The sequence below is a fragment of the Oreochromis niloticus genome, unplaced genomic scaffold (genome assembly GCF_001858045.2).
Source record: "Oreochromis niloticus isolate F11D_XX unplaced genomic scaffold, O_niloticus_UMD_NMBU tig00001025_pilon, whole genome shotgun sequence".
NCBI classification, from domain to species: domain Eukaryota; kingdom Metazoa; phylum Chordata; class Actinopteri; order Cichliformes; family Cichlidae; genus Oreochromis; species Oreochromis niloticus.
In genome coordinates, this window is record NW_020327294.1 from 179,579 (window position 1) to 251,667 (window position 72,089).

Consider the following 72,089-nt stretch of genomic DNA (forward strand, 5'->3'; position numbering starts at 1 on the left):
AAAACTTCTAACATTTGACATTTTCCAGCAACCAGTTTACCCTCAAAATCAATGTTTATTACAATAAAAATACCTTGGGCTGCTGGGAGCGAAGTCTTGCATGAATATCATGTCTCCCTGTGAGGCAGTCTTACTTGCTTGGGAACCCATGATAAAAATAATAACAACAGTTGGTGCCACAGACCATGTGTCTGTTCCGCACCCACTCAAACAGACGCACACAAACACAAAGACACAAAATAGGCCTAATCCGGACTGACACCAGGACGCTCGGGACACAAAACCAGGGCAATTTCACTAAAACCTCGGGACAGAAACCCAGTTTTGCAGTTATAGAGTCGCTCTCTTTCAACCTACTTGGTGTTGTTTTTGCATGCAGTATCAGTCTCGGATCCCGTCAATCATCATCCATCGAGGGAAAAATGGACGCTGTCCCACCGGCCTGGTGATGAATTTTACGTCACAGGTCCTGTAGCAGGCGCTTCTATGAGTCCGGACTTGCGTAAGATTCCGGTTCGGCGCTTTTCCCCTCGGTGAATGTTTGGATCTGGCTCGAAGGACCAATTAATGATGGACCTGTCTGGCACAGGCCCACTGCTGGAATGAGACAATTTTACTACAACAGCAAAAACAAGACGCAATTTACCAGAGTTCTTTGTGTTACTCGTGCACGAGGGAGAGAACTGTGATGAGTCGCATTTGCGACCAAATTGGTCGCACTCTAGAGCCCTGGCATGGGAACTCCTCTGCACTCCACAAAAAGCACAACATTATGAAGGACATAACAAGTGTTACGGGTCCGAAATTGAGGACGGGAGTAAAACAATGGTGGTCCAGAAAGCATGGTCAAAACAATTGATTTTAATGAATACACGCGCGGGAAGATAGTTACTGCACAACATCAGCAAGGATCTTCACCCAAAAATACACTTCAGATTGCTTTTATAATATCAGGGTATTATAACGCCCCCTCATGCGTTTACAAGCACATAATTTGCATCTTAAGAACATTGTTTGCCTCTTTTAGAGATAACGATCACTGTTAAGAGATAAATGCAGACACAGAAGTTCCCCTTTCTGGCATCCTCTTCCAAATATGGTGATGAGGTCAGGCCTTTGAGGTCCCCATAGACTTGTCCTCCTTCTGTCACCTGTTACTAGGCAAACTCAAATGCAACAAGAAGCTGAATACATTCAGACCTTTGCTCAGCTACTATTTTACTGTAACAATATACTCAGCATATAAGCTTTTAAGATTATAGATTTAACTCAATGATTTAAAGTGGTTCTAACTGCACCTGTAATAAACATGTTAATATTTGATTATGATAACCCCTGTAATACAAATTATAACATAATGCCAGCAACTTCAATAAATGTTTGGATGAAATGATAATTAATGCAATGATAAAGATGATGGTTATGTAAAATAATCCCTGTAATTCTACAATTCCCTCTCTTGACGTCTCTTCCAGAGACGTCACCACACCGTTTTCTTGTGTCACTCCTCGACCCACTCTGTCACCTCTAGATCCATTAATGGCATCATGGGCACCGAAACCACCATTCCCAGGTCCACTGCCTTCGCTCTGACCCTCTCTAGCCGTCCCCTGACTCAGCAAATCAGACAATAACTTCATGTCATCTAGGTGGTCCAGTAATAAAACGCCAGCTCCCACTTGAAGACACTTCATGCTTAAGTGGTCTCTGCTCCTTTTCTGGGTCCCTCTCTAGTGGAAATCTTCTCCTGTAAGGGATAGAAAACAAACACCCTCTCTCTGCTACACCTCACTAATCTACTGTGTTCATCTAATGTTCCTTTAGTTATTCAAAGTTGGTTCGCAATATCATGTTCTGGGCTCTATCCTTTATATTAACTTTACTTAATCTCAATGCTCTTTATGTGTGTGAGCAACGCTTTTAGTTCTATTAAACACACCCAGGGTAAAATACACCAGCCCCATGTCAGCCTAACTCTCCGCTAGCAAGCACACTTCAAAATTTCTATCAGGATTTACGCCTCTTTTTCCTTCAAGCATATACATAACATGCAAAAATTACCGTTAATGCCAGTTAGACACAAGTTTCCATTATCTACAACATTTTGTTTCACCCGTCTCAGTAGTTGCTAAGCAGAAACAAAGCAACATGTGTTCCACCTTTGCCCTATAAAATAAATCTATGTCATGTTTGTGTCTGTAAGCATGTTATGCATTCATTCATTACACTCCACGCCATCCCTGCAAGTTAGGAGCTATACAGTTAAAAGCTAAATGAATTCCAGGCCTTTGGCCTCGCCTATGTTTAAATCATGTGTGTTTGTAAGCGTGAATGCTGTTTATCCTTCTGTTGCTCCAAGTCCCCCGCAATATATCGACTGAGACATCGCGCTCATCGAAGCTTATGACCTTAAATGGACCGAACATCAACTCTGTTAATGAGCAAAAAAAAAATCATTTCTACATATATAATCTCCAATATTATTCATTTGAGTCAGCGACACTTTTAACACTCTCTTAAGAAAAACTCTCTCCTCTACCCCAGAAATAAATCTATGTAATATCTGTATGTGTAAGCCTGCATTATAACCACTTATCCTAAAAATAAAAAAGAAATCAAACATTTTCTACTCCTAAAATCTTCACTAGTTTTCCCCAAAGCATATCTTTTATTCAAAAATGTCCCACAATTTCCCTTTGAATTTGGTGTACAACTTCTCATGAACACCGGCATTTTATCTTCTAACCAGGATTCAGTTCATTTTAATCCTTTAACTTAAACATAACAATTTCTGCCCCAGTTTTACCATATCTAAATTATCAAAAAGTCATAAAATGATCCTAGAACCCATTTCAAATTACCCCTTAAATTCCCCCTTTATATTTGGACACATCAGATGTGTCCAAATAAATAAAAACTCAAAATGCATCACCCGGGCTTAGTAAATTAAAGGAAAAAGGTTAGTCATATCATCTCTCCAAACTCCTCAGCCATCCTCCTCTCAGGTATTTTGCTCCAGCCCTGTAAACCTGTGTTTAAGGAATAAAATCAATTTAATCATCATGTCACATCTCCTCGATCTCCCGCTCCCTTCAAAGTCTGGATCCTTGGAACTTCCTGGAAACGAAACCTATACTAATATGAACTTCACATATAAAAACACTTTTTTTCCGTTTTTTAAAAAAAAATTTTTATTCCCCCTGGTTTTCCCTCACTGACCACAGCAGGGGAATCTATGTCTTTATTCAGCCATCAATCCAGCTCACCTGATTCATCACTGAGCCCAACCGTCACTGGCATCTGATAGTGTGGCACTGCATATTCCTCTCTTAGTGTCACTGTTTTCAATCTGTTAGTTACAGTTCTTCAAGATGAACTAGACTGTGTCTATAACCAATCAGTACAGCTGTAAACGTGGCCAATTATCAATCAATTAACATTCAATACTAACATGGTAGCTTTTGATTTATGCATGTTTAAGTCAACCACTTACCCAGAGGATCCTCAATCCCAAAAAATTTCTTCTCCTCCTTTAATAATGTCTATCATCCTTCCATGCCCTGGTGACTGGGCTATCCAGAGCTGTATCATTTTGAAATATACATAACCATACCTTGGTCACTCCAACCTCTCTCCACCCTTAGCATGTCCAACGCCATCCTAGTCTGGACTGTGAAAGGTGACTTTAACGTCGACTGTTTCGACAATCCTGTTTTACTGCATTCTCTGGTCAGATTAGCCAATGTCTACACACTAGTATAAACATACTCCACGTGGTCCACATTTTACTGCGTGTTATTTTACCATATTATAGGTTCTAACGCTCCATCCTTCTGTGGTTCACTAAATTATGTTTATCTAGATCTCCACTCTGTCTCTACATTTTGGAAAATTTTATGCTTGTCGTCAAGATTTGAAGAATCTTGGGTTGTTAAGTTCTCCCAATTCTTTCTTTATAATAGTTACACTTCTTGTAATCCAGGAGAATAATACAAACTAAAACTACATAATAGTTTCACAATCTAGTTTCCCAATATAATAATCTTCCAATTCCCCCTATGTGATCTCTTTTTAAAGAGATCACCTCCACCTCATAATCCAGTTTTGCGAGGTCCATTGCTTCTTCTTAAATCTAAGGCGCTCGGTCCCCCTTTAACGAGTGGACCACATGTATAATAACTTCTATGTTTGCGCAGTTCGGATGCAAGACAAGCTATATTTACAACAACAACAGAGTTTTGGAGAAGTTTTATGCTTGATGCCAACTTATAAGAATTTAAATGAAAGCTATAGTGTTATCACCCCCATCGGGGCTTACCTTTCCCACTACTGATGATATTTCTCCCTCGCATATTCGCAGTTACCCTCCTTTTGTTGGCGAAAAGCTGTTGGTGTGGTCAAGTGGGCGCTATAGGAAACAAAAGCTCAGGACAGAACAGTCATCAGTCATGTACTTCATACAGAATTTGCATATATCATGTTTTCATATTGATCCTCTGAGTCTAGTGGTACCATTTAATTTGAATTTCTAAAATACACGAAACACAATAGGTTTTCTTTCTTCATTTTGCTCTTATCCCTTTGCAGTACCACATCCTATCATATGCCCCTGTCGGCTATATTCTACTTTTTGAATTCCTGACCGTGTCAAGAAAGAACCCAATTCACATGGACCAGTGTGTGTTATTACATATCTCCATTTGAATGTTAAGTCTTCCCTTTCCCTGTTATTCATAGATATTGTTAAAGTTTTTGCTTTTCACTATAAATGTTAATTGACTTTTTACAGTGGCCAGCTATGGTTAATTATAACATGTTCAATCATTCGTAAAATCAAACCTTTCCTCCACTGTAGCATTTAACATTCCCAACAACTTAATGTGATGCATTAATCAAACACAGCCAGTACAACACAATTTTCTTAATGCAAACATCAGTAACTCAAAAATCAGCATCCCCAGATTTAAGTCTCCCACTTGTCCTGCTTATGGCAAAAGCAAAACAAAGCAAAACAAAGCATCCCCCTTAGACATGTCCATGTTTATTAAAACTCCCTCTATTAAAATAAAAACAACAACCTCAAAAATCTTAAACAATCTTAAATTTCCCCCGTTCAATGCACTGAAAACCTTGTCAAAAGCTGCACCGTTTCACACACAACCATGTCCCCTTAGACACTTCACCATACTTAGATTCAGCCTAAAATATAAACACGTTATAACAATGTGTCAACACTAAATTATAAATTTCTTGTCCAAATCTGCACCTCTGAACTGTCTACTTTGCTTCCTTTCCTCAAGGCCTCAATCACACACAGGAAGCTCCTCTGTCGTCACTCACTCCAGCTAATTTGCATACTGAGTCATATCTCCACAAGTAAACGTGGCAAGAGAAATACATGTTCAAACCTTATCACATTATTCAATTATTTTCATTTTCTTTCTATACTAATCACTTGCTTTGATCAATCAGTGCAAGAGCACTCTTAAGTCACCCTTTTAAACTACTTTAATCACTTCTCTTTTGTTTCTTTTGTTTTTCCATAACTCACTCCCTTGTCATACAGCTTCTTTTGAGTTATTCCACAACTCTATTTTATCCAAGTGTGTTTTAAGTGTATTTTCTTCAACATTCACACCATTTTAACACTCATGAAATTAGCAAGCTGATTTAATTACGTATGTTTGTGTTCTTAGCCAGGTTTTAATCACTATCTATGCATTAATCTTCATGAGCTTATCTCTGTAAGGTTAGTGCATTTTCTATTTGTATGTGTGATTTTAATAAATGTTTCTTTGGGATCTTTGTGATCTTGTAAATGTTTCTTTTGCAGTGTTTCAGACTCCTTTTGACAGGGTGTGTTTTCTCTCTTTGGCTCATCACTGGTCATTGTTAATGACATTTCCCCTCCGCCTGTGCCCAGCGGCTTTACCCTTCAAGTCCCGTCTCCTCCAGTGACTCCAGGCTCACTTAGGGACTTAGCGAGCAGTCGTGACTGTGCCTTGCCTTAGGTTGTCCCAGGGTTTCGAGGTGGGATCTTACCCGTCATGGGCTATCCAGCCTTCCATGCTCGCCTGATACAGGGGCCAACTGGGCACGGGTGTTACCAGGTCTAGGGGACACACTGGTTCTGGAAATTAAAGGAGTGTAAACTGCTTTCTTTATTTCATGTGTGTATTAACTTTCCAACAATAATTTCACATGTAACAGTTTGTGTACGTGCGTTTTCAATTCATTAATGTAATTGTTAGTTCATGCATTTATTTCCTCAGTCTTTCTCTTTTCTAAAACCTGTAATTAATATAATTTTATTACTTTTCTTAAAACATGCATTCGCTTCATCTTCTTAGAATTTAAGTCGTCTGTCTATTTCTCTGGGTGCTCCCCTGACACAGTCAGTCACACACACACCTTCCTGTTACACACACAGCAGCACAGTATTTTCTGTTTCTCTTTCCTGTTTCTACAGATTAATCAAACACTTGTTTTTTCATATTTACAGTCTACAAACCCTCTTTAGTTTTACTAAGTCTTGGTCTAAAAACAATACACCCTCTTCTCACACACACACTTTTAAATATACTAAGTTTTTGCATTTGTCAGTTTTTGTGACATCATGCACACAGTTAACTCAAAATACGCTTTCCTAAGAGTTTTTTACAGGCATGCTTTTCAAACTCAGAAAGAGCAAATGAAATAAAAACAATTGAAACCTCTAATCATTCTCACAGCACACATAAAATGGAAAAATAAAACACCCCAGCATTTATTTCTGAAGAGAGGTTACTACTGAAAGTAATATGTTAGTCTTAAGTATATACAATGCACTCCATATATATATATATATATATATAACTCAAAACTCAGTCAATTACTATACATCCACTACAGCAACTCAAAACTTTATTTATAACCCTCTAATAAACATAAATGGCGTCTTAAACACACGCATTCAACAATGTTTGCAGCAGTACTTGTGAAACCAACCGTGGTTTAACCCGTTCACAGCTTCTTAATTTGTATTTTATTGCTTTCTAGGACATTCTAGTCTCTAATTCCTCTGCTTTCATGTTACAGCGTCTGTCACCAGCTCACTAGCTGTATTCAGACCTCCCGTTTGACACACACAAACACACACTCCCCCTAGAAACCCACAAAAACTTTCCCTTAAAACACACACAAACACCCTTAAGAAACTTCCCTGTATTTATTCATTTATTTATTATTATTTTAAACCCTTAAGATGTTGTGCTGTGTTTCCTCTGTGCCCGCTGCAACCTATATTAACATAAAGCCAAAGTGTAAACAAGTCTGTCAAATCTAACTACTTATATATCATCAGACTAAAAGAAAAACCACTTACAATCTTCTAAAGTCCTCCTCTGTCCAACAAAAGTCAAATGACTTACACCTATATTTATCACTCAAAGTCAACAACAATACATTAGAAACACCAAATGTAACTGTGTATATTATCTCAAACTGAAACAAAACCCATCTCAAAATCCTAAAACATCTTACTTGTAGACACCAAAAGAGACATCACTTACAGACATATTTATTAATGAAATTATTTCAAGGTCAATTTCAGTTTTCAGACCCCAAATAACGGTCCTAAGTATCAACAGTTTATGTATCCTATCTCAAAACCCAGCAAAAAGTCATACAGTCATGGCAAGAAATAAAACTTTACTTACAGTATTGTAATAAACAAAACCAGCGTCTTAAATACAGGCGTTCAGCAATGTGTAACAGTCTCTATAAACTTCCTCAAACTCTAGGGACCTCGCAGCTGCCTCATTTGCATTTTCACACACACACACAGTCTAAAAATAATACCAGCCTGACTCACAGACTCCTCTCACACCCAAGTCTCTCTTATATTACACAGACGTCTTTTAATTACAACTGCAGAGATTATCAGGCCTATTAACACCTAGACAATTTCGATAATTTTAAATTAACCCTCCAAGGGATAAACTCCAAGTTTTTTGCGATCAATTAACCAGTATCAGGTCCAACCTGTCTCTGGCCTGATTTCTAAAATCCCTAACTCAATTTAAAAGCGTCCAACGCCCAAGCTCCAAGCTTTGCTACCCAAAAAAGCGCAGATACTGTTCCAAACGGTAAAGTGGTCCAACCACTAGTTATTCTGGAGTGCCCCAAGCTCCACAGTGACCAACTGACTATCCCTCGTAGAGGACGAAGGCACGCGTCCGCACCCTCGGCAAGCGTTACCTCTGGACAATGCGCTTCTTAGCAGTCCAACTGCCGTTCTACAGAAATTTGTAATACTTTGAAACAACAATCAACACCTCAGAACAAGTGTATGACTGGCACAGGTCCAACCTTATAACCAATTGGGAGTGTAGCCCACAAAACGACCAATTACCTATAATTCTAAATTCACTTAGCAGTCCAACTGCTTTCTCTTTATTCAGTACTGTCACTTAACGTTTCATTATCATTACTTCAATTTCAATTCTCATGAGATTTTCACCAAAATCAAAACAGACATTTACCAGTAATTTCAGTGAGTAGACTTTTAATTTTGTCATAACCAATTCAGCACTGTTTGGAAATAATTCAACAGGTAGTGCCTTACCTTTGAATAAGCCGGCTTATGTCCACTCACTTCGACCACTGACTTGTGTCTGCCCGTTTGAGCGCCTCGGACCCTCTCGGTCTCAATCTCCAACTCTCTCCCCCTCAACCACCGGCCAATGCACCAAATGTTACGGGTCCGAAATTGAGGACGGGAGCAAAACAATGATGGTCCAGAAAGCATGGTCAAAACAATTGATTTTAATGAATACACGCGCGGGAAGATAGTTACTGCACAACATCAGCAAGGATCTTCACCCAAAAATACACTTCAGATTGCTTTTATAATATCAGGGTATTATAACGCCCCCTCATGCGTTTACAAGCACATAATTTGCATCTTAAGAACATTGTTTGCCTCTTTTAGAGATAACAATCACTCTTAAGAGATAAATGCAGACACAGAAGTTCCCCTTTCTGGCATCCTCTTCCAAATATGGTGATGAGGTCAGGCCTTTGAGGTCCCCATAGACTTGTCCTCCTTCTGTCACCTGTTACTAGGCAAACTCAAATGCAACAAGAAGCTGAATACATTCAGACCTTTGCTCAGCTACTATTTTACTGTAACAATATACTCAGCATATAAGCTTTTAAGATTATAGATTTAACTCAACGATTTAAAGTGGTTCTAACTGCACCTGTAATAAACATGTTAATATTGGATTATGATAACCCCTGTAATACAAATTATAACATAATGCCAGCAACTTCAATAAATGTTTGAATGAAATGATAATTAATGCAATGATAAAGATGATGGTTATGTAAAATAATCCCTGTAATTCTACACAAGCCACAGGGTTGGGTGGGGGGTGAGGAGTAATCCGAAGTGAACACAGCAGCCATCCTGCACAGCGCTACCATTCCAGCGCGGGCTCAGACCCGCCGTGTTCTCCCGCAGAAAACAAGCATCGAAGGCATTTGGAAAGGGAGGGGGGATGAGTGTGTGCATATCAGTGTGTGTGTATGTGTGTGTGTGTCCAGAGTTCAGCTGAGACAGTGTCCTTCGCCCTGCCAGGCTAAGTTAACAGTCTTCCAGCCAACCCAGGTGGCCTTGTATGGGAAGGAACAGACTCAACACAGTCGTTATCAGGGTGTTGTTGTTCAGCTCCAGCCTTGAGCCCACAGCTGGCGCCGAAGGGGTCTCCGCATGAAGTGGTGGTGGTTTTTCTTTTACAAACAACTCATGAGAATTTCAAGCTGTTTTTAACACTCTGACACTGGTCTCTCAATCTCCCGTTGGATAGCTGCCAGTTTCTCCATGATGTTATTTACCTTCAATTCCGTGATCTTGTCCCTCTTTTGCTCACAGAGCAGATTCTGAGACCTCATGACCACAGCCAACTGATCCGCGATGTAATCCAGCTTCCGCCCAGAGGTTCTGAAGGGATTCTTCCCTGATCTAATCCAATATCCGCTCAGAGGTGTTATTCTGAGTATTCACTGCAGCCGTAAGCACCTCCAAGCTCTTAACCATGCTGCATTCAGTGAGCCCTTTCTGAGAAGCCGCACCTCGTCCCATCGTTTCAATCTCAGCGGGCAGCCTTGTGGGGGTTTGAACAGCCAGTTCCGCTTTCTTAATTCTTCGATAAGCCAGGGCCAAGCCAGCTCCGATCAGCAAGAACCCTGTTATCATGGTTCTGAATAGGTAGATATCTTCAGCGTCCTCGTTCGACAGTCCAGCCAGGCACACGATCCTCCAATTCTGCCACCCGTCCATCGTGTATCTGGCAGGGAAAGTCCCTCCAGGGCACTCGGGCTCTCCCGAGCCCAGACTTCTCGTTGAGAAAAGGGTGTCAATAGCGTTCAGAGACCAGTTAATCAAATCCATAATTCTCTTTTAGGTTTTTAAACACAGACTGTGAGAGAGTGTTCCAGGGAAAAGTACAGGGAGTGCAGAATTATTAGGCAAGTTGTATTTTTGAGGAATAATTTTATTATTGAACAACAACCATGTTCTCAATGAACCCAAAAAACTCATTAATATCAAAGCTGAATGTTTTTGGAAGTAATTTTTAGTTTGTTTTTAGTTTTAGCTATTTTAGGGGGATATCTGTGTGTGCAGGTGACTATTACTGTGCATAATTATTAGGCAACTTAACAAAAAACAAATATATACCCATTTCAATTATTTATTTTTACCAGTGAAACCAATATAACATCTCCACATTCACAAATATACATTTCTGACATTCAAAAACAAAACAAAAACAAATCAGCGACCAATATAGCCACCTTTCTTTGCAAGGACACTCAAAAGCCTGCCATCCATGGATTCTGTCAGTGTTTTGATCTGTTCACCATCAACATTGCGTGCAGCAGCAACCACAGCCTCCCAGACACTGTTCAGAGAGGTGTACTGTTTTCCCTCCTTGTAAATCTCACATTTGATGATGGACCACAGGTTCTCAATGGGGTTCAGATCAGGTGAGCAAGGAGGCCATGTCATTAGTTTTTCTTCTTTTATACCCTTTCTTGCCAGCCACGCTGTGGAGTACTTGGACGCGTGTGATGGAGCATTGTCCTGCATGAAAATCATGTTTTTCTTGAAGGATGCAGACTTCTTCCTGTACCACTGCTTGAAGAAGGTGTCTTCCAGAAACTGGCAGTAGGACTGGGAGTTGAGCTTGACTCCATCCTCAACCCGAAAAGGCCCCACAAGCTCATCTTTGATGATACCAGCCCAAACCAGTACTCCACCTCCACCTTGCTGGCGTCTGAGTCGGACTGGAGCTCTCTGCCCTTTACCAATCCAGCCACGGGCCCATCCATCTGGCCCATCAAGACTCACTCTCATTTCATCAGTCCATAAAACCTTAGAAAAATCAGTCTTGAGATATTTCTTGGCCCAGTCTTGACGTTTCAGCTTGTGTGTCTTGTTCAGTGGTGGTCGTCTTTCAGCCTTTCTTACCTTGGCCATGTCTCTGAGTATTGCACACTTTGTGCTTTTGGGCACTCCAGTGATGTTGCAGCTCTGAAATATGGCCAAACTGGTGGCAAGTGGCATCTTGGCAGCTGCACGCTTGACTTTTCTCAGTTCATGGGCAGTTATTTTGCGCCTTGGTTTTTCCACACGCTTCTTGCGACCCTGTTGACTATTTTGAATGAAACGCTTGATTGTTCGATGATCACGCTTCAGAAGCTTTGCAATTTTAAGACTGCTGCATCCCTCTGCAAGATATCTCACTATTTTTGACTTTTCTGAGCCTGTCAAGTCCTTCTTTTGACCCATTTTGCCAAAGGAAAGGAAGTTGCCTAATAATTATGCACACCTGATATAGGGTGTTGATGTCATTAGACCACACCCCTTCTCATTACAGAGATGCACATCACCTAATATGCTTAATTGGTAGTAGGCTTTCGAGCCTATACAGCTTGGAGTAAGACAACATGCATGAAGAGGATGATGTGGACAAAATACTCATTTGCCTAATAATTCTGCACTCCCTGTATTCTCTCCATCTGTCAGCTGCTGCTGGCTCTTCCTCCTCCTCCTCCTCACACACTGCTGAGTTTGTCCTCTCAGCGTTTGGCTCTTGGCGAAGGCGGTCGCACTTTTCTCCTCTCCTCTCCCTTAGCTTCCCTGCTTAGCTTCTTATGTCCTCGTCTAGTCTTGTGTTTTTTTGTATTACAGGGAGTGCAGAATTATTAGGCAAATGAGTATTTTGTCCACATCATCCTCTTCATGCATGTTGTCTTACTCCAAGCTGTATAGGCTCGAAAGCCTACTACCAATTAAGCATATTAGGTGATGTGCATCTCTGTAATGAGAAGGGGTGTGGTCTAATGACATCAACACCCTATATCAGGTGTGCATAATTATTAGGCAACGTCCTTTCCTTTGGCAAAATGGGTCAAAAGAAGGACTTGACAGGCTCAGAAAAGTCAAAAATAGTGAGATATCTTGCAGAGGGATGCAGCAGTCTTAAAATTGCAAAGCTTCTGAAGCGTGATCATCGAACAATCAAGCGTTTCATTCAAAATAGTCAACAGGGTCGCAAGAAGCGTGTGGAAAAACCAAGGCGCAAAATAACTGCCCATGAACTGAGAAAAGTCAAGCGTGCAGCTGCCAAGATGCCACTTGCCACCAGTTTGGCCATATTTCAGAGCTGCAACATCACTGGAGTGCCCAAAAGCACAAAGTGTGCAATACTCAGAGACATGGCCAAGGTAAGAAAGGCTGAAAGACGACCACCACTGAACAAGACACACAAGCTGAAACGTCAAGACTGGGCCAAGAAATATCTCAAGACTGATTTTTCTAAGGTTTTATGGACTGATGAAATGAGAGTGAGTCTTGATGGGCCAGATGGATGGGCCCGTGGCTGGATTGGTAAAGGGCAGAGAGCTCCAGTCCGACTCAGACGCCAGCAAGGTGGAGGTGGAGTACTGGTTTGGGCTGGTATCATCAAAGATGAGCTTGTGGGGCCTTTTCGGGTTGAGGATGGAGTCAAGCTCAACTCCCAGTCCTACTGCCAGTTTCTGGAAGACACCTTCTTCAAGCAGTGGTACAGGAAGAAGTCTGCATCCTTCAAGAAAAACATGATTTTCATGCAGGACAATGCTCCATCACACGCGTCCAAGTACTCCACAGCGTGGCTGGCAAGAAAGGGTATAAAAGAAGAAAAACTAATGACATGGCCTCCTTGTTCACCTGATCTGAACCCCATTGAGAACCTGTGGTCCATCATCAAATGTGAGATTTACAAGGAGGGAAAACAGTACACCTCTCTGAACAGTGTCTGGGAGGCTGTGGTTGCTGCTGCACGCAATGTTGATGGTGAACAGATCAAAACACTGACAGAATCCATGGATGGCAGGCTTTTGAGTGTCCTTGCAAAGAAAGGTGGCTATATTGGTCGCTGATTTGTTTTTGTTTTGTTTTTGAATGTCAGAAATGTATATTTGTGAATGTGGAGATGTTATATTGGTTTCACTGGTAAAAATAAATAATTGAAATGGGTATATATTTGTTTTTTGTTAAGTTGCCTAATAATTATGCACAGTAATAGTCACCTGCACACACAGATATCCCCCTAAAATAGCTAAAACTAAAAACAAACTAAAAATTACTTCCAAAAACATTCAGCTTTGATATTAATGAGTTTTTTGGGTTCATTGAGAACATGGTTGTTGTTCAATAATAAAATTATTCCTCAAAAATACAACTTGCCTAATAATTCTGCACTCCCTGTAGACAGACTGTTCCCTGTTTGTGAGGGACTGCTAGAAAAGTTTAAAATAACTAACTGTCTGTCCTTAATCAGTCTTATTAGGTAATGTTCAAATCATTTTATCATTCCAGTGTTTTCAGTGTGGGAGAAAGTACTCAGGGTATGAGGTGCCGTAAGGGACATTATTACTGAAACGCTCTCACACACACAACTGAAACGCTCTCACACACACTACTGAAACGCTCTCACACACACTAGTGAAATTTTAGCTCTCACACACACTACTGAAACGCTCTCACACACACTACTGAAAAACCAAGGTATTTCAGTTGAACAGGAAGGCGTTTCAGTTGAACAGGAAGGCATTTCAGTTAAACAGGAAGGCATTTCAGTTGAACAGGAAGGCATTTCAGTTAAACAGGAAGGCGTTTCAGTTGAACAGGAAGGCATTTCAGTTAAACAGGAAGGCGTTTCAGTAGAACAGGAAGGAGTTTCAGATGAACAGGAAGTTGTGTCCAGACCAGGAAAGTGAAGGAAAAAGTGGTACACTTCAAACCACTACATAGATGTCTACTCAGCAACCTGCTACTAGCCTAAGTGAAGCAGCCGCATTACTCAACACTATATTAGCCTCAGCAGAGACCATCAGAACTTTGTCAAATGCGACAGTCGTGGGGCAGCAACCTGTTGCAAGTACCAGTGTGGACGGACTGGATAGTCACTTAACATCCCTCTTTCCCTCACGTCAACGTAGCAGCTTGCCCATGCCAGCGACATCTTCAGTCAGGAGAGAATGTGCACCTGCACCACGTTATCAAACTCGGCAATGCTTCGGCAGCTGGACATCAGGCACCAGGAGAAAAAGGTAGTTACAAAGTTTAATGAGTTTGTATTCACTTGCCTGAAATAGGGCCATATGTAATAGTCTGATATTTAAGAATATACTGAGGGCCAGATTTACTAAATGGGGAAAAATAGCACAGCTCATAGGTGTAGTTAGCTTTACGGGTGCGCTATTTTCTAAACCACTGAGTTCATTTTGTATCAAGCCTTAGTAAATCGGTTTGCAGACTCGCTTTACCCCATCTACCATTCCATATTTTGTACATTAAGAAACGAACTTCCAGAAATGCATATGTCACAGGATCAGTTGCAAAAAATTCCCGCAAAAGTTACCGTGTCTTGCACGCAATATTGTCACTGCGTTGTCTTTTAAAATACCAACAGTATTTTATTTCGTTCTTTTTTTTACGCGCTGTCGCAAAGCGTTTGTAAGTCTGGCTCCTATGTACTGCAATACCTTAGTGTAACATATTCCTATAATGGCAAAGTTTCCAGTATTTTAATTTAATGTATATAATTAATATGAATTAATTAATTAAATTTAATAACAGACTGCCACTCATTATCACCCTACCAAAGCAGATACTATAATTATATAGAATACAATACAATACAGTATATAAAATTAACCCTTATGTTTGCCTAACTACAACAATTTTGTCTATGAAAGCATTCTGTGTAGGGGTTTGGATAGTGTTCTGCTGTCTGCATCTCAGTATTATTAGTTATCACTTGCTGTTGTTTATGGTATCTAATAGTTATATTTATATTTCAGAGCTATGGCCCAGCAGCATGACCATTTCAACAAAGATGTTATACTACTTCCAGCTCCATCATAGGGAGTAGTGTGCAAACAAGGTTCAAAATTATGGTTACACAAACATGGGCACATCCTCAGTGCTTTTGAATTCCAGAAGACCTGGGACAACCAAACTGTCGTGAAACACATCAAGGAAAGCTTTGGTGAACGCATTCCAGAGGATGTCAGGTAAAATACTATTGTTTATTGTTACTGTGTGTATTCATGTAATGACTTGTACTTAAAGATAATATACCAAAGTAAAGAAGTTTAAAATATTATTCATCATTATAAAAACATATGGACTATACCAGTAGAATTTAAAAGTCATAAAAGCATACACAGAAACAGAACAGTATATAATAAAATATTTAACTAATTAGCAATTGCTGTTGTCCCTATTTATTTTTTATAGCCTCGAGTTTCTAATGGCTTGTGGCAATAAGCTGGTGTCTCCAAAGCTCCAAGATGGTCAGGAGCTGAATGGGATGCTGATCCTAAAGGTTTTTAAAACCAAAGCCCTCTATGTAAGGCCATCAAGGACACTTTTAGTAAGTTCCTAAAAGAATGAAAAGTAATCATGATTTGGGAAAAAACATGTCAACAATTGGGCTTCTAGCAAAATAGAATATATTTATTTAAAACAAGTGTTTGGGAGCAATCAATATGGATATTTCTTATTTTAATCTTTTTAAGATAAGCTATAATTACTTGCTTTTGATATATGTTTTTGGTCTTTCTCTGTTGAAGAGTGAATCAGATGAAGACAAAGATCCTTCTTACATCAGCTCCAAATCAGCATTAAGCAGTTGTGCAACTGATACGGACAGTGACAATGATTGTTTTGAAGTTGATAGTTCAAAATTCCAACAAGACATGAGCAGCCAAGTCACTACAAGGTTAAGAAGTCATGTTAAAGGTGATAACCCTGGCACTAGCAGTGATGAAGAAGATGATACTGGGACCAACTGTATTGGAAGGAGTGTTGGTAAAAGGCGACGAGCAAAGCAAGGAAGTGATGGGAACAGCATTTGGGATGAAGGCTACATGGCAAGAAGTGATGACAAACCCAGCACAAGCAGTCACAGCAGAGATTTCAATGCAAGAAGTGAAGACATCCCTGCCATGAGTGTTAATGATGAAGATTATTCTTCATATTTAACTCTCATGGCATCGCTTTCTGGCGATTCTTCAGATGATGAGGATTTAAATCAAGCTATAATTGCGAGCTTGGAGAATCAGATGTGAGTAACAAACATACAGAATTTGAGTTTGAGACATGATTATAGCTTTCCAGAATTGTCAAATCAATATAAAACTTTTAAGCTTTAAATCTCTATGATCAGTGTGACGCATATTCTCAAATTCTGTAACATGACTACATGGCTGATATATTTTATTTTCTGTTTTATTTTCTTTTTTTAGTGCAGAAAAAGTCCCTGTTCAAGAGATACTGCTGGAACTATCAAGCAAAATTAGCACAAAACAGCAGTGCAAATTTAATATAAATCGCTCTGCTGTGTGGGAGGGAGCCTTGCGTGGTTTTCAAAGGCTATCTTATGATCCCAACTTGATGATCTGTGTGAAATTCTCAGATGATATGGGGAAAAATGAGCAAGGGGTTGATTTAGGCGGGCCAAGGAGGGAATTCTTGAGACTATTGATGGACACCATTGCCAGGTCAGCCATGTTTGAGGGGAAAGAAAACTGCAAGAACTTGGCTCTTGACAGTACTGGTAATTACCTATTTTTCTAAGATTAATAGTGGGAACTGTTTAACTGATTTTTACAGGCAACATTACTGACAATTTTGCTTTTCCTTTTATTCTGTTGCTTTGCAGCTCTCAGAGGGGACGGGTACTCCGGCTTCCTCCCACCGTCTAAAGACATGCAACTTGTGGGGATAGGTTAATTGGATAATCCAAATTGCCACTAGGTGTGAATGTGCGAGTGAATGTGAGTGTGAATGGTTGTCTGTTCCTGCGACAGACTGGCGACCTGTCCAGGGTATACCCCGCCTCTCGCCCAATGACAGCTGGGATAGGCTCCAGCACCCCCCGCAACCCTGAAAAGGATAAGCGGAAGCAAATGGATGGATAGTTTGCTAAATTATAAGAATATATATATATTTTTTTTCATTTAACATAAACATTTTTTATGACATTTTTTCATTTAGCAACTGAAAGAAATTAAATATTGGAGGCAATTCCACTACGCACGCTGAAAGCAAAACCGGTAATAAAAGCACTAATTAAGTTTTTCTCTACTTTCGGGCTTCCAAAGGTTATTCAAACAGACCAAGGAACGAATTTTACTTCGAAAGTGTTTGCACAGGTCGTGGATGAGTTGCAAATAAAACATGTAAAATCGAGTCCATACCACCCGGAAAGCCAGGGTGCTCTGGAGAGATTCCATCAAACCCTCAAAGCTATGCTGCGCAAGTTCTGCGCAGAGTCTGGTAGAGAATGGGATGAGGGTCTGCCGTTATTGTTGTTTGCCGTCAGGGAGGCCACTCAGGAATCCTTGGGATTCAGTCCTACGGATCTGGTGTTTGGACATGTGGTCCGCGGTCCCCTCCGGCTTCTGAAGGAGAAGTGGTTGTCAGAAACTTCTGAAACCCAGCATAATGTCCTTGATTATGTTAGCGGACTTCGGGAAAAACTCCACCTTGCATGCCAGTTAGCTCGGGAAAATCTGACACATACGCAGGCTAAGATGAAAGCTCGTTATGATAAAAAGGCTGTTTGCAGAAGTTTCCAGCCAGGCGAGAAAGTGTTGGTGTTGCTGCCTGTGGTAGGGTCCAGTTTGCAAGCCCAGTTCGCTGGCCCATATGTGGTGGAACAGAAACTCAGTGACAACAACTATGTGATCCAGACCCCAGACCGCCGGAGAAAGTCCAGGGTTTGTCATATTAATATGTTGAAATCGTATCACTCAAGGAGCCCTTTGAGTGAGCCATCCCCAGTGTGCACCGCTAGTGTTGTTTCTCCTTATGAACCCTCTGATGACGGACTGCTCGAGAAAAGTGAAGCGCTGGGTAGCGGTCGGTTGAAAAATTCGGAGATCTTAAATGATTTAGACACATATTTAGCCGACCTGTCTGAGCCCGCTCGAGCTGACGTCACTGATCTGATAGAGAATAATTTATCACTTTTTTCTGATCATCCTCGTCAAACTGCAGTCCTGTGCCACGACATTGACGTGGAAGGACATAAACCGATTAAGCAGCATGCCTATCGAGTAAACCCAGTGAAAAGAGCGATAATGCAGAAGGAGGTTGATTATCTCTTAGAACACGGTTTAGCCATTCCGAGCGCCAGCGCGTGGAGCTCGCCGTGTGTGCTGGTACCAAAATCTGACAATACTCCTCGGTTTTGTAATGATTACAGGAAAGTTAACGCTGTTACCAAACCTGATTCATTTCCTCTTCCTAGAATGGAGGATTGTATTGATAGAGTGGGATCAGCATCTTTTGTAACCAAACTTGATCTGTTAAAAGGTTACTGGCAAGTACCTTTAACCCCCAAAGCATCTGAAATATCTGCTTTTGTCACGCCAGATCATTTTCTCCAGTATACGGTTATGCCGTTTGGGTTGCGTAATGCACCCGCTACGTTCCAGCGCCTTATGGCCAAAGTACTGATGGGTGTGAATAACTGCGATGCCTACTTAGATGATGTTGTCATTTACTCATCCACCTGGTCTGACCACTTACAAACTCTCTCTCTCGTTTTCAGCCGTTTTCAGAAAGCCTCGCTTACTCTAAACCTGGCCAAATGTGAATTTGGCAGAGCCACCATCACATACCTGGGGAAACAGGTGGGTCAGGGACAGGTACGGCCGGTGACTGCAAAAATACAGGCCATTATCGAGTTTCCGGTCCCACAAACGAGAAGGGCGCTGCGCCGATTTCTAGGAATGTGTGGTTATTACAGAGGTTTTTGTAAGAACTTCGCTACTGTTGTTGTTCCTCTCACCGATTTGATCAGCCCGGTGAAGCCTTTTGTGTGGACGCCTGTTTGTCAGACTGCTTTCGAGTCTGCGAAAGCATTGCTGTGCAGTTCCCCTGTTCTTACGGCACCTAATTTCACGTGCCCTTTCAAGCTCGAGGTTGATGCTAGTGCGTCTGGCGCAGGAGCTGTCCTTATGCAGGAAGACCGTCACGGCGTGGATCGCCCAATTTGCTATTTTTCCAAAAAGTTCAACAAACATCAGATGAACTACAGCACTATTGAAAAGGAAGCCCTTGCTTTGTTGTTAGCCCTGCAGCATTTTGAGGTGTATATTGGATCCAGCTCTATACCTGTTCAAGTATTCACTGACCACAACCCATTGGTGTTTCTCTCCCAGATGCAAAACTCAAATCAGAGACTTATGCGTTGGTCCCTTCTTTTGCAAGATTTTAATCTGCAAATCAAACATAAGAAAGGGACGGAAAATGTTATCGCTGATGCCCTGTCGAGAGCTGTCTCTTAGTTTTGGAAATTAAACAATAGGAGGGTTGTTTAAGTCTTATGGAAGGGGGTGTTACGATCTTGTAATTTTCATGTGTTTGTTCTGGGCAGGTAATATCTGTTTATGTTAATTCAGCTGTGCCAGGGCTCTGCTCCGATTGGTGCGTGGATACACCGCCCACCGCCCTGACGTGACTGGTTCCAGCTGGAGGCCCCGCCCATTAAAAGGAGGCTGGAGTGCTACGGCGGGAGAGGTCCGCGTTTTCTCCCCATTACCCAGCAGTGTACCTGTGGCAGCCGCTGGCTGCAGTGTGGCCTGAAAGTTGTGGAAGTGAAGTGGAGTGGGTAGGGGTGAGCTGCCGTTTCTTTTGATCACCCGTTTTTCTCCTGTTTTGAATTGGTTAAGGAGGTCAGACTCTGTCTTTATTTTTGACTTTGTTTTGGTAAGGTCAGGGGTGCGGGATTTGTGTAGATTCGTTTTGTTTATTATTTTTGGCCTTGGCTCACCCTGAAGTGTTGACACTCCCGTTCTGATTGTTCCTTTTCTTTTTTTTTCCACTTTGTAAATAAATCACAATATAACGAACGGATTTGTTTCCTGTGGCTGCTTGGGTCTTGGGGTGGGAAGCGAGCGCCTCGTTCATGTTATTGCCTGGCCCTAGACGGGTCGTAACATGAATTGGGGGCTCGTCCTCTGCCTTGTTCTGTGGTTGTTCTCGTGTGGTTTGGTCTGTTTGGCAGTTTTCTTGTTGTGGGGGTGGTAGGTGTGTGTGTGATTATGGAGTTTTCTTTGGATGATTTTGTTACTTCGCCTTCATGGGACAAAATAGTGGGGTGCAAGAAAGCGGATTTGCTGATTATTGCTAGTTTTTATGATGTTCAAGTGTCCTATGGTGCCCGTAAAGCGGAGGTTAAGGACGCTTTGTGTGCAGGGCTGGTGGAGCGAGGTATCCTTTCTGCCCCGAAGGCAGCTGTAGAGCGGCCTGGCGGCAGGGGTGTGAAGGTGGCTCCAGAGACTGGGCCGGAGCCGGATGCCAAAGGGTCTGTTAACGTGCTCCCGGCTGGGGTGGAGTCTGATGCAGCTGAGGTGGACTCTGATGCGGCTGAGGCGGTGTCTGAAGCGCCTGAGTCTGGTACGGCCGGGGAACCCCTGGCGGGGCGGTCTACGGAGGATCTCCGTTTGACCCTCCGTATAAGGGAGGTGGAAACCCGTGCTAAAGAGCTTGAGGTACAGGCAATGCACCTCCGTGTCAGAGCTTTGGAGCTGGAGCGAAAGCCCTCCGCCTCTAGTCATCCTAGTACTTCCACCACTGTCTCATCTGGTTTTGACATCACTAAGCACGTTAAACTGGTTCCCCCGTTCCGTGAAGCCGAAGTGGACTCCTATTTTAACGGTTTTGAGCGTATAGCAGCCGCGTTAAGCTGGCCGAAGGAGTTTTGGCCACTATTGTTGCAATGTAAACTGGTCGGCAAAGCCCAGGAGGTGTGTACCAGTTTATCAATTGAAGATAGCCTTGATTATGACATCATGAAGAAGACTGTGTTGCAGGCATATGAGCTTGTCCCAGAAGCCTACCGTCAAAAATTTAGGAAGTGTGAAAAAACTGCCAATCAGACGTTTGTGGAGTTTGCCCGTGAAAAGAGTCGCTTGTTTGAAAGATGGTTGCAGGCCAGTAAAGTGAAGGATCTTGAGGGGCTGAAGGAACTTCTCTTGTTAGAGGAATTTAAAAAATGTTTGCCGGACCAAGTAGTCATTTATCTGAATGAGCAGAAGGTGACGTCACTTGCCAAAGCTGCAGTGATGGCTGATGAGTTTACTCTCACTCACAAAACTATATTTTCAGCCGCTGTCGCACATAATATCAGGGTGGGACAGGAGAGAAAAAATAAGTCACCAAAGGTAGGACGGAAGGATAGACAGGAGGATGGTGGAAATCGCGACTGTTTTTATTGTCGCGACCCCGGACATCTGATCGCTGTCTGTCCCGCGCTCCGGAGGAAAGAGCAGCGCAAAGGCTCTAAAAATCCAGCTGGCGTAGGTCTTATTAAAGTTGTGCCTTCGCCCGAAATGCGTTCCACCCGTGATTTGCACCATACGGATGCTGAAATAGAGCCGCGTTTTAAACCATTTATCACCAAAGGCTTTGTTTCTGTGACGGGAGAAGAGAAGGATAAGGTACCTGTTACTATTCTTCGGGACACAGGTGCGCATCAGTCATTTATTTTGGACAGTGTACTGCCATTGTCAGAGAAAACTGCTTGTGATTCAGATGTGTTAGTCTGGGGAATTAAGATGAGCGTTCTTCGGGCGCCGCTACACAAGGTGCATTTGCATTCGCCCGTAATAACGGGGCATGTTAAAGTTGCCGTGAGTTCCCAGTTGCCTATCAAAGGGGTTTCATTTATTCTGGGAAATGACTTGGCTGGTGGGACAGTTTTTCCCCCGCCTGAAGTGGTGGAAACGCCTGTTGCTTCTGTTACTGATGCTGCCACCCCTATATCAAGTGTGTTTCCTGTTTGTGCTATTACTCGTGCGCAATCGCGAAAATTTGACGACGTTATGGATGTCGCTGACACATTTATGGCGAAGCTAGATGAAAGAAAGTCTCCCAGCTGTGAGAGTGGCAGAGTAGAAAGCGGCAATGATGTGACAAAACTGATGCCAGAGCTGGGTGAAAAGTTAAATAGGGATGCACTGATAACTGCTCAGCAGAATGACTCGTCACTGGCTCCCTGTTTTATGTCCGCAGCCGCGAGTGCAGAAGGTAAATCCCCCACTTCTTTTTTTGTACAAGATGGAGTTCTTATGAGGAGGTGGTCCCCTGACCAGAGTGGTTTGCGTGGTGCTACGCAGGTGGTGGTGCCGAAGCCACATCGAGGGCAGGTGCTTAGCTTAGCGCATGATGCCAGCATGGCTGGACACCTCGGGGTGAACAAAACTTATCATCGGGTGTTGCGTAACTTCTTTTGGCCGGGGCTGAAAGCTGATGTGGTGGCATATTGTCGTTCCTGTACCACATGTCAGATGGCGGGGAAACCTAACAGACCAATCCCACCTGCTCCGTTACATCCTATTCCAGTAATAGGTGAGCCATTTGAAAAAGTAATACTGGATTGTGTGGGCCCCCTGCCAAAATCAAAATCCGGACACCAATACATACTTACCATAATGTGTTCAGCATCAAGGTTCCCGGAGGCAATTCCACTACGCACGCTGAAAGCAAAACCGGTAATAAAAGCACTAATTAAGTTTTTCTCTACTTTCGGGCTTCCAAAGGTTATTCAAACAGACCAAGGAACGAATTTTACTTCGAAAGTGTTTGCACAGGTCGTGGATGAGTTGCAAATAAAACATGTAAAATCCAGTCCATACCACCCGGAAAGCCAGGGTGCTCTGGAGAGATTCCATCAAACCCTCAAAGCTATGCTGCGCAAGTTCTGCGCAGAGTCTGGTAGAGAATGGGATGAGGGTCTGCCGTTATTGTTGTTTGCCGTCAGGGAGGCCACTCAGGAATCCTTGGGATTCAGTCCTACGGATCTGGTGTTTGGACATGTGGTCCGCGGTCCCCTCCGGCTTCTGAAGGAGAAGTGGTTGTCAGAAACTTCTGAAACCCAGCATAATGTCCTTGATTATGTTAGCGGACTTCGGGAAAAACTCCACCTTGCATGCCAGTTAGCTCGGGAAAATCTGACACATACGCAGGCTAAGATGAAAGCTCGTTATGATAAAAAGGCTGTTTGCAGAAGTTTCCAGCCAGGCGAGAAAGTGTTGGTGTTGCTGCCTGTGGTAGGGTCCAGTTTGCAAGCCCAGTTCGCTGGCCCATATGTGGTGGAACAGAAACTCAGTGACAACAACTATGTGATCCAGACCCCAGACCGCCGGAGAAAGTCCAGGGTTTGTCATATTAATATGTTGAAATCGTATCACTCAAGGAGCCCTTTGAGTGAGCCATCCCCAGTGTGCACCGCTAGTGTTGTTTCTCCTTATGAACCCTCTGATGACGGACTGCTCGAGAAAAGTGAAGCGCTGGGTAGCGGTCGGTTGAAAAATTCGGAGATCTTAAATGATTTAGACACATATTTAGCCGACCTGTCTGAGCCCGCTCGAGCTGACGTCACTGATCTGATAGAGAATAATTTATCACTTTTTTCTGATCATCCTCGTCAAACTGCAGTCCTGTGCCACGACATTGACGTGGAAGGACATAAACCGATTAAGCAGCATGCCTATCGAGTAAACCCAGTGAAAAGAGCGATAATGCAGAAGGAGGTTGATTATCTCTTAGAACACGGTTTAGCCATTCCGAGCGCCAGCGCGTGGAGCTCGCCGTGTGTGCTGGTACCAAAATCTGACAATACTCCTCGGTTTTGTAATGATTACAGGAAAGTTAACGCTGTTACCAAACCTGATTCATTTCCTCTTCCTAGAATGGAGGATTGTATTGATAGAGTGGGATCAGCATCTTTTGTAACCAAACTTGATCTGTTAAAAGGTTACTGGCAAGTACCTTTAACCCCCAAAGCATCTGAAATATCTGCTTTTGTCACGCCAGATCATTTTCTCCAGTATACGGTTATGCCGTTTGGGTTGCGTAATGCACCCGCTACGTTCCAGCGCCTTATGGCCAAAGTACTGATGGGTGTGAATAACTGCGATGCCTACTTAGATGATGTTGTCATTTACTCATCCACCTGGTCTGACCACTTACAAACTCTCTCTCTCGTTTTCAGCCGTTTTCAGAAAGCCTCGCTTACTCTAAACCTGGCCAAATGTGAATTTGGCAGAGCCACCATCACATACCTGGGGAAACAGGTGGGTCAGGGACAGGTACGGCCGGTGACTGCAAAAATACAGGCCATTATCGAGTTTCCGGTCCCACAAACGAGAAGGGCGCTGCGCCGATTTCTAGGAATGTGTGGTTATTACAGAGGTTTTTGTAAGAACTTCGCTACTGTTGTTGTTCCTCTCACCGATTTGATCAGCCCGGTGAAGCCTTTTGTGTGGACGCCTGTTTGTCAGACTGCTTTCGAGTCTGCGAAAGCATTGCTGTGCAGTTCCCCTGTTCTTACGGCACCTAATTTCACGTGCCCTTTCAAGCTCGAGGTTGATGCTAGTGCGTCTGGCGCAGGAGCTGTCCTTATGCAGGAAGACCGTCACGGCGTGGATCGCCCAATTTGCTATTTTTCCAAAAAGTTCAACAAACATCAGATGAACTACAGCACTATTGAAAAGGAAGCCCTTGCTTTGTTGTTAGCCCTGCAGCATTTTGAGGTGTATATTGGATCCAGCTCTATACCTGTTCAAGTATTCACTGACCACAACCCATTGGTGTTTCTCTCCCAGATGCAAAACTCAAATCAGAGACTTATGCGTTGGTCCCTTCTTTTGCAAGATTTTAATCTGCAAATCAAACATAAGAAAGGGACGGAAAATGTTATCGCTGATGCCCTGTCGAGAGCTGTCTCTTAGTTTTGGAAATTAAACAATAGGAGGGTTGTTTAAGTCTTATGGAAGGGGGTGTTACGATCTTGTAATTTTCATGTGTTTGTTCTGGGCAGGTAATATCTGTTTATGTTAATTCAGCTGTGCCAGGGCTCTGCTCCGATTGGTGCGTGGATACACCGCCCACCGCCCTGACGTGACTGGTTCCAGCTGGAGGCCCCGCCCATTAAAAGGAGGCTGGAGTGCTACGGCGGGAGAGGTCCTCGCGTTTTCTCCCCATTACCCAGCAGTGTACCTGTGGCAGCCGCTGGCTGCAGTGTGGCCTGAAAGTTGTGGAAGTGAAGTGGAGTGGGTAGGGGTGAGCTGCCGTTTCTTTTGATCACCCGTTTTTCTCCTGTTTTGAATTGGTTAAGGAGGTCAGACTCTGTCTTTATTTTTGACTTTGTTTTGGTAAGGTCAGGGGTGCGGGATTTGTGTAGATTCGTTTTGTTTATTATTTTTGGCCTTGGCTCACCCTGAAGTGTTGACACTCCCGTTCTGATTGTTCCTTTTCTTTTTTTTTCCACTTTGTAAATAAATCACAATATAACGAACGGATTTGTTTCCTGTGGCTGCTTGGGTCTTGGGGGGGGAAGCGAGCGCCTCGTTCATGTTATTGCCTGGCCCTAGACGGGTCGTAACAAAAGTGATAATTACAGGGAAGAAACTTCTCTTTTTCATCGCTTTAATCAAACATTTGATGCCTCAGCTGTCTCAGTCCTATAGCATTCTGCAACTACAACTAACCTGAGGAGGCTTGGATTTGGCTGCAGGTGCCCCTGTACATCCTTCTCAGCAGCACACATGTGGGTACCATTTAATCACACTTCTTCCTGAGCTTTGCTTCATCACAAGACCAAAGGTGGCATCCCGTGTCATGGTCTTAAGATAAGATAAGATAAGATAACCTTTATTAGTCCCACACGTGGGAAATTTGTTTTGTCACAGCAGGAAGTGGACAGTGCAAAAGTTATGAAGCAAAATTTGGAATAAAATAAAATAAGAATAAATACAGTACACAACTGTACAGAATAGAATAAAATTAAATACTATATACAGTACAATAAAATAGAATAAAATATACAATAAGATAAAAATCATCATCCAGAAGAAACATTTGAAGAAACATCATGGAGAAGAAACATGTACAGGTCTCCTGGTTTTGTTTTCTGATCCTGCAAACAGACTGAGGACAACAAAGCCCAGAGAACACGAGATACACAACATCCAACATTCAGACTCAACAGCCCTCCATAAATGAAGAGCACCAGGTTGGTTCAGTTATAGTAGATATAAGCATAATTCACATTACTGGGTATGAATAATAATGAGGAGGCAAACTTTGAAGATGCAGAGCATGATGTCCCATCATCAGACTGCAAACAAATATCCACCAGGCTTCTTTGTTGGCAGAGGTGATGATTCTCCCATCAGGGATCAGTAGTGTGTATTAACCTGTGGTATAAGCAGCAGTTGGTGAAATATTACTGTTTCAGATAAGAAATCTAGCACATAAAAGTCAAGATGGGAGGGATCTCTACAAACTGACTTACCTTACTTGATTTACATCCTTCACACAGCACATTTGTCCAGGCTGTCAGGTAAACATAGAATTAATCTCAGGTAACATGACTCACAGTAGAGATTCAGTAGGAAAGATTGCCAGCTCTAATATTATTACCACACCAACAGCTCAGATTTCTAGAAGTATTTAAACAAATGTCAGTCTATCCATTCATTTTCTTCTGAATATTCAATTCAGGTTCACAGTGGGAGGGTGGGGGGTATCGTGGAAGTTTGTAAATAAAATCTGCAACACAGAAAGAGCTGTGATCAAGCTATTTATTACTGCGCGCAGGAGAGCCAACACACATCAAACATCACAGTTCACAGTCATGTCAGCTCTGCCACAGAAGTCGTGCTCCTACTCCTTTGTGCATTCCAAGGAAGAGGGAGGAAGTTACAAACTGATCATACCACACTTCACGCGTCTCGCTATGAAACCTGACGGATCAATGGTTAAGCTGTTTTGTGCCCTTGGCCTTATCAGCACCTGTAAAGGGAGTTGTTTTCTCAAACTGCTGATGCTGAAGTAAGTTCATCTAGTTTTAGAAACTTTCACTGAACAGTCTATAACAGTGTCACAACTAAGCATATGCATAAGCACTTAAATACTTTAAATGAGAACAATAGAAACTTTCTATTAGAGCCTGTCCCAGTAGCCACAGGTAGAGCACATCTGGACAGGTACCAGTCTGTCAGAGGACTAACAGAGAGACAGACATCAGAGTAACAAATCTATTTAAAATTAATGTAAGTTTGCTGCAGCTGTATGTATGAACATGTGTTTCTGTGCTCACAGTCCACCTCTCAGGAACCTGCAGTTCATTTTAAGTCTACTTTAAACAGACCTCACAAAAGGCTGATGTGGCTGGATCAGTAGTCTGATTTAAGTACGATACCTTTGGCCAGGGATTAATCTGGTACATCACTTCACTGCAGTCTTACATATTATCCCCACACCTGAATAAAAAATATTGATATTTACAAATAACAGATTCAGCCGATGCAGCCTGACTCAATCTGATTCCAGATGTTCAGCACACACAGAGACACAGAGGTACTGTTTAAAGTTTAGTGTTAACCTGAGTCACTGATCATTTACAGTATTACAGAGTCTGGCAGTCTTTGCATGATGTCCACGTCACTGTAAGCTTCTAGCTGACTCTCAGGTGTGACAGGTGTGCCAGCAGGAAAGAGTAATAAAAACCTGCATCCTGAGGTTTGTCATGCAGGATTAAAGGAGCCAGGCTTTGTTCACACAGCTAGGATTGTATTTTACACTGACCCTGGGTCAGTATAAGTATCATACAGTTTAAACGAAGCACTGAAACTTGCACATATTTATTACAGATGCATTGAAGCTAATCGGCATATTTACTGTCAATCTGTGGCTACGATTAATCACTTTACTGGAAACTTTATTAACTAGTAACTTCATCAGTCATGACAGAAGCTAATATTTCTGTCCCAACATCGTTTAAACAGTAACAGCTTTACTACAATATAAGCTAATGTTTACACCGTAACTTTAAGCTAGCACCATAAAGACGGTAAAACACGTAATAATATCTACAAATGCATCTTAAAGCTGTTATATTAGCACTTGGTGTATTACTAACATAACCACATTAACATTATTGACACTCGCTGACTTTTAATAGTCATTTTATAAATGCTGTCCGTTTAAATGGTCTTACCTGTAACACTGCTGTATCCACCGGATTCCAGCCAGAGTGGATTCTGGAGTCTTCCCACGCTCCTGTCAGTGATCCTCCATCTGGATGGATGATAACAACCTTCTGAACAATCTAGCAGGTGGAGATGGCCCACATCTATGGGACTGATTTGTGCTAATAACGCCCATTGTATGGACTGATAACAGCCGAAGCGGGTGAATAAAGTCACCGTGTCGCTAGCTGTGCCATTACCCAGCATACACCTCTCCCTCCATAAATGCAATAAACGATACAAAAGTAATGGCCTATAATTAATTTAGCTGCTGTATCTGCTGTTTCTCAGGTAGTTGTTTACATTATATAATATATTGTGTTCAGTACACGTCACTACAATGTGATTTCGGAAATGTATAAATATACGGACAACAGGCTCTTCCACGGCAATCTCTTGTTGTCAATAAACAACGATTAGGGAGCTCTATAGTATTCAATAGGAGGACCCTGCACGTCAATTCTCGACGCCAGGGGGCTACCCTGCGCGTCGATAAGTGAAGCAGAGGGAGCCTGACCATGCGTCACACATTTGACGAGTTGGGAGTGAGAACGTGTTGCAGGACCATCTCTGAATTGTGGCCACCGCCCTTACATCTTATATACGCAGACACACAGGCAAAGAACATTCCACAAACTCTTACATGTTGGCCCACATTCCACAGCAGATCAATTATTAGCAGATTCTTAACTGTTCATTCTAAGAAAAGCTCCAACCAACCATCACCTCTTGGGCCCCACTTGTGATCACATTCCACATACATACAAACTGGTGACAGGAGTGCTCTTACTATACTAAAGTGATATGGTTAAAATATGTGATTAATTCATGAGAAAAAAAATCTGCCACCACACTTAACATGAAAAACAATAACACAAAACAAAATGAAGCAAAATATTAACATACAAATAAAACTTGTAAATAACCCCAAAATATAAACAAACCAAAAACAAATCACAAAAATAAAGAATAACAACAAATGCATTAAAATCCTTTGCCCCTTTACGGTCAGAAAATTCTATATTTCATTTGTTGGTTTCCAAAACAGAAAAACAGTCCAAGAAATGCTATGAGTGGCAACAGGTGGATTGTTGGGTTGATTTTTGGTTTATATTTTACCACGAAATAAATACCATATATTTTCAAAGAATCCAGTCGGAAGTGCGTTCTGAAAAAATCTTTTATAACTTAAACATAAATGAAAGTTAACTTAATATGATTACACAAATCATTTTAACCCCTCCCTTTGTCCGAGCTGACATTTGACCAAAAAAAAAAAACATTTCCTCCACACCCCTCTAGTGTGCTCTTAATCCCTTAATTAATGGGAGGATCCAAAAGTTACCAGACAAATCCCTTTTCTAAAAGTATAATTAACTACAGATTTACGTAGCAAAACTAGCTAAGTCTATTCTTATTGTTTTAAAGAAAAAACAAAAATCAATAGAAATTTTGATTCCTAAAAAGTCTATAAAAATGCCCACAGAACTGCTCATACATAGGCAAACTGAGACAAAATAATACTAGACTAAACAGCAGCATGAGCTGTGACTTTAAGTGATGATTTGAGGGAAAAGGTGAAAAACCATTCTCCAAGCTTGAGAATAAACATTCAAAGCCAATAAACTCTGAAAAGTCATCAGAAATATTGTGACAGAGGGGAAAAACACTTACTTCAGTTACACAAATTATATCATTTTGTATTTACATAATCTATGTTTTATCTAAAGGAAATATGAGAGCATCATCTGCAAGAGTGATCAGAGATCTGATGGACCTCCTGCTGTCTACCAGCTGAGACCAAAGAAACAGAAGTTTGGAACTCTGACAAGAATCACTGTTGGAGAAAAACATCCAAACAAGACAAACAGAACCATCATACTGGTGGGAGAAACAGGAGCAGGAAAATCTACTCTGATCAACGCTCTGCTCAACTACACCATGGGAGTGAAGTGGGAGGATAGAGTCTGGTTTCAGATCGTAGAGGAGAAGAAGAAGAAGAAAGATCACACAGAAGGTCAGACAAAAGGTCAGACAGAAAGTCAGACATCAGATGTGATCGTGTACGAGATCTTTGGTTTTGAAGATGAAACTCTGCCCTACTCTCTGACCATCATTGATACTCCTGGATATGGAGACACCAGAGGAATTGAAAAAGATGACATCATCAGTCACAGATTGTTGGACTTGTTTCGATCAGATGATGGAGTCCATGAAATTAGTGCAGTGGGTTTGGTCATGAAGGCGACTGATAATCGACTGAGTGACCGACTGATGTATGTCTTTGATTCAGTGACGTCTCTGTTTGACTATCCAGAGTTGGGACCAGGAAGCAGAGTTGCAGTCTTACACGCCTCTCTGCAGCTTCTCTCCTCCTGCTACCCCCCCAAAAACCCATCTCCATAGAGACTGTGTCAGCTCCCAAACAGACAAAAAACAAACCAAAACCCAGGAATAAACAACTTAAACATAAAAAATCACAAAGAAAGAACAATACAGTATCCACATCTGAACCAAAGAGTAAAACAGTGAAATGTGGATTATTAAATATTAGGTCTCTCTCCTCCAAGTCTCTGTTAGTACATGACTTAATAATTGATCAACAAATCGATTTACTCTGCCTTACAGAAACCTGGTTGCAGCAGGATGAGTATGTTAGTTTAAATGAATCAACACCCCCGAGTCATTCTAACTACCAGAAATCCCGAAGCACAGGCCGAGGGGGCGGTGTGGCAGCAATTTTTCACACCAGTCTATTAATTAACGAAAGACCAAGACAGACTTTTAATTCATTTGAAAGCCTGATGCTTAGCCTTGTCCACCCCAGCTGTAAAACTCAGAAACCAGTCTTACTTGTTATCATCTATCGTCCACCTGGGCCTTACACAGAGTTTCTTTCTGATTTCTCAGACTTTTTATCTGATTTAGTGCTCAGCTCAGATAAAATAATTATTGTGGGTGATTTTAACATCCATGTAGATGCTAAAAATGACAGCCTCAACCTCGCATTTAATTTGTTATTAGACTCAATTGGCTTCTCTCAAAATGTAAAAGAACCCACCCACCACTTTAATCACACTCTAGATCTTGTTTTAACATATGGCATAGAAACTGAACATTTAACAGTGTTTCCTGAAAACCCTCTGCTGTCTGATCATTTCCTGATAACATTTACATTTACAATAATTGATTACACAGCAGTGGAGAGTAGACTTTATCAAAGTAGATGTCTTTCTGAAAGTGCTGTAACTAAGTTTAAGAATATAATCCACCCACTGTTATCATCTTCAATGCCCTGTACCAACATAGAGCAGAGCAGCTATCTGAACGCTACTCCAACAGAGGTCGATTATCTTGTTAATAATTTTACCTCCTCACTACGTACGACTCTGGATACTGTAGCTCCTGTGAAAACTAAGGCCTCAAATCCGAAGTACCTGACTCCGTGGTATAATTCTCAAACACGTAGCCTAAAGCAGATAACTCGTAAGCTGGAGAGGAAATGGCGTGTCACAAATTTAGAGGATCATCATTTAGCCTGGAGAAATAGTTTGCTGCTTTATAAGAAAGCCCTCCGCAAAGCCAGAACATCTTACTATTCGTCACTGATTGAAGAAAATAAGAACAACCCCAGGTTTCTCTTCAGCACTGTAGCCAGGCTGACAAAAAGTCAGAGCTCTACTGAGCCAACAATCCCTTTAACGTTAACTAGTAATGACTTCATGAACTTCTTCACAAATAAAATTTTTATCATTAGAGAAAAAATTACCAATAATCATCCCACAGATGTAATATTATCTACAGCTACTTTTAGTACCATCGATGTTAAGTTAAACTCTTTTTCTCCAATTGATCTTTCTGAGTTAACTTTAATAATTAATTCCTCCAAACCATCAACGTGTCTTTTAGACCCTATTCCTACAAAACTGCTCAAAGAAGTCCTGCCATTAATTAATTCTTCAATCTTAAATATGATCAACCTATCTCTAATAATCGGCTATGTACCACAGGCCTTCAAGGTGGCTGTAGTTAAACCTTTACTTAAAAAGCCATCTCTAGACCCAGCTGTCTTAGCTAATTATAGGCCAATCTCCAACCTTCCTTTCATATCAAAAATCCTTGAAAGAGTAGTTGTCAAACAGCTAACAGATCATCTGCAGAGAAATGGTTTATTTGAAGAGTTTCAGTCAGGTTTCAGAGCTCATCACAGCACAGAAACAGCTTTAGTGAAGGTTACAAATGATCTTCTTATGGCCTCTGACAGTGGACTCATCTCTGTGCTTGTCCTGCTAGACCTCAGTGCTGCGTTCGATACTGTTGACCATAATATCCTATTAGAGCGATTAGAACATGCTGTAGGTATTACAGGTACTGTACTGCAGTGGTTTGTATCATATCTATCTAATAGACTCCAATTTGTTCATGTAAATGGAGAGTCCTCTTCACACACTAAGGTCAATTATGGAGTTCCACAGGGTTCGGTGCTAGGACCAATTCTGTTTACATTATACATGCTTCCCTTAGGCAGCATCATTAGAAGACATAGCATAAATTTTCACTGCTATGCAGATGACACGCAGCTCTATCTATCCATGAAGCCAGGTAACACACACCAATTAGTTAAACTGCAGGAATGTCTTAAAGACATAAAGACCTGGATGGCCGCTAACTTTCTGCTTCTTAATTCAGATAAAACTGAGGTTATTGTACTCGGCCCTGAAAATCTTAGAAATATGGTATCTAAGCAGATTCTTACTCTGGATGGCATTACCTTGGCCTCCAGTAATGCTGTGAGGAACCTTGGAGTCATTTTTGACCAGGACATGTCCTTCAACGCACATATTAAACAAATATGTAAGACTGCTTTCTTCCATTTGCGCAACATCTCTAAAATTAGAAATATCCTGTCCCAGAGTGACGCTGAAAAACTAGTTCATGCATTTATTACTTCCAGGCTGGACTACTGTAATTCACTATTATCAGGATGTCCTAAAAACTCGCTGAAAAGCCTTCAGCTGATCCAAAATGCTGCAGCAAGGGTACTGACAGGGACTAGAAAGAGAGAGCATATTTCTCCTGTTTTGGCTTCCCTTCATTGGCTTCCTGTTAAATCCAGAATTGAATTCAAAATCCTGCTCCTCACATACAAGGTCTTAAATAATCAGGCCCCATCTTATCTTAATGACCTTGTAGTACCATATCACCCCATTAGAGCACTTCGCTCTCGCTCTGCAGGCTTACTTGTTGTTCCTAGAGTATTTAAAAGTAGAATGGGAGGCAGAGCCTTCAGTTTTCAGGCCCCTCTTCTGTGGAACCAACTTCCAGTTTGGATTCGGGAGACAGACACTATCTCTACTTTCAAGATTAGGCTTAAAACTTTCCTTTTTGCTAAAGCATATAGTTAGGGCTGGACCAGGTGACCCTGAATCCTCCCTTAGTTATGCTGCAATAGACGTAGGCTGCCGGGGATTCCCATGATGCATTGAGTTTTTCCTTTCCAGTCACATTTCTCACTCACTATGTGTTAATAGACCTCTCTGCATCGAATCATATCTGTTATTAATCTCTGTCTCTCTTCCACAGCATGTCTTTATCCTGTTTTTCTTCTTTCACCCCAACCGGTCGCAGCAGATGGCCGCCCCTCCCTGAGCCTGGTTCTGCCGGAGGTTTCTTCCTGTTAAAAGGGAGTTTTTCCTTCCCACTGTCGCCAAAGTGCTTGCTCATAGGGGGTCATATGATTGTTGGGTTTTTCTCTGTATTTATTATTGTGCTATCTACTGTACAATATAAAGCGCCTTGAGGCGACTTTTGTTGTGATTTGGCGCTATATAAATAAAATTGAATTGAATTGAATTGAATTGTTTGGAAAAAACATGGAGAAAAACATTGTAGCTCTGATCACACACTCAGATGGAAGCAGATCTGAAAATGTTCTTGAAGCTCTTGAAGTTGCAGCAATTAAATGTGCCAAAAATGAAAAGACTGAGCCTGTTCACTTCCTGTTTAATAACTCACAGTATGAAGACTGAACAGAAGAAAATACGTCTTCAAAGCATTCATGGGAGGTCACACAGGAAAACATCAATCAGTTGACAGACTTCTTGGGAAAATCTAATCCTCAAAAACTGATGACAACAGTTGAAGTGTTAAATGAACGAATCAGACTGAAAGCCTGCATCCAAAACCTGAAAGAGAGAATCAAGCTGGCTGAAGTGAAACAGAGAGAAATCAGAAACATGAAAGAAGCCCAAAAGCAGGCAGGAAATAAAATAGAAATTAAGAAAATATTGAGTCTTTCAGAAAATCTTGAAAATGAAATGAAACAGCTGACAGCAGAGAATTCCCAGTTCCTGGATGAGTCCTACCAACATGTTGTCAGACTCAAGCAGATTGCTCTGAAAGCTGATTCAGCATCCACTATTGTCCACTTGGACTTCCTGATTGAGAAGATGAAGTAGAAAGGAGACACAGAGAAGGTCCAGAAACTGGAGGAGATGAAAAGGCGAGTGGACGAAGGAGCCAAAGCACATGTTGATACGAGCTTCAACAAATCAGATCAGCTATCAGAAACATTGGGAGATCCTTCCCCTGCTGTCAAACAAGAAGCATCAGGCAGCTTTTCCCCGATACTCTCTATACTACATGTTCAGATGTACACCACATGTTTGTTTGTTTTTGCTAACAGATGGCACATTACTATTAAAAAAAACACTAATTACTTATTCATTACTGACATCTTTACTCAGAAAGAAGTCAGTTTCACAATGTTTTCATGCTCAGGAGAAGTTCCAGTGCCTCAGTGTTTGTGTCAGGAAGAGCAGTTTTATGCAGCAGTTTTATGCATCTGACATCAAATCTGTACCAAATACAACATGTGGCTCCAGCTGTTTGTCACGGTCATGGGTCATGTGAACCAGGATTTTGAGTTTATTGTTGTATTTGTGATTTCTTAGCTATTTTTAAAGGATGTCAGGTTTGTCACGGCTGGGGCTGCAGTCGTGTGGAGGTGAGGAAGGAGGATCCAAAAGCAGACAGTGGCGGAGGTGCAAGTGGGTTTTATTTACAGTGCACAATAACCAAGGTGTGGAGCAGAACTGAACATAAACCTAAACTGGAAAAAACTAATACAAAAGTAGGACATGGAGCGAGGAGCAGAGAGACACGGAGAAACATGGAATAACCTTAAATACACGGCAGATACACAGAGAAACACAGACGACGCGACGAGGAGCACAGGCAGACACAAACTATAAATACACACACCAGGTAATCAGGAAATGGCACACAGGAGGGAACACAGCTGGAACTAATGGGCATAACGAGACACAGACCTACAAAGTAAAACAGGGGACACACAGACTGTTTTACAACACAAAACTCGGGGACCCGAACAGAGCACAGAGGGAGACACAGGTAGGGAAAATAAACACGACAACCAACCCAAAGAACTAATACAAAATCAGAATAAACTAGAAAATAATAATCATAAACTCAAAGCGCTGGGTCACCGACCCAGGACCATGACAAGGTTTTAGTATTATTAACAGGTTGCCTTTAAGTCTAGTTTAGGTTATTCTATGTATTCTTAGTTATGAGTCTGTTCTAGTATATTACATGGTCTGTCTTGTCCTCAGTGTCTCAGTATGTCTGTGTCTAAAGCTCCTTTTCAAGAGATTATTTTCAATGAAATTCTGCCTGGTCTTGTGTCTCTGTGTTTCTGTAAGATAATTCAGAACTTAATAAGAAGCTGACATTTTCTTCCTGACACCAACGATCAGCTCAACAGACCCTCATTTTACCTGCATACATTCTGCTCACCTGTCAGCTGGTTAACACCTGCTGCTGATTGGGGAAACACACAGGTTACCTGGTGATAATCACAGTTTAATTTGGGCAGCTGCTGTTCAATATAACATCATCACAATATTGTGCACAAAATAAGTAAATGTACTTTGTTTCCTGAGCTTAGAGCTGCTGGAACTTGTGTTTCCCTCAGAGTGACTGACCCGAGTCGAAGATGATAAACAGGATTTAAAATGAGGCGCAATTTGGAGAGCAAACGATAAACTTGTATCGTATCTGAATCATCTAATGCTAAGTGCTTTATTAATCAGTGTGAGATGTACTAGTACGTTTCTTTGAGACAATCATTGTACTAAAATGAAGGTAAAGATGAGAAGTATATTTATTGTTTGAGGTCTCTGTAGTGAATTGTTAAATGACTCATTCTCAGAATTAAATTCCCAGCACCCTGAACTCATTTATTATTTTAAGGTATAATAAAACATTACAAATACACAGTGGAGACGTTTGATATTGCCCAGAACACCTGAGATTGATTATTTAAGATGATTTTTCACAATACCCATTAACTGTCTGCGACCATCACCACTTACTCTGAGTTAATTAAAATAATTGTTGTCTGAAGAACATAATGATGTGTATGTGCATTTGCACTGGCACAAACTGGAAAGCTTATTTGCCAAGGTCTTTGATCAAATATCAGATACACTGACAAACGGAGACAAACGTTCAATAAAAATGAGCAATCTGCAGAGCCGACATCTGGAACACAGAGAGTGAAAAACATGAACAAATGTAACCAGTTCACATAAAAACCAGTTAACATGGAACACTGGTTTGTCTGGTGCGGCAGCTTTTTACTAGTTGATAATTCACTGACAACCAAAACAAAATGAATACTGGCAAAAGCTGACTCTGAGGCTGTTTCTCAATATGTGGACTCGTGTTGTCGTGGACTTGTGATACATCATCAGTTACAGACTGTGGAATTAAAGAGATTATTTTACAGCTACAATATATTCTGCAGCATTGATATTGCATTAAGATGGCTATTAAACATGCTGGCCTCACATTAACCTTTGATTAAAGGTGCAGCCATAATCATTGTATACACATATTGCATTTCTGTGCTTATTAAAGAGTTGAAGCTCAGTCAATTAATTAAAGGTCGTAAGCTTTGTTTGGCGCGATGTCCAGACAAGCTATTGTGTAAGTGACTTGGAGCTATAGAAGGTTAAAACTGCATAAACGCTTACAAAACACACATACCACATATAATCTAGAAACAGGCCTGAGCAAAGGCCTGAATGCATTCAGCAACCTGCTGTGTTTGAGTTGCTTAGTAACAGGTGACAGAAGATGTGCTAAAGATGAGGACAAGTCCATGGGGACCTCAAAGACCTGAGACCATCGCCTTATTTGGAAGAAGATGCTAGAAAGGGGAACTTCTGTGTCTGCATTTAGCTCTTAAAATTGCTCATTGTCTGTAAAAGAGGCAAATAATGTTCTTAAGATGCAAATTATGTTCTTGTAAACGCAAGAGGGGGCGTTAAACCCTTATGTTATAAAAGCAATCTGAAGTGTATTTTTGGGCGGAGATCTATGCTGATTGTGTGCAGTATCCATCTCCCCACGCGTGTGTTCAATAAAATCGTTGTTTGACCAAAGTCTTCTGGACCATTGTTGTTTTGTTCTCATCCTTAGTATTCTGAACCCGTGACAAGACCAAGTACTGTTCCAAGTACCCATCAAGCCAAGTACGCTCAAAACTCCCGGATGTGGTCTCGCTCCTCCTTTTTTAACGAGCATGCATCGGTGGCTTATGTGGACTTGGTACAGCTAAATATCCCAGAATACATTTTGTCCAAAACTCAGACGCGTCAATGGCAGAGGACCGCGGCTAAAGACTTTTAAATATTACTCTTTCTGGGCCACAAAATAAACTTTTAACATATTTTCAGGCGAGAATGTAGCTGTGCAGACTTCAAATATCTGCTCGGTTTATCAAGACATCACATATTTGCAAAAGTTCTCCAACATTTTCGGAGATGTCTGTTACCCACCAGCTCGATAGTTAGCCGGGGTTCAAGCCTCACTAGAGCCTGTGAGAACAGCAAACTCCCGGCACATCGTTTTCAGTCTTTGGCTAGGTTGAACATGACATATAAGTCACTAAGATAACTTAAAATGTTACTGTTTGGTTTATTTCAGTGTTTGATTTGTTCCTGAGTAAATCGGTTTGTTCAGCTTCATAACTGGACCGTTTTATTTAGTACTGACATCTTACTTGGAGAGCTGTCATGATATTTTGAGTTTCACCCATCATATCCCCTGATGGAAAATCATCCCATCTTTTTTAAACAGCTGACTCTTGTTGAGATGAAATTATCTGAAGTGCCTCAATTCTATGCTTTATATGAACTAAAATGCCACATAACCATATATTGTATTAAGTGAACACGGCCCTCAAAATAAAGGCATTAGACTACATGTCCTTGGGGGGTAGAAGGCTGTAGACTCACGCCACGCATGCCTGGGAGAAAGTAGATAACAGGTGACCATCTTCTAGTGGAAAGTTACTGAGACACTGTTGTTTAGACTAGAATGAGAGAGCTGATAATAAAAACGCATTACCATTTTTAGATCCGCGGCACCGTGTCATGCAGAACGCATCTCCCTTAAGTGTGAAATGATCTACTGAGCAGTGTTTTGTCTTCCATCGGATGAAGAATCAAAAGAACTCGGTGAAGTGTTGATATTTAACACTCTAAATTAAATCTAACAATAAAATATTTGCATTTAAGAGGAAAAATTTTCAGCTGGAGCAGAAACAGTGGGCTGCAGAAATTACTGTCAGTCTGCTGAAGCTACACCAGAGTGTGCTATGTGCGGAGTGGAGAAGCCATTTGTACTGACCCCACACTGTTATATTTCCACTCAGGAAATAAATCTGCACAGATTCCTTGTGTTCTTTAAAAATACAACACAACGCAGAGCTGAGGAGTTTATTTGGGCTGGCCTGTTACAGTCGGGTGAAGCACAAACTGCTCACACATGTAGACCATTTTTTGTGTGAACTTATGAAGTAGAGACTGGTGTAACTGAATAGTGAGAAAGAGCCGCGTCAGTAAATCCAGAAGCTTTTTACCATCTAAAGAAGTCTTTGTGCTGCTGCAGACGTCAGTAAATCTGACCCTAAATGTTTCTTTCAAACTCAAAGCTGATGTTCCACAGGATGCTCTCCTTTGAATGACCTGCAGAAATCAGCAGGGTTACAACATGTGCTGAATTAAGATTCAATGAAGGGGTTACTGAGAGAAGACACGAGGTTCAAATGCAGCCTGTGTTTGAAGCACAAAGGAGACGCCTGCTGGAGCAGCTGGAGTCCTACAGACACTCTTCACTACACAAACACCTCCTACAACATCCACTCTTTCCACTCTGACTGCTGTGTTTGTAGAAACACTCCAACTCACACAGCTTTAAATATGAACATGTGTGTGAAACAGAGCTGAGCTGGCATTAAACATGATGGAGGATTTATTCGCAAACACACAACAACATTTACACACACATTACCTCTGCAGGACGACACACGCCTGATTTAATGATTTTCATTTACTGCTGTTTGTGTACAAAGCAACACTTTGTTTCTATTCTGAGTTGGTTACTTTGTTTGTTGGATTTCAGTCGGTTTCTGCTTTAATTCATGTTAGATTAAAATGTTTTTACATGTTTCACTTCTTTTTTGCTAAAGTAGATTTTCAGCTGTTTCCAAACCAAAGGCTTGTTTTAAAGAGACAGTTTAAATGGGATTGTGGGAATGACGTGTTTGCAGTTTCTATCCAACAACATCAAGCAGTTAAAGAGTTCATGTTACTAACAGCTCAGCGCTCGCCGCCAGCTCCAACTTGCCATCTGGAGCACCATCCGCATATCAAGGATTTCTGTCATGGCCTTAGCTAGCTGCTGTGCTCGAGTGGCTTAGTAGGCTGTGCTCCCCTTGCGTATTGCCCACGCCAGTTGGACCTCGCTGCAGCGAGTGAGCATTCTCCAGCCTGTCATTGCTCGAGCAGGGTGGCTTCTTGGCTCTGGGGCTGGACCCTTTGGGTGGCATCCCTAGCTTGGCCCCTCCACTTTAGCGGCTGCACTGCAGCTGCAGGCTGTGTTTCCCTGGCGTGCTGCCCAAATTTCGCCGGTTTACGCGCCAGTCGCACGTTGCTGTGGAGAGTGAGAGTTCTCCAGCCTCTTTTAGCCAGTCTGGCATATAAGCTGCTGCAGCTGCAGGCTGTTCCCCTGGCATGTTGCCCACGATTCGCTGGTTCACGTGTCAGACAGACCTCACTGTGTCTGATACGTCAGCCAGCGAGTGAGTGTTCTCCAGCCTGCAACGCTGGCTGTGCACGAGTGTCTCATTTGAGTTCACTCTTGTGGCTCTCCTGTCTGCATACAGCTTTCTTTCTGGTGTATTACCCACGTGCCGCGGGTATACATGCTTGTCAGACCTCACTGTGTCTGACACTTAAGCCAGTCAGTCAGAGTTCTCCAGCCTGCAGCGCTGGTTCCCTGTCTGGTGCATTGCCTGTGTGTCACGGGTTTACGCGGCCAGTACAGGCCCACTCAGTGAGCCGGGATATTATGACTGACCTCGGGTGTCTCTTTTTCAAGTTCAATCTTGTTGCTCATTTGCTTGTGGACAGCACGTAGTGACGGTGCTGGGGGTGGACCTTCGGGTCATCGCCATGCTCAGCCCTCCACTTTAGCAAGCTAGGCTGCCGGTCCCTGTCTGATGACAGCACAGTGCGGCTTTGAGCCCTGGGGATGGACCGGTCACATCCCTAGCTTGGCATGCTACTGCAGGCTGTGTTCCCCCGGTGTGTTGCCCGCGGCTCACCGGTTCACGTGCCAGTCGGACCTCGCTGTGACAAGTGAGAGTTCTCGAGCCTGTAGCGCCAACTCTCTGTCTGGTGTATTGCCCACATGTCGTAGGCTTACGCGACCAGTGGGATCCTAATTGGTAGCTTGGTGTTCTGTGTATCCCGGCAGTCTGCTTGGCCTTCGCTTTTAGCGAAGCCCTGACTGGGTTGGTGTGTATATATGTACATTTGTCAGTGGTTCATTGGCACCTTTACTCTCTGTGGTTCGATTGCACTTTCTCCTCGTGGGGTGTCTTACAGAATTAACCCCGTACATATGGAATATGTAACGGAGTGGAGAGATAGTCTCAATATGCTAGCGAACAGGCTAGCGAACATATGGTTACTGTGTTCTTCGAGTGACACACTATCTCTTGTCGGGAGTGCTGGAATGTTATGCTGCTATTGTTTGTTGCTATTTTTTTATGATCATTATTACTATTCCATTAATTATTAATATTGATATTGCATTTAGATGTTTAAACATATTGGCACCCAATTAAGCTTTTATTACAGGTCCAGCAAGAACCACTTTAAGCTGTTGAGTCGAATCTATAATTCTAAATGCTTTTCAATGCTCCTATAATGTTAAATGTTTCTGTGTAGACTGCAAGGACAGGAAATATACTCTGTGTAAAAGGAGACAGGAAACGCCATGCTTTGCAAAAGTGAAACTGAAAGCAGAGTCTGAGTGCAAGCTAAGAGCAGGTTATTTTATTATGCATTTATATCTTTGGATTAAGCTTTTAGTGGAGGCTCTTGATTAAAACATTTATTCAACATATTATATATATAGTTCCAGTTAGGTTATTACATGGAAGGATGAGCCTCTGTTCTGGTGAAAGGTCAGAAGTGCAACGGGTGAGATGAGAGAGCATTTAAGGACGAGACACACATACACACACATAGTTTTAGTTGTGTACGTGCTGGCCTTCTGTCTGGTGGCTGATGAAGTGAAGGGTGAAATAAAGGGCAGCAGAGGCTGACGCACACACACACATTTGTAGACTCCTTTATATAGGTAAGAGTTTAATCATGTTTTGCTTGCAACTGCAAAATTGTGCCTGCATGAGTGACAGTTTGTGCAGAACGTGGACCTGATGTTCCAGACAGATAAGCCTGGGCAGGATGGTGACAGGAAGCACCTGGGTTCGAGCCGAAGACGATGTTCTTTAAACTGTGTTAAAAGTTAACTGAACAGTTGTGGTTTTGAATTGGCGTATGCTGTATTGTGTCTGAGAGGGGGGGGGCAGTATCACCCCAACCCTATAAAGTCTTTGTTCTGACTATTGTAAGACAGTTCAATACTGAATCTGCACGGTGTTGGACTCCACATGTGTATTCATTAAAATGTCGTCTAATTGCACCCGGCAGGATCAGTGGTCATTATTTTTGGTCTTCCTCCTCAATTTCTGAACCCTTAACACTCTCCACCTCCGAGACGCTTTCCAATCAAACTATCACCGGTGTCACGTCTGCACAGCTGTTCTATAGGTGAGCTGTGGAGTTTGGCCGGTCAATCTGGAGTGTCTTAAAGGAATATCCACACGCCACGACCAAGGGGGGTGATACACCATACATATGGAATACGTAACGGAGTGGAGAGCTAGTCTCTCACTCAGAGAACCAAGGTTACACAGTAACTGTACGTTGTTTAACCCTTTAGAGCCGAGCGTAGCGCCCGCGCTACAATTTGCATATCTATTTTTAAATCCCTGTATCACTGCAACCACGTAAGCTAGCGCAATAATTTTTTTTGCATATGAAACTGGAGAAGTTGTACTTACATATCACACATGCAGCTTTTCCCAGAGAGATGTTTCCTTCCTCTAATATGTTTGCAGAAATCATGTAAAAAGCGACCAAATAAAAAAAAACATAATCCCGAGCCGAGACTCTTTATCGATCTGATCAGCTGTTCACATCACTTCCTACGTTTGATTAACGTGATAGGTCATGTTGTCACCGTGACCTATCACGTGGGTCTGTCCAACAACAACAGGAAGTGACGTCATTTCCCCGGGAAATTTAGTTTTTTCTCTCGATCGCGCATACTGTCGTTTTTTCTAGAAACATACACCTGTACAAAACACACAACACACACTTTTTACATACTTAAACACATCCACCCACATTATTATGCAGCGACAATCCAGACACACCAAATACTTCACATTGCGCGAAGCTTTGGATCTGATTACCGCCCCTTGTGAATACGGTGCTTCTGGCCATATGTCGGATCCTGATTCTGCCGACAGTGAGGATGAGGCCGACTTCGTTGAAGGGATTGACCCTTGCCAAGACAAGTATGTATATTGTTTGAAATAAAATAATGTTTTTTGTGATAGAGAAAAGTAGGAAAAATTACGTTTGCGGTGCAAAAGAGAAATTTCGCACCACAACACAATTTTGCCCAAATTACGCACCATTATATTACTCTCGTGCAATACAAATTGAACAGACGGTATAATTTCTTTTGTGTATAGTGTTGATAATGTTGAAGAGGAGGGAACTGAAGTCTCCTGCTCAACTGAAGCAGCCCCTATACCAGAGGGAAGCAGAGGGAGGGGAAGGAGTCGGATGACTTGTCCTCCGGCAAAAAGAGGCAAGCGCTCCAGGTCACTCTCCGGTGATGCAGCTGCCTGGATGAGTGAAAAGGACCCTGACAGCTTGCCTCATCCTCTACCGAATTTCTGTCCAAAAAGAAAGCCAGGTGTGCAGCTGCCGTTTTCAGAATGTGTGGACTGTCCATCGCCATCTGAACTATTCAAGATATACTTTGACCGTGCTGCTATAAAAACACTGTGTGTCAACACAAACAAAAATGCAGCTAAAAATATTGCTGCAGGCAAAAAATTCACATGGACTGATCTCACAGAGGCTGAACTGTACCATTACATTGGCATAACACTCTACATGGGGGTTCTAAAGCTGCCTAAAATGAGAGATTTTTGGCGTGTGAATTCGATTTTTCATGTGCAATATCCCTCTAAGGTCATGACCAGAGACCGGTTCCTCACCATCACTTGGAATATTCATATGAGTGACCCTGCAGAAGACACTCTCAATGACAGAAAAAAAGGAACTACAGATTATGACTGCCTGCACAGACTACGTCCCCTGTATGACAGTTTACGTGTAGCCTGCAAAGCTGCATACCACCCACAGCAAAACCTCTCTGTGGATGAGCGCATGGTTTCCACCAAAGCCAGAGTTGCCCTGAAGCAATATATAAAAAGCAAGCCAACAAAGTGGGGGATAAAACTTTTTGTGCTATCTGACAACACAGGCTACACAGTGGATTTTAACATTTATACAGGGAGGTCAACTCTGGTAACTGGGAAGGGGCTGTCATTTGATGCTGTGATGGCACTTATAAACAAAAACTACCTGGGAACAGGATATCACATTTATTGTGATAACTTTTATACAAGCCCAGCACTTTTTCACCACCTTCATGATCTGGGGTTTGGAGCATGTGGGACATTTCGGGACACTAGAGTTGGAGTCCCAAAAACCAAACTTAACGCCCTGACAAAAAAATCTCCACGAGGGACAATCAGGTGGATCAGAGAGGGCCCTCTCATTTTTATCAAGTGGATGGACACAAGGGAGGTGAGTGTGTGCTCAACTCTGCACAGTGCCTTCTCAGGGGACACTGTGAAAAGGATGTGCAAGGCTGAAGGACAACACAGAGCAATTGATGTGCCAGCGCCATCAGCTGTAAAGGACTACAACCGCTTTATGGGAGGAGTTGATCTGTCAGACCAGCTGATTGGCTCCTATTCTTCATGGAGAAAGAGCAGGAAGTGGTATTTGACAGTGCTGCACCACTTTATAGACATTGCTGTCACAAACAGCTATTTGGTCAGCAAGGAGCTCTGTGGCAGACTGGAGCAGCAGCCAATGACACACCAGGATTTCCAGGAGCAGTTGATCGCTGAACTCTGTGGGGTGTCCTCACAATCAGGAATGAAGAGCTACCAACACATCCCAGTTGCCATTGTTGAAGGGGCATCTGGTCAAAAAAAAGCCACAAAGGGGCGCCAGAGGTGCAGGCTGTGTGGGAAGTGCACACCGTTCAAGTGTGAGGCATGCAAAGTGGCTCTGTGCGTCATTGTGGACAGGAACTGTCATAGGGCCTATCACACCTCCACTACTGCTGCTGAAGAATGATTTTTGACTGTTTTTCTCTCTCAAAAAGTAATGTGACACTTAGAACTTTTACTGCACTATTATAAACTATTTTTTAAATTATTGTCATGTTGCCAAATTGTGCAAAATATGAATTTATTTATTTTTTGGTTATGCTCCACCGGGGCTACTGAACAGCAATATTTGACTGTGCCTTTCTGTATATAAATTCCTGTGACACTTATAAGTACTGTTATTGTATTGTACTATTATAAATAGTTCATTTTGATCTTGTATTTTTATTGTCATGTTGTTAAATTGTGCCCCATATGCATTTTATTGATTTTCGTTTTTTACTAGTGTTTATAAAAATGATTGTATCTCAAAAATGAATTGATGAAAAAACTCCAAATAAATTTTGTGTAGTTTGAAAGGACTTTGTACAACTTTTTTTCATTTACAATTTTGAGCCATATAGCTTTGATATTTTTGTATCAACAAAAATATGTGAAAAACAAAAAACGATTTTCAAATTTTTTGTGGTTAATTGCACTTTTTTAGCAATTTCTATAGTTACTGTGGATTTGTTACACACATATTATTAAAATCTGGGATATAAGGGTTCTATTGATGTATAGTAAGTTAAAATACTCAAAAAAATGGGCCTACAGTATGTAAAAATGTAAACATAGGGTCTGGCGGACTTGTTCTATGGTAGGTCTTAAAGGGTTAAAAGTCTCTTTAAAGGGGAAACGTTCCTCTGTGGACAAATAAACACCTGTCTTAACAGTGGAACGGCTTCTAAAAGATCTACATCAAAACAAATCTAATGTCCAAATTCCAGCAGATTCTTAACCAGGATCTGTTGTGATAGTTTTCATGGTTCATACGAACTAAGCAGGTACACAACATGTGTAATGTCATACACACATATTTACATATTTATAAAAAGACAAGACTAGCTTCAAATGTTTATTGCACTCTTTGCTCTTTATCACATAAGTCAAATGCATTATGATACAACAGTACAAATATAATATTATGGTTATACGAACTGAGCTTCAGAAAAATACAACATACTGATATTCACTGTGAAGCTTTCAGTGGAAAAAGACAGGAAAACAATATGTGGATCCTGGAATAATGGGAGCTTCCATCTTTAAAGGACTGAAGAGGAAGAAGTTCACAAGGAATCATTTAGAAGAGTTTCAAACATCAACTGATTGAATCCATGAATCTGAAAACGTGTTTCTGAGTGAAAGAGACAGACATGTACAGACTGAACTATGTTCAACAGTCAGAGTGTTTGACTAACAGGAGGACACTATTTACACTCAACTCAGCTCAGACACACTGATGAACCAGACCAGAGTCCAAATCCAGGATAAAGTGTTTCAGTGAATGTTGTGTCAAAGGTGTGGAGGTGGATCAGAGTGTCAGAGGAGACTCTGTAGAAGGACAGAGTGCCAGCAGGACAGTCCACATACACTGCTACTCTGTTAGAGACAGAGGAGGAGGAGGAGGATATTGTTTCTTTTTTATTGTGTCTGGCAGAAACAGAATCACCACAACACATCAGACTCCAGGACTGATCATTTTCTCCAAACAAACAGTCATCACTGCCTCCTTTCCTTCTGATTCTTCTGTAACTCACTGATATGAGTGGGACGTGATTTGTCACAAAAGCTATGATTTGGTACAATTACTGTGATTTGGCACAAACACTGTGATTTGGCAGAAATACTGTGATTTGGCAGAAATACTATGTTTCAGCACAAATACTATTATTTATTTCTTTTCAGCATACAGTTGAACCTTTTCATCTCTGTTCAGTACAAATTTCAGTTTCTTTACCGCTTTTCAGCAGTATTTTCAGTTTCTTCCCCGCCATACTATTTTTGCAACTTTTCATCTTTTTCAGCTATTTTCAGCAGACAGCTGCAGCGTTACAGCATCCACATAGCATTTTTCTAGTTAAAAGTGTCAGTACATTTTCTATCTGTTGGTTCCATTCCATCACCATGCAGAATAAGAATTGCCTATGAACTTTGTCAAGATGTGTTGTAATATTATTTAGCTTCCTACTGAATACCTGTCATTAGGATATGAGCATTATATTGTTGTTATGTGTTACATTAGTCGTCCATATGGTTTTTCATTATTGAACCATCTCAAGTCTTGATGGGACTCATAAATCACATAAATATCTTCTGTCACTGAGTGTACACCTTGGATGGTTCAGTCAAGAACAGCTGTATTCTGCCAGATTCAATCTCTTTGGTATAAGTATTCAGGTGGTTAAGTAAGGCTGTAATTTGTTGGGATATTTCAGGTTTGGCAAGCATACAGTGGCTTGCAAAAGTGCACCTGTGTGTAATCTAATGTCAGTACAAATACAGCTGCTCTGTGAGGGCCTCAGAGGTTGTCTAAGAGAATATTAGGAGCAACAATACCATGAAGTCCAAAGAACACACCAGACAGGTCAGGGATAAAGTTATTGAGAAATTTAAAGCAGGCTTAGGCTAGAAAAAGATTTCCCAAGTCTTGAACATCCCACGGAGCACTGTTCAAGCGATCATTCAGAAATGGAAGGAGTATGGCACAACTGTAAACCTACCAAGACAAGGCCGTCCACCTAAACTCACAGGCCGAACAAAGAGAGCGCTGATCAGAAATGCAGCCAAGAGGCCCATGGTGACTCTGGACGAGCTGCAGAGATCTACAGCTCAGGTGGGGGAATCTGTCCATAGGACAACTATTAGTCGTGCACTGCACAAAGTTGGCCTTTATGGAAGAGTGGCAAGAAGAAAGCCATTGTTATCAGAAAACCATAAGAAATCCCATTTGCAGTTTGCCACAAGCCATGTGGGGGACACAGCAAACATGTGGAAGAAGGTGCTCTGGTCAGATGAGACCAAAATGGAACTTTTTGGCCAAAATGCAAAACGCTATGTGTGGCGGAAAACTAACACTGCACATCACTCTGAACACACCATCCCCACTGTCAAATATGGTGGTGGCAGCATCATGCTCTGGGGGTGCTTCTCTTCAGCAGGGACAGGGAAGCTGGTCAGAGTTGATGGGAAGATGGATGGAGCCGATCTTGGACGAAAACCTCTTGGAGTCTGCAAAAGACTTGAGACTGGGGCGGAGGTTCACCTTGCAGCAGGACAACGACCCTAAACATAAAGCCATGGCAACAATTGAATGGTTTAAAACAAAACATATTGTTGGATGGCCCAGTCAAAGTCCAGATCTAAATCCAATCGAGAATCTGTGGCAAGATCTGAAAACTGCTGTTCACAAACGCTGTCCATCTAATCTGACTGAGCTGGAGCTGTTTTGCAAAGAAGAATGGGCAAGGATTTCAGTCTGTAGATGTGCAAAGCTGGTAGAGACATACCCTAAAAGACAGGCAGCTGTAATTGCAGCAAAAGGTGGTTCAACAAAGTATTGACTCAGGGGGCTGAATAATTACGCACACCCCACTTTTCAGTTATATGTTTGGAATCCTGTATGATTTTCGTTCCACTTCTCACATGTACACCACTTTGTATTGGTCTTTCACGTGGAATTCCAATAACATTGATTCATGTTTGTGGCTGTAATGTGACAAAATGTGGAAAAGTTCACTGTAGCATTTTTATTTGTGTTTGCACAAATTGTACTGACTGTGTCAGTAGCAAAAAACAATAAGAAAAGGTCTTTTAAGCTATGGGGGCAAAGTGTCTCTATCTGGACTCCTGGTGTTCCAGATCTGTATTTATATATATTTCTCATGCAGCCCTTTTTTCATCACACCTGTCTGGAGGAAGCAGAAAGGTGTGATAAAGAACGTAGCTTTCTCAAAAAAACATAATTTTCTAAAACGTACTGTATAATTATGAAGAGATCTACACAAATAGTTTAATAAAGAAAATACATGTATTAATGCTACTGGAAAAGTCACTGTAGTACACTTACAAACATATATACATGCATACATACATCTCATTATTTATTAATTCATAAGTATTAATTTCCTTTGTTTTATACTTTTTAAACTAGACTAGTATTGCTATTTGGAATGACTCAAAAATTGTAATTTGTAACTTAATCTCAATTAGTAACTCAGTTAAGGACACGGGAAATGCTTCTTGCTCTTCCTCCTCTCTCCATACCTGAGAGTGTCCAGTCTCCAGCCTGGATCCTTCAGTCCAGCCGACAGCAGCTTCATTCCTGAATCCCCTGGATGATTGTAGCTCAGGTCCAGCTCTCTCAGATGGGAGGGGTTGGAGCTCAGAGCTGAGGCCAGAGAAGTACAGCCTTCCTCTGTGATCAGACAGCCTGACAGACTGCAGACACACAAAATAATCCATGTGTGAACACTTTTATAGAGACTTTGCTTATTTATTCATTTATTTATTTGCAGATACAATGTTATCTACCTATTACATCCATGAAGTTAATTTTAATTAAAAAAAAATAAATAATGTGACAATTCACATTGATAGCGCTATTTGTGTGAAATTGTTTAATAATACACATCTGGGTCATTTCATCTCAAATTAGCTAATGTTTAGAACATTTTCTGCTCAGCTGTGTCCACTTTGCATAAAAAATTATTTTTCAAAGTTTAAACATGTATAAAGATGTCTGGAAACAGCAATTCTTGGTAGCTGTATCTGTTCATACGGCTCAAACAACTTAAGGAAAGCAACACTTTTAATTAAAGTGCAGCATCAAGTCCATTAAAGACCTAGTATATTGATATGGTTCTTTAAGTAGTAAAGGGGGTTATTAATTTCAGTTTTTTTTAGGGGTTAACCCTCTGGGGTCGAGGGACGTGCCTGCCCATCAAAATGACGACGGCGATCAAAGACGACGTAGCAGCGAGACGGAGCCTCACTGACATTGCGTTTCAATTTGTGTTGAAAGTGCAAACTTCAAACTACATACCAGCTTTTTTGTGTTGATAGGCCAAGAAAAACCAGAGTTATGATTAACAATATTTGGCATACTTTTTCCTGAGCACTGTTGTCACGTTTACTGCAAGACGAGCCGATAAACACCAGACTTTCTAAATACAGCGCTCGCATTGCAAGCGAATCTGCACCCACCCACACCCCACCCAACAACACGACATCCCCTTTGCTATTGGTGGAAAAATTAACCACATCATCCAATCAAAAAAGGTTATGGTTATGGAAAACCGCCGATTGGTTGCTGAGGCTGAAGGGGAAGATTGTGGGAGTTACGGCGATAAGCGATTAACAGCAATATTAATAATGATTTTTTAAAATGTGAGAAATTTGGGATATTTAGAGGATTAGGAGTGTGTAGTTAGTGTCTTTTGTAGTCTTTTTTTGTTGTTGTTTGATGTGTCATGTATCAAAACAATAAGATGTCTACTAAATGTAGATCAGGGATTGAAACTCTTTTTTGTTTTGAAAGAAACAAAAAGCCAGACTCTGAGCCAGACTCTGAGCCGGAGAGTGATGAGTGTGACAATGACGTGGACGATACACTTTTTGTTCTAGAAGAGGTAAAGAGAGGAGTAGTGATGCGCGAATCATGAACGAATCGTTCAATACTCGAGAATCACTTTACTGACTCATGAATCATGATTCACAAGCCCAACTGACTCACTGACTCATCCCTGTTGCTGTTAGCAGCAATATATCTAGCTTATAATTAAATTGTAGAGAAAAACACAACATCCAGTATCTTAACAAAAACATTTCTGCTCTGAACTGGAAGAAAAAACCCTTAGTAGAAGCTCACATCAAGACAATAGCTCCTCAGTTCACAGTAGCATCGCTCTGCTAACGTACTAACAGCACATTTGAGCTACTCACCCCCTCCTTTCCTGTGCTGAATCGTAGGGTAAGCAAATGACTCAGGACTCGCTCACCCCCTCCCTCCTGTGCTGAATCATAGAGCGAACGAATCACGCACTCACTCACTCACTCACCCCCTCCCTCCTGTGCTGAATCATAGAGCGAGCGAATCACTCAGGACTCACTAACCCCCTCCCTCCTGTGCTGAATCGTAAGCGTAAGCAAATCACTCAGGACTCACTAACCCCCTCCCTCCTGTACTGAATCGTAAGCGTAAGCGAATCACTCAGGACTCGCTCACCCCCTCCCTCCTGTGCTGAATCATAGAGCGAACGAATCACTCACTCACTCACTCACTCCCTCCTGTGCTGAATCATAGAGCGAGCGAATCACTCAGGACTCACTAACCCCCTCCCTCCTGTGCTGAATCGTAAGCGTAAGCGAATCACTCAGGACTCACTAACCCCCTCCCTCCTGGCTCACAGTTTCTTCTTCTTCTGCTTGGTTGGCAACCAATGTTAAGGCGCATTACCGCCCCCTGGCTCACAGCTCAGTGGACATTTAGATGAGAAAATATATATTTGACACATTTAAGGAAAATACTAATAAAATAAAAATGAACAAAATAAATGTTCCCTTTAGGAATTTTTTTTGCTCTTTTTTGCTCTATAAAATAGTTGTTTTCTTTTAGACTCACTCATCTTAGCAGTAGGATATACATGAAAAGAGAAAAGAAATTAAGTTTGAGTGAAAATGTACATTTTTTGCACTCTCTGGTCAACTGACTCAGTGAATCAAATGACTGAAAAAACCCGATTCACTTTGGTGAGTGACTCATTAAAACTCGATTCAGTAAAAAGAATCAAATTTACCATCACTAGAGAGGACGGAAAGGAAGAGACATCCACACACATCAGACATCCACACAAAGTGTTACAAGTAGGTCGGCAGAGAGAAAAGGAAGGCGTGGCACGCCCACCAGGAACACCAGGAGTCCAGATAGAGACACTTTGCCCCCATAGCTTAAAAGACCTTTTCTTATTGTTTTTTGCTACTGACACAGTCAGTACAATTTGTGCAAACACAAATAAAAATGCTACAAAAAAATCAGCATTTAGGCAAAAAATACAAATGGACTGGTGTAGAGACAGAACATCTCTACCAGTTTTTTGGTCTCCTGATTTACATGTCACTCATGTCACTTCCAAGTCTCAGAGATTACTGGAGACAGAATCATATCTTGTCTGTGCCCCTTCCATCCAAAGTGATGACGAGAGACAGGTTCCGCAGCATATTTTGGAACATCCACCTCAGTGATCCTGAGGAGGATCTAAAAAATGACACAAAGAAGAGAACACCAGGGCATGACAAGCTTTTCAGAATCAGGCCTCTATATGACGAACGGTTTTGGCTGACACCTTTTGTCTTAGAGTATAAGATAAACGTTTTTTTTTTTCTTTAAAAATATGTGCTAAAAAATTTCAGACTGAGTGAATATATATTCCTTAATAATTCTTCTCTTTGAGCCTTGTAACAGCATCTGTGTACTTTTTTTGGTTTCGCCAAAATTTGTTTGAATATTTTTAAAATACTGAACAACATATTTGTGTGGTATTTAAATAAATATAGATTTTGTTTTAATTTCCTGCTATCTCCAGGATCTGTATCTTAATTCTGTAATCCAAAACAAAGGGAAATTGGTGTCACAACAATAAAATACAGTAGCTCTAACTATCAGAATTGACTAGTGTATGAAATGACCTTTCTTTGTTTGTTTGCTTATTGTTTTTAACCAGAAATGTGAATATGAAATGATTTAAAAGAAAATAAAAAAAAATAACACATCAGTTGCAAATTATATAAACAGTAGCTGTGTATGTAATAATAAAAAAAATTAATGTCTAAAGTCTGACCTGATAATTTCCAGTCTACAAAGAGGACTTTCCAGTCCTGCACAGAAAATCTTTACTCCTGAATCCTCAAGGTCGTTGTTACTCAGGTCCAGTTCTCTCAGAATAAAGGACTTGAAATTGTGCAGTGAGGACAAAGCTTCACAACATCTGCTTGAGAGGTTACAGCTGTCCAGTCTGAAAGACAACATTTTTGATAATTGTAAATCACTTTAGCTGTTCAACATAGACACAACAAAATACATTATCATGTTCTCATCATGTTTAATGAAATAACTTGGAATTATTTAATTGCTTTTACTAACAATTGTTAACAATCTTTAAATGTTGTCGAAATTTAAATAAGTGAGGGGGTAAAAGTCAAGTAGTCCAACTGCAAAAGGATGGAAATTCAGTTCAGTAACATTTGGCATAGGCATAATGTCCTGCTGGTCACTTTTGTATTTATACTATCTGTGATTATAATTTCAACATACAGTAAATCAAGAAGTGAACCTTAATGCGACCGCCCAGTTTGACCTCTATCAGCAAAAGCTAAAATACCTTGTTTCAACAATGAATTTTAGCTCCTTCCACTTTCAACTTTGAAGCCACCCTCCCAAGTGGAAGTTGCCAGTTTCAGGAAGCCCTGTGCAGGGCTGTATTCAGTACTTGTGAGCTGTGCCTTGATTCATGAAATATTACATTCAATACATGCTTTGTGGGTCATAATGTTGGACTTAGTGTTTTGAACCTGTAACTTTCAGACAGTAAAGTTATTTACAGAATAGGAAGTAAGAATGTCTCTAAAAACTACTGTATTTAAAATATTAGAATAACCTTAAAAAATAGAGCAAAATGATGAGAACATAATGTGCAAAGTACTCGGAAAGGAATCTAGTGTGGATTTTGTTAATTATAACACAGGTGTGTTAAATGGTAAAATGGCCTGTATTTATATAGCACCTTTACTAGTCCCTAAGGACCCCAAAGCGCTTTACATATCCAGTCATTCACCCATTCACGCACACATTCACACACTGGTGATGGTAAGCTATGTTGTAGCCACAGCCACCATGGGGCGCACTGACAGAGGCGAGGCTGCCGGACACTGGCGCCACCGGGCCCTCTGACCACCACCAGTAGGCAACGGGTGAAGTGTCTTGCCCAAGGACACAACGACAAACAATTTTTGCCATTTCTCTGCAACAGTTGCCCATAGTGGACCTCATCACAGCAACAGAAACTGCCATACGGATTAATAAATTATCACAGACAGAAGCAGAGCAGATCAGGATGAAAGTCTCAGCCACCCTCTCCAGTGCCAAAGTCCCTCCGTCCAACATCACAATACAAGAAAAAAACGCCGTCGCGTTCCTGAGCAAAGACCACAACATCACTATATTGCCAGCTGATAAGGGAAGGTGCTAGTGATAGGATGTCCAGCTCTTTTTAGAGAACCGGCTCTTTCAGCTCCAAACCAGCTTTTCAGGTTGTTTTGTTGCTTTAATTAATTTATTATTAACAACAATATAAAATTATGCACAAAAGGAATTACTAATGTAAAAAAAACCTGGTTTTATTTATATATGTTTGTATATAAATGTATACGGTGGCCTCTAGAGACAAAGCACGTACAAACTCCAAAGCATGTACTAACTCCAAAACACATTTCTAGTGTTAACTGAACTTCCAAAACAGAGCTACCTAGATCACTTAAATTACACAATTGAAAACATATGTGTATTGTTTGTGTATTTATACACAAGCACTCATATATATTCAAATAATTCAAAAAGATTTTCATTTATCTTTTACTACCACACACCAAATCTGGTTGTTGATACTTCCTGGCTTGTGTAGGTAACAAAAGCTCAACACTGCGCCTAGCATCCTCTAGCACTTCTGTTGTGTTTTGGAGTTTGTATGTGCTTCTGAGTTTTTACATGTTTTGGTGTTTGTATGTGCTTCAGGGTTTGTACGTGCTTTGGCGTGCTTTGAAGTTTGTACGTGCTATGGAGTTTTTACATGTTTTGGAGTTTTTACATGTTTCAGAGTTTTTACGTGCTTCGGGGTTTGTACATGCTTCGGGGTTTGTACTGCTTCGGGGTTTGGACGTGCTTCGGAGTTTGTGCTTTGGAGTGTGCTATGGACACTGTTGGGAAGGTTACTTTTAAAATGTATTCCAGTACAGAATACAGAATACATGCCCCAAAATGTATTTTGTAACGTATTCCGTTAGGTTAGGTTACTCAATGTGAGTAACGTATTCTGAATACTTTGGATTACTTAATATATTGTCATGCTTTTTACAACTACACGAATGTCGCCATCACATCCTGCAAATCCTTGTTTGTTTTTCTTTACCAATTAGCTGTTAAGCCCAACTTAAGGTAATATATGTAATGTAGAAGAGCAAAGACTTGGGTATGTTTGTATAAGCTGTTTTGTCTTCTTAAAGATAATAAAAAAGCACTGTCTTTCCTTAACATTTTTTAATTTATTTATAAAGCTGACAAGACAAACAAGACAAACATAAAATATGCCATTGAAAAGTATTTACTGTTATGGTCACCAACATCACTTAGTTAAAATATAAAGTAGCATTGCACAAGGAGAAAAAAATATCAGCATTTTCAATGACTGTTTTCTTATTAGGACAAAAAAGGCAATATATAAAATTATACTCAAAAATTAAAAATATATTATTTTGGCATTTACTGTCAATATTATTCTTCCACCAATAATTTTAAATTACAAAAGATTTTTCAATACAACTCAGATATTCAAACTCAATATAACAATGAGAAATTACATTTTAAACCTTACCCCTAGATATATTTTTTAAAACAAGACAATATATGTTTTAATGCAGACCTTTGCAAAGTGTGGGGCCCACCTGAGCCATTGCAGGGGGGGCGCGGTATGAAAAGGGGGGGGACAAAACGCTTGGACATTGCTAGCACGGGGCGCCTCCACAAACGCAAGGCAGGAGTTGAGGCATAGCTGAATATGTTTCCAAACCAACTTCATTCTAAGCCAAAGATTAGAAAATATGGTGAAGCATGTCTTCCCTTTGGTTTCACCTACACAAGTGCCAAGGTAGGTCTCCCCTGCAGAATTGGTTTTCCCTGTGTCGGGAGCAGCGCTGGGCTGTTCAAATCACGGACTAACAGTTTCCCACAGTTGTTTATGTTTTTAAACCCATTTTGCACAGAGAGGCATTTTTTGAAAAATGTATTGATAGCAATGTTGAATATTATTACACAGGGAAAAAAAGACAACTACATGTAAAATAATCACACCGCGATGCCTTTGCCTTTCTTTTTCTTTTTTTTCTCTTTTTTGCCTGTTCCGTTTGGCTCTTTTGCCATCAGAATTATTGTCTAAAGGCGAAGAAAGATGCCCAACGGATTTACTTTACCAAATGGACCATCCCAGCCTTGTCGTAATGGTCTATTTGATTCACCTTTTATTGTTTATTTTATTTTTTATTTTCACTTACTAGATACGGGACAGGCTTAAATGAGGAAAAGAAAAGGGAGAAAGAAAGAGGGGGAAAAACAGCGGAGAAGAGGGATGGGGATAGAGGGCAAAAAACAAAAACCAACAAAATAAGCAGACAAAAAAATACATATATCAATCACCTGGATCACCTGTTGAGAAAGAAAAAAGAAAACAAGCAGAAGAAAACGAGAGTAATAGAATAAACAACATCATGATGATCTATGGGAATATAAAAGTAAATACTAAATGTTAAACATTATTGTGCAGCACGTAAGATCGACAGCGCACAGTGTGCTTTGAGGTAGGAGCCAAAAAGGGTGTAGTTTGTGTGTGTGATCACCCGTGTGTACACCTGTGAGCATGGACGCGCTTGTTTTTTAAAAGGTTCCTTCATGTAATGATCTGCTAGAGGGTGTGGGGGGCCACAGCCCCGTCCTCCAGGGCATGAAGCAGGTATGGAGGAGATCGAAACTCCAGACATCCAGATGCCCCCAGAACACAAGAGACCAAGGAAGACCAACAGAGGGGCAGCCGCGCCACTATCTCAGAAACAGCTGAGCTGTGCCTCTGCCTTTCTAAATGGAGGGACAGTAACTGCGTGTGTGTATGTAAGCGTGTAAAACCTGAAGATAGTAAGATTAACAGTAACAGTATTTTGTCTCTATCTGCCATTCTGCAATTCATCGCATGTAAACAATAATGTGCGCACAGCGTGACATGAAAAAAGGCACATACCTTTGATGTTGCGTGACGAAATCTGTAATCCTCATCCACACATAAATGCAAAAAAGGAGTTTTAAAAAATCTCCGTTTACGTGTGGACGAAACAGCTGCGTTTTCAAAAATACCCGTGTACGTGTGGACGTAGCGTAAACAAATTAGTAGTTTATTTCCTTACTACCTGTAATTTATTGCAGTTTACTTGTATTTAATTAATTGTTTACTAAAGGTTTGAGGTGTGAAAAAACCCGCAATGGAGCAAAATATGGGTGTGTGTGGTTGGAGGTTGTGTTTGTGCGTGTGCATGCACGCGTGAGAAGGGGGCGGGGCGCTAACATTTTTCTTGTAAAAGAAAGGGGGTCTAGCAAAAAAAGTTTGGGAACCACTGTTTTAATGCAACTCAGCAACATTACCTTATTGCCATTTAACATTGAAAAAGCAGCACCTCATATGTTTACTGCAATTGTTAGCCAATTATTTGATTTTTGGGGCCAATTAAGGTTTTCAACCAAGCAGTTCAGCACTGACACCTTGGACAGTTCTTTGTTGCATGCCTTTGCATGCCAAAAACAAATACTAAAGACTACAAAATACTGAGGTTGCAAGCCCTATCTGTGAACAATACCAAGATAGATTCAGCAGACTACCTACATCTGTTTCGCCTAGTCTACAGTCCAGTAAAGGTGGTTGTAACGCAGCAAGAGCACCTGTTCAAAGTGTTTGTCTGTCATGCAGTTACGGTGTGGGGTGAAAACAAGTCCTCCGTGGCTAAAGAGACGCTTGACAGGAGCACTTGACGGCAGAGTTGTATTGTATTTTAAGAAGACGGCTCTGATCAATGGATATCCCTTTAATGAGGTCAATGTCTTATCTGAATCTTGACGATACCTCTGTACCTCATCCTCCGCTGTAGAACAGGTCACCTGTGTACTCTGAAAACTGAAGAAGCTGTCGTTATCATCATCTTCCGGCTCATTTCCCAACAAGGCATGTCCAGTGGTGCTGGTATCATTAGAAGGTTCTGTGTTGAGGAGACAAGCCTCTTGGACCATTGTTCTTCTCATGGATTCTCTCTCATCATCAGCAAGCCACCAGAGTCGAAATTTTGGGATGGTGGATGCTGCCATCCTTGCTTCATGGGAGGCTAATACAGCTGCAAATCGAGTGTCAATTGCTTTGATGATCGCTAAGAGGATGTGAGTTGAAAATTGCACTTGTGTCAGCTTTTCAGATAACTTGGCTTTCAGACTGAGAAGGGTGGAAATCACATATACGAAATAGCAGTTCTTTTCCCCCTGGAGCAGGTTGACTGAGTAGGCAAGTGGTTTCAGAATGGCTGCATACTCTTTGAGAAACACTGTCTCTTGAGGATGCAGTTTTGCCACCTTCAGTTGTCCACAGATTTCATTGAGCTGACTTTCAGGTAGATTCATTAGCTTCTCGATTGCAAGGTACTCTGAGCTCCACCTAGTCACTGAAGGTACAACACATCTCATTTGGGCAATTTCTTCAATTACATCAGAAGCACCTGATGAGCAATGAGCCTTATTCCAGATGGCTGCACATTTTGCCTTTGCACTCCTATATAATTTTCTGGAAACACCCTGCTGTGAAGCAGCTTTATCAAGGTCAGTAGTGGCAATGAGATTTAGTGTGTGCGCAGCACATCGATGGTGTGGTGGCAAAAAGAAGTTGAGCTCCTCGTGTTCTTGCTCCTCCTCAAGTACTGTAGTGACATCATCAAATTGTACATCATCTGTGTCTTCCAGATCATCTTCTGTTTCTGAATCTCCATATTCATTGAAAGCTTTTACAAAATTGTTCCCATTGTCTGTGACTGTAGCACTAACCTTGCCTTGGATTTGGAATTCAGCATGACGTAGCGTTTTGTGGGAGAAACGTTTCGTCACTCATCCAGGTGACTTCTTCAGTCTCAGCTGACTGCAGGTTTCCCCAACTGAAACCAGCCCACTGCAGGAACAATGGGCTATGAGGTGAAATTGACCTCACAGCCCATTGTTCCTTCAGTGGGCTGGTTTCAGTCATTATGCAAATGTACTGTTTATAAGGGTTGGGGAAACCTGCAGTCAGCTGAGACTGAAGAAGTCACAAAACTCTACGTCCAGATGAACAGATTCAACTTTTGGAGATTTACTTTCCTGGATAATTGAGAATGCATCAAGACATCTTAAGGAATGAGGTGTTCTCAACGGTAGAAAAGGGCTGCACTTCATTGACTATGAAGTCATATAACAAGGAATTTACTCTCATTTGGGTGATGGCTGGAGTGCTAAGGATGGCTTGTTTGAGAGGAGGAGGGGCTGTGTCTTTGCCACTTTGTTCATCACCATGATCCGATGTATTTGCTTTGGATAAACTGTGTATAACCCTGGGATGCAACCTCTGAAAAAAAAAAAAGAGACAGAGACCGACCAAAAGATAAAATATTACTGATGAAGAAATAGTTTTGTATTCAAGATCACTGCAAAAAGGTTGGGCAATTGGACGAATATCTCGACTATCAACAATAAGTTGAGCCTTTTGCCGATTGTTTTTACAAGAGGATTTTTTTTTTTTTGCCCATGAGTATAAGTATAATAATAATGTTGGTTGAAGGTAGGAGAAGCAGTCAATGGAAAATATGATAGTGGTGTTTTAACAGCATGAACAAATGCAGCGATTCATTTACTCAAACTCATAACAGAATGAAAGAAAAGCAGTAGTCTATGTTCAGGAAAAAACAAAAAAATTAATTTGAATAAACAAACCACAATGGTGGGGAGGGATACAAAGAAACTGATTTCTTTCTCCACTTTAACTGTGTTCCAGTGTTTATGTCTTAGATACTTGACCAAAAAACAAATAAGTTAAAAACCAAAATGTCACTTCCAGCGACCATAAAAAAAATATCAGAGGGAAAGTTAAGTTTTTTTGTGCAATTTGGTGCATCTCGAATAAATAAATGAATAATCCAAAAAGTAGCTATGTTAATACAGAAACTCCAACAAGAAAAGAAGATAAAATATCCCCCCCCAAACTAAACTTTCTATTTATGTTCTAAATGCGCAAATCAGTCCGTACATTATTACATTGCTCCGCCCATTAACAAGTCACCTGCGCGATTATGTTGGTTATCGTTTGACTGACGATTGTCGGTTGGAAAATTTTTAAATCTCGCCCAATCTTAATGTCCACTCTACTGTTAATCATTTTGGGATTGCTTTCACAACTGCACACAATAATTTACAGCTCGTTAATGCTATCTATCAAGTTTAACAGTCTATGAACTAACGTTAGCTAATGCCAGCTAACAATGTTAGCTAAAATCACAGCAATATTATTTCGAAGCTACTGAAGTGGAACATAGCCTAGGTACCTACCACAACTAAAATAAGATATTTGCAGTATGCTAATGTTAGTTTTTTAAAATAACTTACCTTCAGATGTTTTGTTAGGTTGGAGGTGGAGTCTTTTGACGTGGAGAGCATCTTCTTTGCTGGCAAGCAGAGTTTGCATTGCACTGTTAAATTTCGCCCATCCCTTTCTTCTTTGAACATGAAATGGTGTATGAACTTCCAACTCTGAAACGCATTCCTGCCCGACGTGCACTGCTGACTCTGTTGTGCAGGCTCCATTGTTTGACTAACGCCACCAACAGGACGCTTTTTTTTTTTTTTTTAACAGCCTCGTCTCACGTGTTTTGTTTGGGTTTCCAGCTGCAATGCGCGGCGTGGAATGACCAAAATTACAGAGGACCACCATGTAATCCATTTATTTCAACAAAGTAACTGTATTCTAAATACCACCTTTTTAAACGGTAACTGTAACGGAATACAGTTACTCATATTTTGTATTTTAAATACGTAATGGCAGTACATGTATTCCGTTACTCCCCAACTCTGGCTATGGAGTTTTTACGTGTTTTGGAGTTTTTACGTGTTTTGGAGTTTTTACGTGCTTCGGGGGTTTTACGTGCTTCGGAGTTTGTATGTGCTTTGTCTCTAGTGTGTCTGTGAAGGTTCTCAGTCATCCAGGTCATCGTAGTCTAAGGAGCTTGGAAAGAAAAGCGTCTGGACTTCTTTAAGTTGCTTGAAGACGTTTTAACCTCTCATCCGAGAAGCTTCTTCAGTTCTAAGGGTCAAATGGTGGAGAGTCCCAGATTTAAACCCAGTGGGAGTTTCCCCACCATTTGACCCTTAGAACTGAAGAAGCTTCTCGGATGAGAGGTGAAACGTCTTCAAGCAACTTAAAGAAGTCCAGACGCTTTTCTTTCCAAGCTCCTTAGACTTTGTCTCTAGTGGTTACCATAAATATACTTTTATTTATTCACTCCATATAAATGTAATAAATAAATCATATAATACAAGAAACAACTATTTACATTTCAACTTTTAACTATTTAAATTCTCAGCTTTTTCCTATTAAACAAATTTAAAGTGAAACAACACAAAACACTGCGAACCACAACATAATTAAATATAAATTAAAATATGAAAACAGAAAGAAGATGCACATTCTCTGTCATATAGGCCTGCATTTATAAACTTTCTGAATCCTTTATCATCCGCAACTGAAAATAGTTGTGGATGATTACTTTACCGTTCTAATGTGACGTTGTTGTCCATGCCTCTCTTTCTCTGTCTCTCCCTCCCGCTCTGTTCCTGTGCTACTGCGAGTGTAACTACCGCCCCTCTTCCCAGCGCAAAGCACAAGGCTTGCGTGCGGAGTGAAGCAGAAAAAAAGTGCGAGAGAGAGGGTGAGAGAAAGAAAAAAAACCTCACGGCTCCCAATAAGTAGCCGGCTCGCGTTGTTCACTTCAAAGATCCGGCTCTAAGAGCCGTTTCATTCGTGAATGACACATCACTAGAAGGTCCACCGTGGTCCTAAACACGACGGATTATCACACAAAGATCACTACTCTCCTCAGTGACAACAATACCTACGAAGCCTTAAAGCGAGACCCCACAAGCAGCTACAAAAAGAAAGTCATAGCTTGCCTTCATGACCTTGAAAAGGACAAAATCATTGACCGCCTTACATATTACCGCCTTTACCCAGGGGATGCCATACCCTGCATTTACGGACTTCCTAAGATCCCCAAAGAAGGTGTCCCACTCAGACCCATTGTCAGTAGCATAAACTCAGCCACTTACAACATTTCGAAACACCTTGCTACCATCCTGGCACCTCTTGTGGGGAACACCCCACATCACATCAAGAAGTCCACCGACTTCACTGACAAGGTCCAGAAACTTACCCTGGGTCCAGATGAAACCATGGTGTCCTTTGATGTAGTCTCTCTCTTCACTTGCATACCCACCACGGAGGCAGTGGAGACTGTCAGAAAACGACTACAAGAAGACAGCTCATTGGAAGACAGGACCAACTTCACACCCGATCAGATTTGCACACTGTTAGACCTCTGCCTTACCACAACATGCTTCAAATACAACGAGGGCTTCTACACGTGTCCCCCCCCCGTGTCCCCTATTGTCGCGAGCCTTTACATGGAGGAAGTGGAGAGAAAGGCTCTTGGCTCTTTTAAAGGGAGAGTACCCAGCTACTGGTACAGATATGTAATGACAGCCTGAAGGGAAAAAGAAGGAACACACACATGGAAAGGAAACACTTAAAACATGCGGTTGTCCTAATTGGGCATTTATAAAGTCAGCAAAGATGCACAGAAAAGAAGACCAGACACCAGCGAGGGAGGATAAGAAAGACAGACGCAACAACATTGTCATCCCCTATGTAGCCGGTGTATCAGAGAAACTCAGGAGAGTTTTCTCCAAGCACGACATCCCAGTGTACTTCAGACCCAGCAACACACTCAGACAGAAACTGGTTCACCCGAAAGACAAAACTCCAAAACACAAACTTAACAATGTGGTGTATGCTGTACAGTGCAGCGAGGGATGCACAGATCTCTACATTTGAGAGACCAAACAGACACTTCACAAGCGCACAACATAGAAGATCCACCTCCACGGGACAAGACTCAGCTGTCCATCTGCATCTAAAGGACAAAGGTCACTCTTTCGAGGATGCCAATGTTCACATTTTGGACAGAGAGGACAGATGGTTTGAAAGAGGAGTGAAAGAAGCAGTTTATGTCCACTGTGAGCGACCATCTTTGAACAGAGGCGGTGGTTTACGACACCAACTGTCTGCCATCTATAATCCAGTTTTAGGTTCCCTTCCCAGATGCCTTAGCGCCCATTCACATCCTGGGCCATCTGACATCAGGAAATCGCATGATAGGGTGGGGCCAGGTTTCACAATGAGCTCACCCGAAATCCTGGCTGATTGTGACCCACACACGTTTTCACACCTTGGCTCATGTGAGCAATAAACAACTTAAACATAAAAAATCACAAACAAAGAACAATACAGTATCCACATCTGAACCAAAGAGTAAAACAGTGAAATGTGGATTATTAAATATTAGGTCTCTCTCCTCCAAGTCTCTGTTAGTACATGACTTAATAATCGATCAACAAATCGATTTACTCTGCCTTACAGAAACCTGGTTGCAGCAGGATGATTATGTTAGTTTAAATGAATCAACACCCCCGAGTCATTCTAACTACCAGAAACCTCGAAGCATAGGCCGAGGGGGCGGTGTGGCAGCAATTTTTCACACCAATCTATTAATTAACGAAAGACCAAGACAGACTTTTAATTCATTTGAAAGCCTGATGCTTAGCCTCGTCCACCCCAGCTGTAAAACTCAGAAACCAGTCTTACTTGTTATCATCTATCGTCCACCTGGGCCTTACACAGAGTTTCTCTCTGATTTCTCAGACTTTTTATCTGATTTAGTGCTCAGCTCAGATAAAATAATTATTGTGGGTGATTTTAACATCCATGTAGATGCTAAAAATGACAGCCTCAACATCGCATTTAATCTGTTATTAGACTCAATTGGCTTCTCTCAAAATGTAAAAGAACCCACCCACCACTTTAATCACACTCTAGATCTTGTTTTAACATATGGCATAGAAACTGAACATTTAACAGTGTTTCCTGAAAACCCTCTGCTGTCTGATCATTTCCTGATAACATTTACATTTACAATAATTGATTACACAGCAGTGGAGAGTAGACTTTATCAAAGTAGATGTCTTTCTGAAAGTGCTGTAACTAAGTTTAAGAATATAATCCACCCACTGTTATCATCTTCAATGCCCTGTACCAACATAGAGCAGAGCAGCTATCTGAACGCTACTCCAACAGAGGTCGATTATCTTGTTAATAATTTTACTTCCTCACTACATACGACTCTGGATACTGTAGCTCCTGTGAAAACTAAGGCCTCAAATCCGAAGTACCTGACTCCGTGGTATAATTCTCAAACACGTAGCCTAAAGCAGATAACTCGTAAGCTGGAGAGGAAATGGCGTGTCACAAATTTAGAGGATCATCATTTAGCCTGGAGAAATAGTTTGCTGCTTAATAAGAAAGCCCTCCGCAAAGCCAGAACATCTTACTATTCGTCACTGATTGAAGACAATAAGAACAACCCCAGGTTTCTATTCAGCACTGTAGCCAGGCTGACAAAAAGTCAGAGCTCTACTGAGCCAACCATTCCTTTAACGTTAACTAGTAATGACTTCATGAACTTCTTCACAAATAAAATTTTTATCATTAGAGAAAAAATTACCAATAATCATCCCACAGATGTAATATTATCTACAGCTACTTTTAGTACCATCGATGTTAAGTTAGACTCTTTTTCTCCAATTGATCTTTCTGAGTTAACTTCAATAATTAATTCCTCCAAACCATCAACGTGTCTTTTAGACCCCATTCCTACAAAACTGCTCAAAGAAGTCCTGCCATTAATTAATTCTTCAATCTTAAATATGATCAACCTATCTCTAATAATCGGCTATGTATCACAGGCCTTCAAGGTGGCTGTAGTTAAACCTTAACTCAAAAAGCCATCTCTAGACCCAGCTGTCTTAGCTAATTATAGGCCAATCTCCAACCTTCCTTTCATATCAAAAATTCTTGAAAGAGTAGTTGTCAAACAGTTAACAGATCATCTGCAGAGGAATGGCTTATTTGAAGAGTTTCAGTCAGGTTTCAGAGCTCATCACAGCACAGAAACAGCTTTAGTGAAGGTTACAAATGATCTTCTTATGGCCTCTGACAGTGGACTCATCTCTGTGCTTGTCCTGCTAGACCTTAGTGCTGCGTTTGATACTGTTGATCATAATATCCTATTAGAGCAATTAGAACATGCTGTAGGTATTACAGGTACTGCACTGCAGTGGTTTGTATCATATCTATCTAATAGACTCCAATTTGTTCATGTAAATGGAGAGTCCTCTTCACACACTAAGGTCAATTATGGTGTTCCACAGGGTTCAGTGCTAGGACCAATTCTATTTACATTATATATGCTTCCCCTAGGCAGCATCATTAGAAGACATAGCATAAATTTTCACTGCTATGCAGATGACACACAGCTCTATCTATCCATGAAGCCAGGTAACACACACCAATTAGTTAAACTGCAGGAATGTCTTAAAGACATAAAGACCTGGATGGCCGCTAACTTTCTGCTTCTTAATTCAGATAAAACTGAGGTTATTGTACTCGGCCCTGAAAATCTTAGAAATATGGTATCTAAGCAGATTCTTACTCTGGATGGCATTACCTTGGCCTCCAGTAATGCTGTGAGGAACCTTGGAGTCATTTTTGACCAGGACATGTCCTTCAGCGCACATATTAAACAAATGTGTAAGACTGCTTTCTTCCATTTGCGCAACATCTCTAAAATTAGAAATATCCTGTCTCAGAGTGACGCTGAAAAACTAGTTCATGCATTTATTACTTCCAGGCTGGACTACTGTAATTCTTTATTATCAGGATGTCCTAAAAACTCGCTGAAAAGCCTTCAGTTAATCCAAAATGCTGCAGCAAGAGTACTGACAGGGACTAGAAAGAGAGCGCAGATTTCTGCTGTTTTGGCTTCCCTTCATTGGCTTCCTGTTAAATCCAGAATTGAATTCAAAATCCTGCTCCTCACATACAAGGTCTTAAATAATCAGGCCCCATCTTATCTTAATGACCTTGTAGTACCATATCACCCCATTAGAGCACTTCGCTCTCGCACTGCAGGCTTACTTGTTGTTCCTAGAGTATTTAAAAGTAGAATGGGAGGCAGAGCCTTCAGTTTTCAGGCCCTCTTCTGTGGAACCAGCTTCCAGTTTGGATTCAGGAGACAGACACTATCTCTACTTTCAAGATTAGGCTTCAAGCTTTCCTTTTTCCTAAAGCATATAGTTAGGGCTGGACCAGGTGACCCTGAATCCTCCCTGCCGCAATAGACGTAGGCTGCCGGGGATTCCCATGATGCATTTAGTTTTTCGTTTCCAGTCACCCTTTTCACTCACTATGTGTTAATAGACCTCTCTGCATTGAACCATACTTGTTATTAATCTCCGTCTCTCTTCCACAGCATGTCTTTCATCCTGTTTTCCTTCTCTCACCCCAACTAATCACAGCAGATGGCCCCGCCCCTCCCTGAGCCTGGTTCTGCCTGAGGTTTCTTCCTGTTAAAAGGGAGTTTTTCCTTCCCACTGTCGCCAAAGTGCTTGCTCATAGGGGGTCATATGATTGTTGGGTTTTTCTCTGTATTTATTATTGTGCTATCTACTGTACAATATAAAGCGCCTTGAGGCGACTTTTGTTGTGATTTGGCGCTATATAAATAAAATTGAATTGAACTGAATTGAATTGAATTAGGTAGAGGATCATCAGGGGTCCTTTTGTCCCTCTTTGGGGAGTTAATCCCACTGGATTTAAACCTGGGACTCTCCACCATTTGACCTTAGAACTGAAGAAGCTTCTCGGATGAGAGGTGAAACGTTTTCAAGCAACTTAAAGAAGTCCAGACGCTTTTCTTTTCAAGCTCCTTAGACTACGATGACCTGATTGACTGACAACCTTCACAGACATGAAGGAAACCATTGTGTCCCATCAAGTCTGTGATGGGCCCCGGGACCCTGACAGAGGGGAGTGACACAAAGAAATTATGTTTGGGGTGGGTGGTCCACATTTATCTTCCTTGCCCTTGTCAGTGTTCTGGAGGTGTTCAGGTCTTGGAGGGAAGGTGGATTACAGCCAATCACCTTTTCAGCAGAAGAATTTGCATGGTGCAATGTGTCCATATTCTTGGTAGTGACAGAACCTTTCCAGTTAGTCATAGAGGAGGTGAAAATAGATTGATGGAGGAATAGGAGTGCACTATGGGTGACTTTGGCTGGTTGAATTTCTTTAGCTGCCACAGAAAGTATATCCTCTGACCTTCTTCATAAAGGAAGACTGTGCTTTCATTCTGAAGCCAACAATCACCTCCATAGTTTTGACAGCAGTGAACTCCAGGTTGTTATCTCGATGCAGGTGAGGTGTTAGGATGTTACAAATTTTGGGAGGATTATAGACAGGGGGCTTTTAAAGATATTAATCTTCCAAGACAAAATTATTATCTGATATGGTTATGAAAAAACTAAGTAGGTAAAACGAAGAGGAACTTCATTCACACACCTGACACAACTGAGTTCTGACAATCATTTCACTCAACGGAGTTACAGTTTTTTGCCAAACCTAATATACCATTTATGTTTTAATTAATTAATTTCTTTATTTGTCTAGTTGTAATATTTTTGACCTAGTGTGTTGAGAATTTGAATCAGCATTTTAAGAAATGAAAATATAGGGAACATATTTACTTACAGAGCTTTTTTGGAGGCTTTGACCACTGGCAGCAGCCTCAGAAGAGCCTCCTCTGAAGCAGAGTATTTCTTCAGGTCAAACACATCCAGATCTTCTTCTGATGACAGTAAGATGAAGACCAGAGCTGACCACTGAGCAGGAGACAGTTTATCTGTGGAAAGACTTCCTGATCTCAGGGACTGTTGGATCTCCTCCACTAGAGAACGATCATTCAGTTCATTCAGACAGTGGAACAGATTAATGCTTTTCTCTGCAGACTGATTCTCACTGAGCTTCTTCTTGATGTACTGGACTGTTTCCTGATTGGTCAGTGAGCTACTTCCTGTCTGTGTCATCAGGCCTCGTAGGAGGGTCTGATTGGTCTGCAGTGCAAGACCCAGGAGGAAGCGGAGGAACAAGTCCAAGTGTCCATTTGGACTCTGTAAGGCCTTGTTCACAGCACTCTGGAATAAAATCTTTCTCTCAAGAGAATTTCTTCGCTTAAATATCTTGGAGGTTGATTGTTGGTCTTCCAGCAGATTGAGTCCAGAGTTGATGAAGGTCAGATGGACATGAAGAGCAGCCAGAAACTCCTGAACACTCAGATGGATGAAGCAGAACACCTTGTCCTGGTACAGTCCTCTCTCCTCTTTAAAGATCTGTGTGAACACTCCTGAGTACACTGAGGCTGCTCTGATATCGATGCCACACTCTGTCAGGTCTGATTCATAGAAGATCAGGTTTCCTTTCTGCAGCTGATCAAAAGCCAGTTTTCCCAGAGACTTAATCATCTTCCTGCTCTCTGGACTCCAGTGTGGATCTGTCTCAGCTCCTCCATCATACTTGACCTTCTTCACTTTGGCCTGAACCACCAGGAAGTGGATGTACATCTCAGTCAGGGTCTTGGGCAGCTGTCCTCCCTCTCTGGTTTCCAGCACATCCTCCAGAACTGTAGCAGTGATCCAGCAGAAGACTGGGATGTGGCACATGATGTGGAGGCTTCGTGATGTCTTGATGTGGGAGATGATCCTGCTGGCCTGCTCCTCATCTCTGAATCTCTTCCTGAAGTACTCCTCCTTCTGTGGGTCAGTGAACCCTCTGACCTCTGTCACCATGCCAACACAGTCAGGAGGGATCTGATTGGCTGCTGCAGGTCGTGTGGTTATCCAGAGGCGAGCAGAGGGAAGCAATTTCCCCCTGATGAGGTTTATTAGCAGCACATCCACTGAGGTGGACTTTCTAGGGTCAGTTAGGATTGTAGTTTTGTGGAAGTCCAGAGGAAGTCGACACTCATCCAGACCATCAAAGATGAACACAACCTGGAAGTCTTCAAAGCTGCAGATTCCTGCTTCTTTGGTTTCAGTAAAGAAGTGATGAACAAGTTCCACCAAGCTGAACTTTTCCTCTTTCAGCACATTCAGCTCTCTGAAAGTGAATGGAAATATGAACTGGATATCCTGGTTGGCTTTGTCTTCAGCCCAGTCCAGGCTGTATTTGTGTGTTAAGACTGTTTTCCCAATGCCAGCCACTCCCTTTGTCGGCACTGTTCTGATTGGTTCATCTCTTCCAGGTGAGGCTTTAAAGATGTCTTCTTGTCCGATTGGTGTTTTTGGTCTGTCTGGTTTCCTGGATGCTGTTTCAATCTGTCTGACCTCATGTTCATCATTGACCTCTGCAGTCCCTCCCTCTGTGATGTAGAGTTCTGTGTAGATCTGATTCAGAAGGGTTGGGTTTCCTGCTTTAGCGATGCCCTCAACCACACACTGGAACTTCTTCTTCAGTGCAGATTTAAGTTTATTTTGACATACTGTAAAAACAATTTCTGAAAAAACAATTCAAAACATTACGTCTCATCTCCTTAAAGCATAGATGTTTTGTTGGTCCATCTCTTGAGACAATATCAAATGTTCCAGTCATCAAGCATTTGTATAAATGTTATATTCATCCAGCAGCTTAAATCTTTACAGAAATCCTCTTACTGCTCTGCAGGTGGTCAGCCAGCTGCTCCTGCTTCATTCTCCTCAGGAAGTCCACTGTGATCTTCTCAAATGCCTCTCTGCTGCCCCTCCTCTGCTCATCATCCTCCCTCTGACTCTCTAAGCATTCTGGGTAATCTGAACTCAGAACCTTCTGGATCTTCTTCAGCTCATTCTTCACAAAAGTGATGATGTTGTCCTCCAGCAGCTGGAACAGAATAATTTATGAATGAGCCAATCAGACTGAAATCATGGAGGCAAACATCAGATCCATGTTGGACACACTGACAACCCACCGGTGTACAGAGAGCAGCTTGGAGATGAGTGTGAACATAATAGATGTAAAAGTAGTTGTTGTACATGTACAGACCATAAATATGGAGTCCAGGTGTGTTTGAGACTGACCACTGGGACCCTCTGAGCTCTCCTGGTCCACCCTATGGAGGAGCCATGAAGAATTCTCATTAAATCTGTGTGAATTCAAATTATCAAAAATAGTAAATGTATTTCAACTGCTTCTTGTTTACATTTTAACTATTATCACAACATATTTTTGACTCTACACCTAGTGTGTGATCCACCCTGGGAACCTAAGTGATTGGCTCCTGCCTTTTCTCCAATTCTCATTAAAATTTTATTGAACCTTGGGTTTATGGTGTGTAGTCTACGAAGGAGATGCTCTGTCCCCACTGCTGTTCTGCATAGGCATGAACCCCTTCAGTGAGATCATTAACAAGACTGGCTACGGATACCGACTACAGAACGCAGCAGTTGTCAGCCACCTCCTGTACATGGATGACATCAAGCTGTATGCCAAGAGTGAACGAGACATCAATTCACTCATCCACACCACCAGAATATACAGCAATGACATTGGGATGTCATTCGGAATGGGGAAGTGCAGTCGGCTGATAACAAAGAGAGAGAAGGTAGTCAGAACTGAGGGGATCGAACTACCAGAAGGCAACATTGCAGAAATAGAGGACAGTTACAAGTACCTGGGGATCCCACAGGCGAATGGGAACCATGAACAGGCCGCTAGGAAAGCTGCAACCACCAAGTACCTGCAGAGGGTCAGGCAAGTCCTGAGGAGTCAGCTAAACGGTAAGAACAAGATCCAGGCTATCAACACCTATGCCCTGCCCGTGATCAGGTACTGTGGAATTACAGGGATTATTTTACATAACCATCATCTTATCATTGCATTAATTATCATTTCATCAAAGTGTTTATTGAAGCTGCTGGCATTATGTTATAATTTATATTATAGGGGTTATCATAATCAAATATTAACATGTTTATTACAGGTGCAGTTATAACTACTTTAAAATGATTGAGTTAAATATATATATATCATAACTCATATGCTGAGTATATTGGTATAGTAAAATAGTAGCTGAGCAAAGGCCTGAATGTATTCAGCTTCTTGTGGTATTTGAGTTTGCTTAGTTACAGGTGACGGAAGGATGTCCAGCCCATGGTGACCTCAAAGGCCTTAGATCATCACCATATTCTTAAGAGTATGCCACAAGGAGGAACCTCTATGTTGCATTTAATTCTTAAAATACATGAATGTTCTGTACATGCAAATTATGTGCTTGTAAACGCAAGAAGGGGCGTTACAATACCCTGATGTTATAAAAGCAATCTAGAGTGTATTTTGGGTAGAGATGTACAACTGCTTTGCAGTTTGCACCTCTCCACGCTGCGTGCATTCATTAAAATCAATTGTTTGAACGGCCTTTTCTGGACTATCATTGTTTTACTCTCATCCTCAATTTCGAACCCGTAACATTTGGTGCATTGGCCGGTTGAGGGAGAAAAGTTGGAGGTTGAGACTGAGAGGGTCCGAGGCGCTCGAACGAGCAGACACGAGTCAGTGGTCGAAGTGAGTGGACATAAGCCGGCTTATTCAAAGGTAAGGCACTACCTGTTGAATTATTTCCAAAATGT

The 72,089-nt window shown here is 41.4% G+C and overlaps 1 protein-coding gene and 1 long non-coding RNA gene across 2 annotated transcripts; both read left to right on the forward strand.

The window, feature by feature from the left end:
* Positions 1–15,331: 15,331 nt before the first annotated feature.
* On the forward strand, positions 15,332–16,238 carry LOC109199989 (uncharacterized). The gene is made up of 3 exons (XR_002060222.2): positions 15,332–15,609; positions 15,836–15,971; positions 16,171–16,238. It is a non-coding gene; the product is annotated as an uncharacterized LOC109199989 (long non-coding RNA).
* Positions 16,239–43,033: 26,795 nt separating this feature from the next.
* LOC112844729 (piggyBac transposable element-derived protein 4-like) lies at positions 43,034–46,206 on the forward strand. The gene is made up of 2 exons (XM_025904358.1): positions 43,034–43,672; positions 43,853–46,206. Exons 1-2 carry the CDS (start codon positions 43,506–43,508, stop codon positions 45,540–45,542), a joined length of 1,857 nt encoding a protein of 618 aa, XP_025760143.1. The 5' UTR covers positions 43,034–43,505; the 3' UTR covers positions 45,543–46,206.
* Positions 46,207–72,089: the final 25,883 nt, after the last annotated feature.

Coding starts and splice junctions, on each gene's coding strand:
- LOC112844729 (XM_025904358.1), top strand. CDS start 43,506: ATGCAGCGACAATCCAGACACACCAAATACTTCACATTGCGCGAAGCT. Junction 43,673..43,852: donor ATTGACCCTTGCCAAGACAA/GTATGTATATTG, acceptor TTTTGTGTATAG/TGTTGATAATGTTGAAGAGG.